Consider the following 72,089-nt stretch of genomic DNA (forward strand, 5'->3'; position numbering starts at 1 on the left):
TTAGTTCTTTCTCGTTTATGTACCCAACAATATTAAATGTTGTTAAACATGGCAAGAGGTGAAGCATAATGAGAACTACCTATCTAGGCAAGTTTAAATGAGGCCGGGACAACAACCAACAAGTCCGGAAACTCCTCCTGTGCATATATTAGATTTGGTACTGTTCTGCCCTAAACCAAATTTTAGAGTTGTTAAACATGCAAAGTAAATACATCATGTTAATCTATGCATTTTTCTAGACAAGTTACATATAAAGTTTATTAAATTCGGAGCTACGGTTATTAAGTTATGAAATCAACCATTTTAACATGACATATGTGCAAAAATAATGCAAACAGCAAGTTAAATATTTTAACATGGATGAAAGTTGGATATTGTGAAACTAGATAAAATTCTAAATATTTTACATGTATTGTTTGTTTAATTTGGATGCATGCATATTTGGTTATTAACAATACAAAACAGTGGAATTCCCTGTAAATATGCATGCACTGGAAAATGCTAAAATCACAGAGCAGAAAAAAATAAGTACGGGCCGGATTGCAGTGCAGTGCAGCGGCCTAGAAGAGAATGAGGCCTAAGTGGTTGTGTGCCAAAAGAAATTGAAAACGGGGCAAAAACTGTGGCGCCTGGGATTCGAACCCCAGACCTCATGGTCGTGCTAGCCGCTAGGCTAGCTATGTGTTCATGATGCAAAGGGAGATCAGCAGGGAATAAAGCATATGGGCAACACGACCAGGACCCAAACTGAAGCGCTGACCACTGCAATGGATGAGTGTTTATGGCACAAGGAGGGCTCGGTCCAAGATGAAACAGTTGTGCATGTGTGAAATAACAGAAACAACATAAAATGAAAAAAGGAGGGGCGCTGGGAGTGAACCCAGGTCCTCTTGGTGTAGCTAAACATAACTATCCAGAGGGTAAACGAGTGGATGATGCTCCAAATCAGTCCAAAGGCAAATTACGGAGAATAAGAGTTGATCCTCTAAAGATGCAGAATTGCAGAAAAAGGATGCAGCCGTGGGGATTTGAACCCTGGTCGTCTAGGTGTCAACGAGCTGGGCTAACCAGTAGGAACTGAACTGAATTTGAATACAGTTAACAGAAGAACACTAACTGAACCAACATGTCGAGCGAACCTGACCAAACAACAGAAGCAAGCGGTCGGCCTTGGTTGTGCTTGCGATGGAGCTCGGCAGCGAGCAGCAGGTGCTCGCCTGGGTGCCTTGGGGCCGCGCGGGGGTGCGGAATCCTGCAAGGAAGGATGCTAGGGGACGAGCGCATGCATGCGCGCATGTGAGGTTGTGCGCATGCATGATCTCGCGGCCATGGCGGTGAAGTACGACGAGTCATGAGCTACAGGGGAGATATGCAATGCGCGGGGACGAGGTGGGCGTGCTGCTGTGCATGATGTAGCTATGCGCATGAACGTGCGTCGGGAGAGGCGTGCATGTGTGCTGCGAGCGCGTGGGAACAAGGGCGAAGACACCATGGATGAAGAAGCTACAGCGAGCATGGTGCAGGTGTGTGGGTACATGCAGAGGCGTGGTGCTCGGGTGCGTGAGCGCGTGAGGTTGTGGCTTGCGTGCTCGCACGGGCGATCATGCATGCGTGTGCATAGGAGCGGGCGGAACAGAGACGACGCTCATGGCCATTCCGCAGCAGAGCATGGTGGCTGGGGTTTGGCATGGATGGATCGGCTCCTAGAGTGCGAATATGAGGCGGAAAAAGGGCTTGGGCGACGCGGCTGCTCACCTAGTGCCCACAGGACATGAAGTTGTGGCCATGGAGACGAAGGAGACGGCGCGATGACGCGCGGAACTTGCCGGTCTTCGGGTCCGGGAAGAAGAGGAAGAAGATGGGTCGGGGAAGTCGATCCAGAGGCCGTAGAGGTGCGTGCGTGGACATAGTTGAAGAAGTGGGTCTTCGGGGATCTCTCCCCGGTGGCCGGAGGGTCGGAGGCGCGGCGAGGAAGCTACCCCGAGCTCGAGCTCTTGCTCGCTCGGGTCATGGCGGCCGCAGCGAAGGCGTGGGCGTGGAGACTTGCCTAGGCGGCGTTGAGGGAAGGAGAGGGTCTGAATGGATAGAGGAGAGGGCGGGGTAGGGTTTTGGACATGATTTATAGGGGATAGGGGCGCCGGACGGCCATCAAATCATCGGGCGTGCCGACGTGGCTCCTCTGGATGGCCTGCCGTATAGGAGGACGAAGCTCCTGTCGCTTGAGGGCTAGCTGGGCTGCGGGAGGCTGGCTGGGCCGGTTCAGGAGGGAAGAGGCCCAGGTGGCTGTGAGTAAGTTCGGCCTTTTCCTTTTCATATTTTTCTGCCTATTAAATAAACAACCAACAAAAGGGAAAGGCCAGGGATATTGGGTAAGAAATAGAAAGAAGTAAGGATACATATGGACTCCTGGAATTATGCACCATTTTATAAAATTGGTTTGGGCATTTTTAGAGGTAGCAAAATAAAACAAGTTTGAATAAAATTCAAACTTGAGGCATTTTTGAACCTAACCAAAACAACTCCCAAAAGGCTGAAACTTGACAGAGAGGTATAAGGCATGGTGCATGATTCATTGAAAAAGATTGAACATTAATGGAGAAGGGAGAAATGGCACTTGCATCAAGGAAGGAATAAGATGTAATGGGCAGGTGATGATGCATGGGTCAAATGCATAGCCAAGCAACATTACAAACATAATGCAAGCACAACGAGATGAATACCACAATGCACATGACGAATGCAAAATGACAAGAGGCACAAATGCAATGTGACAATGGTGAACATGTCAATGCAATATAAGCAAAAGATGACCATGATGCAGGAAACAAAATATGACAATGGCACTATCAAGATCACGACAACAAACAATTGGAACACCCAACCTCGACGAAATAAAAGGAAGGTAACTAGGAAATCGGTCTCGGGGCATTACAGTGGGAACCCCCTCCCTCTAGGAAAAGCTATATATAGTAAGAGTATATCCAACCAATTTTTTTGGTGCGTTAGCTTATGAAATGTAAAATACAATTGTTTATCGCTAACACAAATATTGGCTCGGCGTAAATTTTGCTTCATAGTTTACAAAGTTTTGAAAGTTTGATATTTAACGTTTAATACCCAACCTAATAGAAAAAGGGAAGAGGATTTTTTTATATCACTTGGGTGAAGGTTATATATAAATCTAAGCAGTACCAAAAGTATGTAATCAAATCAGTCCAATTTTAAACCTAAAACTCAAAATCTAAACTTTACAATCTAAGCAAACTTCTTGGCGCTCATCTAAATAATCATGCAGTTTTTTTATAAACAGTGCTTTATTACTTAAAAAGTTTAAGCATTACGCCCGCCTTCTGCGTAACTAAGATGCACATAGTCATACCCAAGTTTGAGTCCCAAAAAATGATAAAAGAAAGGCGGAATACAAGTAATCATGTGGAGACTATATAACACCTAAGACATAGGAAGGCCAATTTGAAAATCATGTTGTCATCCATGTCGGGTAAAAGTACCCCTCGCGTGGCCTCCAAACGTGCACACACCATTGTAAACAGGTCTCGATTCTCCACATGCTGTAGAGATGACTATAAACGGAGCGTACTGATACATCCGTAGATAACCTGGAGAAGAGAAGAACTTTTATCGTTAAAAACTATTATCATTTCTACATAGCCAAAGCGACCATATCACGACAAGCACTCTCATCCGAAGAATAATCATGTAGTTAGTACATGAGGTTGCAAGAAGCATAGGCGGAACCACATGCTACAACATCTTTGACTTGATCGATCTTTGGTTGCATGGATACCCTCCTATGAGGCTAGGGCAATGCTTGAACTTGTCCGTAGAGTGGTGGATGTTGACTATGGTCGTTCACATCATGGTTGTATTTCTTCGGGTGAAAAACCATGATCTAGCACTCTAGCTTGATTAAGCGCTTCAGGGGTGATAGCTCATGGCCATCTGGCTGGAGCAATCAAAGTCGGCATGTAAGTGGTGATTCCTTATTAAAGGCATTGTATTTGAGTGGTGTGTCCTTTTGTCAACCCACAGGTCGCTCACCTAGTGGATTGATTCACGGCCATAAGATTTGTGGTAGGATTTTTAAGACGTTGCCACAAGACATGCCCTATGTAGATTGCACATTGTTCTTTTTTGTCAAACAAATTTGTTCAACATCAATGCTTAGCTTTGTGTACAATAATAAATAATTTATAGTGTTTGCATCATTTCATGCATGGGCATGAGGTTTATCTTCCTTTTACAAAAAAGGACTATGTCTAAAGTCACACTCAACCTGGAATCCGGGCTCTCGAGAGATGCAAGTACAAGTTGAAAAAAATGATTGTGTATTTCAAAAATGTTAAAAGTGTATATGAAAAATGTTATGATGTACACGAAAAATCTTGAATTTGTAATGAAAAAAGTTGACATGTCTTGAACAAAAAGGAGCCGATGAAAATCTACACAGAAACTAAGAAAAATGAAGAAACCAACTATAATTCAAAATAAAAAACAAAGAAACCCAAGAAAAAAAATGAAAACGAAAGAAAACCAATGCAAAAGAATGGGAGCAAAGAAAGCCGAGAAAGAAACTAAGAAAAACAAAGAAAACCCGTGAAAATCAAGAAAAAAATGAAGAAAAAAGAAAGCATAAAAAACAGTGAAAATCAAGAAAGGAAAAAGAAAAGAAAAGAAAAAACAGTGAAAACCGTGAATGAAACAAAGAAAACTAGTGAAAAAAAAGAAAAATAGGAAAAAACCCGATGAAGAAACAGATAAAACCAAAGAAAACATAAAAGAAAATTTAAAAAATCGGACCAAACATGTGCACCGTGCGAGACTACGGTCAGCAGTCGTCGAATGTACAACGATCGAAAAAAACAAACAAACAAACAGGCCAGTCCAGATACGATCGTTGGACACAATGAGCTATCAACAGGAGCACCAGAGCGCATCTAGGTATCGCTTATAGCCATCCCGAACGCAGTGTTGCCTGCAGCGCTCCCTAAATGTGCCAGCCCAGCGCATTTTTTCTTTTAATACTTTTATTTATATTTTTAACACAGTACAGACGCTAGCGCTTATATACACGTGCACAAACTCACGCCCATATACACGCGCATACACTCACCCCTATGAATGCACACACGCACAACCTACCTCTATGAGCATCTCCAAAAGAAATCCAGGAATAAATGCGAGCACTAGGACTTGAACCCTGGTGAGCTAGGGATACCACAGCCCTCTAACTATCCAACTACAGGTTATTATATTTCTTGAATAAAAGAGAATTATTTATAATTTTAAAACAACCATCGCTCGTTTGAAAAATGCTAAAATAGTGTGATATTTTCTGATAGCGTATCTTTTAAAAGTGTTGATAGCATTCAAAAATATGTACATGGCATACTTAATAAATGTTTACGCATTCCAAAAATTGTTCCTGACAATTTTCCAAAAGCATCTATACATTGAAAAAAAATCCGCATAGTCTGAAAAAGTCGTTTCGAACCATTCAAAAAAAGTATGCCACATTAAACAAATGTCCACACAATCAAAAAGATTTTTGTGATATATTTGAAAATGTCTATACAAGGTAGAGAAATGTTCACGTAGTTTCAGGAAATGTTCAATGTGTATTTAAGAATTCTTGAACATGTATTTTGAAAAATGTATATCATGTATTTAAAAAAATATTCAATGTGAATAAAAAATATATTCCACGAGTATATGAAAATGGTACAATGTGTACTGAAAAACTAGACATATTGATTTCCTTTTCGAAGAAAACCATAAAAATGTAAAAGGAACGCAAAAGCTAGAAAAAGGACAAAACCGACATAGAAAATAAACAATTGGTTCTCAGAAACAAAAGACTTAGAAAACAATTAAGAAAAGCCGACAGAAAACGACTGCCAAGAAGCCCTATTTGGCCGTCCCATCTAGCTTCGCCTACCGCGAGATGGTACGGAGGCGAGGTATAACATTGGGCCAATACCTATTTGGCGCTTAAGGCGCTGTTTCCTTTTTCTTTTCCCAACTTGGTGCACACATCCCGTGATTACTAATTAAGAGATACCTCTTGCAAAGGCCACTTTCATCTTTTGAGACGCTGAAAAATGATGCGTTGCATCCGGGCTATTTGTCGTAACCTGTGAGTCTTTTTTCCGTAGATTCGTTTTTTTCTTCAAAATATTGTATCTCTTGAACCCTGCTTCCAAATCCTGAACCATTTTCACCATCAGATTTCACGTCGAGATCTTTGAAACTAAATCTCATGTTAATAAATTTTGACAAACTTTCGTTTTCATTAAAAACTAGTAGAAAAAATCAGAGCCGGAAGCACGATTTTTTCATCACTTTTTTCCTTTTCGAGAGGCAGAACCGTGCTTCTCACGGAAGCAATTCTGTACCTCCACAAGAAGAAAATTTGTGCCTCTCGCGAGAAAAAATAATATATTTTTTTCCTTTCTGAATAGGCACAGTTGTGCCTCTCGGGGAAGCAAATCCGTGCATCCACGAGACGCAAATATGTATCTTCTCGTGGAAGTAAAAAAATATGTTTTTTCTTTTTCGAGGGGCAAAACTATACATCTTGCGAAAGAAAAATTGTGTCTCCATGAGAAGCAAATCTTTATTGCTTCTCATGGAAGGAAAAAAAATGTATTTCTCTTTTCTGAGAGGGACAACATTGCGTCTTGTGGAAGTAAATCTGTACCTCTTATGGAAGCGCTAAACATGAAAAATGTATAGAAAAATGGGAAAATAAAATCTTTACGAAGCGCCCAGCACGTAACATGTCGTGGCGGCTGAAAGCGCTCTTAGCTCATCAAAAGCGACCCATGCCGGGCTCCCGCAAACATACCCATTGATTGGTTACTCTCCACACGTCCTTCTGTCCAGGGCTTGGCCCATTTACCTTTTTTCGAACTGTCAAAAATTATGCATGCAGTGACAGACATTCGAAGTCCAACCGTGACGTTTTGTTCCTGAAAAATTAACCAACCGAGACAGCTAACTTCACATGCCATATGATTTTTTATTTATTTTCTGCGCATGCATGGTCTGCTTTTCTTCTTCTGGTTTCGTTTTTCATTTTTTAGTTTTCATTTCTATAGATATTTTTAATTTCTTAATTCTTTTTTTCAAATTCTCGTACCTTTATAAAATCCACAAACTTTGTTAAAATCCATAAGCTTTCTTTCAAATTACTGAACTTTTTCGCCATTCTTTGACCATATCTTGCAAATTCCTGAATGTACATGTGAACCTTTTGTCAAATCCGAGAACATATTTTCAAATCCATGAACATTTAAAAATTCAAGATATTTTCAAATCCATGCCCGCAAACTTTTTTCATGCCCGAGAACATATTTTTGAATACATTTCAGACTTTTTTTTTCAAATCCACAAACAGTTTTCTCAAACCCGTGAACTTTATTCAAAACCGAGAACTTACTTTAGAATGTGCAAACAAATCCATGAATGTTGTAAAATTCGATAACTTTTTTCAAATCCATGAACCTTTTTCAAATTCATGAATGTTTTTCAAATTTGCGAAACTTCTTTCAGACACACAAACTTGTTGTGAATCCGTGAAATCTACAAACTTTATTTGAATCCAAAAAATTCGTGATCTTTTTTCGACATTCTTGAAAAAATCGAATTCACAATCTTTTTACAATTTGTGAATGTTTTCAAATTCATGATTTTTATATCCCTAAATAATTCACAAAAACGTTCTCAAAGCCGCGTTTTTTAGTTTCGCGGAGTTTTTCATATCCGCAACACTTTTTCCAATATATGACTTTTCATATTTAGAAAATTTCATGAATTTTTTCAAAATCATGAACTTTATTCGGATGCATGAATCTTTTCCAAATCCATGAACTTTCTTTTTCAATTTTTGTGAACATTTTCAATAGTCAACGACCAACAACCGAAAAGTCAGTGGTCAATGTTCCACAGGTGAACCAATTTACGGAGCCGCCAGTTCACCAAGCTTAACTGCTCTCTCTGTCCCAAAATAAATGTCTCAACTTTAGTACAACTTTATACTTAGTACAAAGTTGAACTTTCTACTTAATACAAAGTTAAGACACTTATTTCGTGACAGAGAGAGTACTTTTTTTTAGAAAAAAGTGAACCTTATCTTTTTTTTATAACAAGAGCGAAACTTACCTACTACTCCTCGATTGGATGAAACCAAAAGTCAGGGAAACACTATTGGGCTGCAGCTTATCGACCGATCGACGCAAGGGCGAATGCGAAATCACTAGTTAAGGAGTACTTGTTACAAATATCATTCCCATCTCCCCAAGTTGCGACAAGTGACGCGCTATATGTTTATCAGTTGTCGCAACTTGAGAGTTTTCCTTTTTTTCATAGATCCATTTATTCAATTTTTTTTCTTAAACCATGCATCCAAATCTTGAACCATTTACGTCGTTGGATTCCTCGCGTCGAGATCTTCAAAACTAGATCCCATGTTGATAGGTTTTGATGAATTTTTTCTTGAAAAAATCCATACGAAAAACACCAATCCAGGAGTACGGGTTTTCCCCTTTCCGAAAGATGGTTTTTTCCCTTTCTAAAAGAGGTATGCCCGTGCCTCTCGCGAAAACATAACCGTACCTCTCCCGGAAGCAAAACCGTGCCTCTCGCGGAAGGGAAAAAATAGAAACCATGTTTTTTTTCCGTTTCCGAGAGGCACGGCCGTGACTCTCGTGAAAACACAACCGTGCCTCTTGCAGAAGGCAAACCGTGCCTCTCGCGAAAGAAAAAAACATGTTTTTTCCCGTTTTCGAGAGGCACAGCCATGACTCTCATGAAAGCACAACCATGCCTCTCGCAGGAAAAAATAAAAAACATATTATTTTTCTTTTCCGAAAGGTCCGGTTGTGACTCTCGGGAAACCACAATCGCGCCTCTCGCGAAAGGGAAAAAGACAGAAAATGCGTTTTTTTCCGTTTCCGAAAGGCATGGTCGTGAGTCTCGCGAAAGCACAACCGTGCCTTTCGCGGAAGAAAAAAAAAATTCAAAAATCATGTTTTTTTGTTTACGAAAGGCACGACCGTGACTCTCGCGAAAGCACAACTGTGCCTTTCGCGAAAGCAAAACTATGACTCTCGTGAAAGAAAAAAAAGAAAACATGTTTTTTTGCGTAATTGTTTCTATTTTTTTGACCCATAAGCTAAGAAAGACTGATAGAAAATCAAAACATAAAAAAAAGCCGAAAGTTTGTGCGGAAAAATTAAGATAATAATAATCCGGAGGAAGTGTCCAGAACGCGACACGTGGCAGGCGGCTCAGAGCGCATCAAATGACGTTGATCGTTACGAGGCTCCCGAATAAGCGCTTGTTAACTAGTTGCTCTCGAACGAATGGGACTCAGGGCGTGTGATGAGCTGTATAGTCATCCGATTCCTATTCGGGCTCAATGCGCCAGTTAAAGGCTATTTGCTACTTGGCGCACACCCTCCCCATCACTGCGTAGGAAATGGGCTGGCCTATGTAGCATGTAGCGATTTTTGTGTGGTAGTTTTTCCACCGCGGTTTTCTGAAGCTTCTGTCTGTTCTTTTGGTTTACTATATTTTTAGCTAATTTTTCCATGGCTTTTGTTTCACCGGATTTTGTTTGGTTTCTTGGTTTTTGATTTTTCCCCTTTTCTAGTTTTCTCTTTCTCTTTTCCTTTTCTCTTTATCAATTTTAGTAATATTTATTAACTTTTTAAAAAATTTCTAATTTTTTAAATCTGTGAACTTGTCAAATCTATAATTTTTTAGAATTCAAGATATCTTTTCAGATATAGGAAGTTTTTGAAATTCGTGAACTTTCTTCATTTTCATGATATTCTTTGAAATTTACAAACATTTTTCAAATCTGTGAACTTTTTTGTATTCATGAACTTTTCTTCAAATTCACGCACTTTTAATTATTTGTGAAATTTTTTCAGATCCGTGAACTGTTTTTGAATTCACGAACTTTTTTTAAATTCATAAATTTCTTTTCGAAATTATTGAACTTTTTTCAAATTCTTGCGCTTTATAATGAGGCGACATGCGAGGGCTACAAACTCTTAGTTAGCGCTGAGGGTGCTAATTTTTCTTGAGCAGAAATTTGTTATTCCTCAACAAGCAAACAATTTTTTGGAAAAAAAAACATTGGCCAGAGTCCTCCTTTGTTGCCACATGGGCTGCCGACGGACTTTTGGGTTCCTCGAACAGAACCACACAGTACAAAAACCGTCGGTGAACCAGCCAAAATCTGTGAACTTTTTTGAATTTATGAACATTTTTCAAATTCATGAACTTTTCTTCAAATTCACGCACTTTTTATAATTAGTGAACCTTTCCAGATCCATGAACTGTTTTTGAATTCATGAACTTTCTTCAAATTCATGAACTTTTTTCAAATTCATGAACTTTTTTCAAATTCATGGACTTTTTTCAAATTCACGCACTTTATAATGAGGGGGCGTGCGAGTGCTACAAACCCTAGTTGGCGCTGAGGGCACTTTCAAAAATTCAGCAGTCAATGTTCCACAGGTGAACCAATTCATGGAGCCGCTAGTTCACCAGGCCCCCGAGCAAACCTTAACTACTCCCTTTGTCCCAAAATAAATGTCTCAAGCTTAGTACAACTTTGTACTTAATATAAAGCTGATACACTTATTTTGGGACGGAGGGAGTACATTTTTTTAGACAAGAGTGAACCTTACCCTTTTTTTAATAACAAGAGCGAACCTTACCTACTACTCGAGTGGATGAAACGAGAAGTGAGGGAAACACTATTGGGCCGCAGCTCATCGACCAATCGACACGAGGACGAATGGGATTCCGGGCGTGTATAAATCCGATTCCTATTCGGGCTCAACGCGCTAGTTAAAGGCTATTTGCTAGTTGGGGCACACTCTCCCCATCACTGCGTAGGAAATGGACTGGCCTATGTAGCATGCAACGTTTTTTTGTGTGGAAGTTTTTCCACCACGGTTTTGTGAAGCTTCTGGCTGTTTTTTATTTTCCTGTTTTTTTGATTTACTCTGTTTTTCTAGCGAATTTTCCCCTGGCTTTTGTTTCACCGGATTTTTTTGGTTTGCTGGTTTTTATTCCCCCCCCCCTTTTCTAGCTCTCTTTTTCCGTTTTCTTTTGCCTTTTCTCTTTATAAATTTTTGTATTTATTAATTCATGAGATTCTTAGTAAGATTTATGAACTTTTTTAAAATTCACAGACAAAATTTTAAATCTATGAACTTTTTTCAAATCTATATTTTTTAATTCAAGATCTTTTTTTAAAATCTAGGAAGCTTTTTAAATTCATGAAATTTCTTCATTTTCATTATTTTATTTGAAATTCACAAACGTTTTCAAATCTGTGAACTTTTTTGAATTCATGAATTTTTTTAAATCCATGATTTTTTTTCAAATTCATGAGCTTTTCTTCATATTCACGCACTTTTCATAATTAGTGAACTTTTTCCAGATCCATGGACCGTTTTGAATTCATGAATTTTGTTTCAAATTCGTGAACTTTTTTCAAATTCACGCACTTTATAATGGGGGGACGTGCGAGTGCTACAAAGCTTCGTTAGTTAGCGTTGAGGGCGCTAATTAGGAGGTCTCCAGCATTGACGCTTCATATGAACCCGAAAGAAAGCATAGCAGCCTTCAGCAACCAATTTTTTTTCAAAATAAATATTAAAAAACCATCGTCCAGAGTCCTCCTTTGTCGCCACATGGGCTACCGACGGACTTTTGGGTTCCTCGAACAGAAACACGCGGTACAAAAACCGTCGGTGAACCAGCCGAAAGCGCACAGCTCTCTTTGCCGGCCGGTGAGTCATGTCCCTGCCGTCCTCAGTTTGGTCACCTAATTAAACGAAGCCCCTTTCTTCAGCGCCGCAACAGCAAACGATCGGAACCCCTCGCTGCACGTACGGCCGGCGCCGAGGCCGGCCACGTCCCCCGGCCTCAGCCAGCGACCCCTGACCCGACGGCACCTTCGGCGGCACATGGCCCGAACAGCGCACGATCCTCCCGCTCCGGGTCCGGGAGCACGCGCCCGTGCGGCTCGCGCGCAACGTGCACGCTCCAGCGCGCCACAGGCGCGGGCGCTGCCGCACCGACGGCGACGTCGCGCGCCCGCCGGTGGCCTGGTCCGGGGCCGAAGCGGGATTTCGCGCGGGAGGGCGACGCGGGCGCGCGGGGCGCGGCGCCATCGGTCCGGTTGGGCCTGCCGCCATCGGGCCATTGATGAGCGCAAGCCACCCACGGTCGTCCCCGTCCGCCCACCGCCCACATGCGGACGGCCGGCCATCGCCCGCGCCCCGTCGGCCTCGCCTCGCCTTGTTCTTTTCCTCTCGTCTCGCCGTCAGTCCTCGCTTTTCGACGTCGCACCAGCATTTTAGGTGCATTTGCATAATGCAGCGACTGACCAAAGTGAATTCAAAAGACCCAAGCAACAGGCCTACAGTTCGATCTGTCGCATGATTGATCCGGGGCGTTTCACGGCGGGTCTAAGCGACCATGATTCTGTCAATGAAACCGATCATGGCGACCGCGCACCGTCTTGGGCCTGAAACATTTCGGGAGCAGCGTGAGTGAGCAACAAACATCCATGATGGCGTGGAGGAGGTTGGGAGAAGAAGAAGAAGATACGCTTGGTACGGCGACGAGATTTCCATGTAGAGTAGGCATGATGGCTCGTTCTTTCGGGGATTTTACAGATATCTCTTTTTGTTCGACCTGATGAGAGTCCCCGAGATGAAGTCGACATCACGGCAAGATTGTGTGATCTGGTTTGGTGTGTGCTCCCCACATGGCTTCACGCCCCTTCCAGCAGTTCGCACGTCTCTTCGGTGCATGCCATGAACAGTTCCAAACTATTTTGCCCCCATCCGCGAAAGGAAGAGAAACTATTCAAGTGCGAAGATATACTCCGTATACAGGGAGAATAAAGGTTGGGGGAAGTACATAGATTTATACTTGGAACATGTCCACTCACATGAACCACATGGTCGTACAACATCAGTGCACCCTGCACACTTCTACATTGTAGTCATGTTTTTTTTTTAATTCAGAACTATGGCTAAAATGCATTGACCTATTAATTAAGTAGAAAATATTTACCTAGTTAAATATCGGAAAACGGATGAAAAACATTACAACACGTTCCACAGGGCACCACCAGAGGACCAACACTGAGGTTGTACGCAAGTATCATCGTATATCTTGTGCTTGTGCAAGCGGCCCCAACTTCAAACACATCATACGATCAACGGGCCATCACCCGAAAAACCACGTGAAAGCACACAATTGGTGCATGCCAAAACAAACGACAACACACACCAGCAACAAGGCAACTCCAAGTTTAAAGTTGCGCAATGAGGGGAAACATGCAAGGTTTGCACCACAACCAAGCCCCATCATATGCCATCGCCAGTACATGAGCAACACCCTAGAACCCCCGACACTCCCACAATGGCATGACGAAGCACGAAGACCCGCAGGCACATTGGAGAGTCGGTTACCAAACACAGTCAGCTACCTGAACATCGCTCGACTCCGTCGTTGTTGCCACATAAACCACCATGCTAACCCATCCACATCATCGGTTAGATACCTGCATACCACAATGATGTGTACGTCCAGCCCCAGGGAAACGCATACATGATCAAGATCTTCAAGGCAATTCCACGAAGGGGAAAGTAACTTGCGAACAACGACATCGCCTGACCCTATGAGGGTCATAGGCTTTCACTTCAAGGCAATTCCAATACATTTTGCCCCTAATGAGGTTTTTGGTGTTAATGGCACCATGATTAGAGGACTAACCACGTTTTCTAGTGCCTACACAATGCATATATCAATTGGAGTGAAAACTTATTGACAGTGAATTGAACCGGGGATGGTCCGCCAGCCGGAGGTCCATTAATGGGCTGGCCTCAGGGCCCAACAAGCGAAGGTGTGTCATGGATCCCTCGTCCCACGGGAATCCCTCCTTCTGGAAGGATCTTCATCTTGGCGTGCAAGTCAAGAAGTCGTTGCCTAATCAGGGCTCTAGGTTAGTTAGCAAACCATGTAATAACCCTTGGACTTGCCCCCCTTTACAAGCTGAGACCTAGGGATAGTTCAGGGCATCTAACATCTACTCATAGTCTCCATATCAGAGGCCTGTCAATGGGCCAACCTCAGGGCCCAACAAGCCAAGGTGTGTCTTGGACCCCTCGTCCCGTTGGAATCCCACCTTCCGGAAGGATCTTCATCTTGGCCTGCAAGTGAAGAAGTCGTCATCTGATCAGGGCTATAGGTTGGTTAGAAAACCATGTAACCCTTGGAATTTCCCCCATTTAAAGTTGAGACCTAGGAATAGTTCGGGGCATCTAACTGGGGAACGTAGCATGCAATTTGAAAAGATTTCCCACGCTCAGGCATGATCTATCTAGGAGATGCATAGCAACAAGAGGGGGATAGTGTGTCCACGTACCCTCGTAGACCGACAACGCAGTTGATGTAGTCGAACTTCTTCTCGTTCTGACCGATCAAGCACCGAACGTACGACACCTCCGAGTTCTGCACACATTCAGCTCTATGACGTCCCTCGAACTCTTGATCCAGCAAAGTGTCGAGGGAGAGTTTCGTCAGTACGACGGCGTGGTGATGGTGATGATGAAGTGATCCGCGCAGGGCTTCGCCTAAGCACTACGAAGATATGACCAGAGGTGTAATCTGTGGAGGGAGGCGCCGCACACGGCTAATAGATGTTGTTGTGTGTTCTAGGTGCCTCCCCCCTCATATATATAGGTGGGAGGGATAGGGAGCAGCCAAGGGGCTCCCAAGTAGGAGGAATCCTACTTGGGGCCCTAGTGCAATTCGGCCCCCCTTACCATAACTTCCGGAGGGGGAAGGAAGGAGGAGGGAGGAGGGAAGGAAGGGGGAGGCAGAATCCCTCCCCTTCCTTCTCTCTTCCCCTTTTTCCTTCCCCTCCAGGTTCGGCCTATATGGGGGGCGCAGCAGCCCATGCTGGCTGCCGCGTTTCCCCTCTTGGCCCATTAGGTCCATATCTTTGCCGGGGGTGCCCGGAACCCCTTTCTGGTGACCCGATATGTACACGGTACCCCCGGAATACTTTCGGTGTCCAAATACCATCGTCATATATATCAATCTTTACCTATCGACCATTTCGAGACTCCTCCTCATGTCCGGGATCTCATCAGGGACTCCAAACAACATTCGGTCACCAAATCACATAACTCATATAATACAAAATCGTCATCGAACGTTAAGCGTGCGGACCCTACAGGTTCGAGAACTATATAGACATGACCGAGAAACCTCTTCGGTCAATAATCAACAATGGAGCCTGGATGCTCATATTGGTTCCCACATATTCTACGAAGATCTTTATCGGTCGTACCGTAATGCCGACATACATTATTCCCTTTTTCATCGGTATGTTACTTGCTTGAGATTCGATCATCGGTATCTTCATACCTAGTTCAATCTCGTTACCGGCAAGTCTCTTTACTCGTTCTGTAATACATCATCCCGCAACTAACTCATTAGTCACATTGCTTGCAAGGCTTCTTATGATGTGTATTACCGAGAGGGCCCAGAGATACCTCTCCGATACTCGGAGTGACAAATCCTAATCTCGATCTATGCCAACCCAACAAACACCTTCAAAGATACCTGTAGAGCATCTTTATAATCACCCAGTTACATTGTGATGTTTCATAGCACACAAGGTATTCCTCCGGTATCCGGGAGTTGCATAATCTCGTAGTCAAAGGAATATGTATATGACATGAAGAAAGCAATAGCAATAAAACTAAACGATCAATATGCTAAGCTAACGGATTGGTCTTGTCCATCACATCATTCTCCTAATGATGTGACCCCGTTCATCAAATGACAACACATGTCTATAGTTAGGAAACTTAACCATCTTTGATTAACGAGCTAGTCCAGTAGATGCTAACTAGGGACACAATATTTTGTCTATGTATCCACACATGTATCAAGTTTCTTGTTAATACAATTCTAGCATGAATAATAAACATTTATAATGATATAAGGAAATATAAAATAACAACTTTATTATTGCCTCTAGGGCATATATCCTTCACTAACATCTACTCATAGTCTCCGTATCAACATCTCCGCGCATATTGTAACCCCATCACACAAGGCATTCTCTCCACATAAATCAAAGCAAAAGCAGGAGTAGGGTATTATCTCCAAGATGAGGCCTGAACCTGGGTAAATCCCTCATGTGCAATCCCTTCCGGTACTTATAGTCATGCGCTCAACCATATCAAGACTAGTGATGGTTTTCAGTATCGTCACATATGTATGGCCGCAACCCCCCCCCTCCCCAAGGCAAAAAGATAAAGAAAATGTCACATAAATTTCAAACTATTTATTTTTCATTTTTGATGTTCGTATCATCGGTTGAGTGGCCAGATGAAGTTTGAGTGGTAGTATTTTTGTTTGGTAATTTTTCTTTATCGTCAGGGCATTCGTTAGCCTCCAACTCACCAATGAAGATTAGCACCCCCTCTAGGATGTGAACTTTGGATTACATCTTTGTTTCAAACACTAGTGGTTACTTAGTGCCTAAGCTTTCCTTTGCTGTTATTACTTGCTTGCTAGTTGTACCTTGTGTAGCTTGTTTGCTTGTGTTAGCTAATGATACATGGTATAACATTTAGTTGCATTTCTAGAGAACATACATTTCCTTAATAACTCTAAAATCAAATAATGAATAAGGAGAGTAAAAAATGGTAGTCACCTATTCATCCCATCTCTAGTCAACATCTACAAGCATCTTTGATCCTTCACAAATGACAATAGGGGGCAGAGGTCAATGATCTCAACCATGGCGCCTCCAAGGGTGCAGAAAATGTCCACAAGCGTCACCATTGGCAGACAATAGCGGGGTAGGTCTTTGTATGCAGTATAACCACCTAGTGCCCCGACATAGCTGACGAAAGGTATGAGGCAACATAGTGGCCCAAATACCACATGGTCGGCAATCACCACAATCGTTGGATCACCAACCCACCGACTCACGCACCTTCTACACAACCACCGTGCGAAAGACACACATGATCCAAATCCTTCCCATCCGCCAGCAGAAGCTAGGGGGGGGGGCAGAGGAAAGGGTGATGCAACAAAGTGGAGATAAGTATTTCCCTCAGTTAAGAACCAATGTATCAATCCAGTAGGAGAAGAATGCGCAAATCACCAATACATGCACAAACAATCAAACACTTGCACCCAACACGATAAAGGGGTGTTCAACCCCTTCAAGGTCACTTGCAAAGGTGAGATCTGATAGAGATAAATAAAACTAAACAAAAGATAACTAATTATTTTTGGATTTTTTGGTTTATAGATCTAAAAATGAAAGATTGCAAAATAGTAGATCGGAAACTAATATGATGGAAAATAGACCCAGGGGCCATAGGTTTCACTAGAGGCTTCTCTCATGAAGGCAAATAATACAGTGGGTGAACAAATTACTGTCGAGCAATTGATAGAAAAGCGCAAAGTTATGATGATATCCAACGCAATGATTATGTAATATAGGCATCACGTCCGTGTCAAGTAGACCGACTCCTGCCTGCATCTAGTACTATTACTCCACACATCGACCGACTCTTGCCTGCATCTATAGTATTAAGTTCATAAAGAACTGAGTAACGCTTTAAGTAATATGACATGACGTAGAGGAATAAACTCAAGCAATATGATGTAAACCCCATCTTTTTATACTCAATGGCAATAATAGAATACGTGCCTCGCTACTCCTACTTTGTCACCGGGTGAGGACACCGCAAGATTGAATGCAAAGCTAAGCACTTCTCCCATTGCAAGAAAAACCAATCTAGTTGGCCAAACCAAACCGATAGTTCAAAGAGAAATACAAATATATCAAATCATGCATACAAGAATTTAGAGAAGATTCAAATAATATTCATAGATAATCTAATCATAAATTCACAATTCATCGGATCTCGATAAACACACCGCAAAAGAAGATTACATCGGATAGATCTCCAAGAACATCGAGGAGAACATGGTATTGAGAATCAAAGAGAGAATAAGCCATCTAGCTACTAGCTATGGACCCATAGGTCTGAGGTAAACTACTCATGCTTCATTGGAAGGGCAATAGGGTTGATGTAGATGCCCTCCGTGATCGAACACCCCTCCGGCAGGATGCTGGAAAAGGCCCCAAGATGGGATCTCACGGGAACAGAAGGTTGCGGCGGTGGAAAAGTGTTTTCGTGGATGCTTATGGAGGTTCGGGAATATATGTGAATATATAGGAGGAAGAACTAGGTCAGGAGGTCACCGAGGGGCCCACAAGGTAGGAGGCGCCCCACTAGGGCGCACCCTCCACCCTTTCCGCTGCCTCGTGGCTCTTCTGACTTGCACTCCAAGTCTACTGGGTGTCTTTTGATCCAAGAAAAATCATCACGAAAGTTTTATTCTGTTTGGACTCCATTTGATATTCCTTTTCTGCGAAACTAAAAAACAAGGAAAAAACAGAAATTGGCACTGGGCTCTAGGTTAATAGGTGTGACGCCCCGAGACCGATGCGCCAGGTGTCTTCCAGTTATTCACTATTGTTGCCTTGTCATTCGCTTGCGTGTTTCATCTTGCCATGTCATCATGTGCATTGCATCCTCATGTTTTTAAAACTTGCATTCGTCCGGGTTTCCCAGTTCTTTCCGTTGCCCGTTCTGAGTCCAGACACACTTGCACGCGCCCGCGGCACGTCCGAAATATTATTTTATAAGTGGCCGAAAAATGTTCTTGAAATGGCTTGAAATTTGTCATGCAGTGTTGTTATGTTGTAGGTAGGCCGCCTCCCAAGTTTCATCACATTCGGAGTCCGTTTGATACCCCAACGGATAACTATAACGACATTATAGTCGATCAAAAAACCGGACGCTTTCGGTCTCCGGAAACGGTTGCCGGGTTGCATTCCTCCTCTGTCTTCTCAGTCCAACCACACACTCGACTTTGTTCACCTAAGCCCTCTTTGCACAGTGCATCGACCCATCACGCGTGTCCGAAACTTCCCCGAACCCGACCCGGGCAGTCGTCACCGATGGGTCCGGATCATCCCCTAACTGAAGGAAATATGCCATAGAGGCAATAATAAAGTTATTATTTATTTCCTTATTTCATGATAAATGTTTATTATTCATGCTAGAATTGTATTAACCGGAAACATAATACATGTGTGAATACATAGACAAACATAGTGTCACTAGTATGCCTCTACTTGACTAGCTCGTTAATCAAAGATGGTTAAGTTTCCTAACCATAAACATGAGTTTTCATTTGATTAACGGGATCACATCATTAGGAGAATGATGTGATTGACTTGACCCATTCTTTTAGCTTAGCACTTGATCGTTTAGTATGTTGCTATTGCTTTCTTCATGACTTATTCATGTTCCTCTGACTATGAGATTATGCAACTCCCGTTTACCGGAGGAACACTTTGTGTGCTACCAAATGTCACAACGTAACTGGGTGATTATAAAGGTGCTCTACAAGTGTCTCCGAAGGTACTTGTTGGGTTGGCGTATTTCGAGATTAGGATTTTTCACTCCGATTGTCGGAGAGGTATCTCTGGGCCCACTCGTTAATGCACATCACTATAAGCCTTGCAAGCATTGTAACTAATGAGTTAGTTGCGGTATGATGTATTACGGAACGAGTAAAGAGACTTGCCGGTAACGAGATTGAACAAGTATTGAGATACCGATGATCGAATCTCGGGCAAGTAACATACCGATGACAAAGGGAACAACGTATGTTGTTATGCGGTTTGACCGATAAAGATCTTCATAGAATATGTAGGATCCAATATGAGCATCCAGGTTCCGCTATTGGTTATTGACTGGAGACATGTCTCGGCCATGTCTACATAGTTCTCGAACCCGTAGGGTCCGCACGCTTAAAGTTAGATGACGATTTGTATTGTGAGTTATGTGATTTGATGTACCGAAGATAGTTCGGAGTCCCGGATGAGATCGGGGACATGACGAGGAGTCTCGAAATGGTCGAGAAGTAAAGATCGATATATTGGACGACTATATTCGGACATCGGAAAGGTTCCGAGTGATTCGGGTATTTTTCCGAGTACCGGAGAGTTACGGGAATTCGTATTGGGCCTTAATGGGCCATAAGGGAAAGGAGAGAAAGGCCTCAAAAGGTGGCTGCACCCCTCCCCATGGTCTGGTCCGAATTGGACTAGGGAGGGGGACGCCCCTTCCTTCCTTCTCCTTTTCCCTTCCCTTTTTTCCTATTCTATGTGGGAGGAGGAATCCTACTAAGACTAGGGAGTCCTAGTAGGACTCCACACTTCTGGCGCGCCCTAGGGGCTGGCCGGCCTCCCCTCCTCCATCCTTTATATACAGGGGCATGGGGGCACCTCTAGACACACAAGTTGATCTGTTGATCTCTCCTAGCCGTATGCGGTGCCCCCCTCCACCATATTCCACCTCGGTCATATCGTAGTTGTGCTTAGGCGAAGTCCTGCGTCGGTAGAAACATCATCACCGTCATCACACCGTCGTGCTGACGGAACTCTCCCATGAAGCTCTGCTGGATCGGAGTTTGCGGGACGTCATCGAGCTGAACGTGTGCTGAACTCGGAGGTGCCGTACGTTCGGTACTTGGATCGGTCGGATCGTGAAGACGTACGACTACATCAACCGCGTTGTTCTAACGCTTCCGCTTACGGTCTATGAGGATACGTAGACAACACTCTCCCCTCTCGTTGCTATGCATCACCATGATCCTGTTTGTGCGTAGGAAATTTTTGAAATTACTACGTTCCCCAATAGTGGCATCAGAGCCTGGTTTTATGCGTAGATGTTATATGCACGAGTAGAACACAAGTGAGTTGTGGGCGACACAAGTCATACTGCTTACCAACATGTCATACTTTGGTTCGGCGGTATTGTTGGATGAAGCGGTCCGGACCGACATTACGCGTACGCTTATGCGAGACTGGTTCTACCGACGTGCTTTGCACACAGGTGGCTGGCGGGTGTTAGTTTCTCCAACTTTAGTTGAATCGAGTGTGGCTACGCCCGGTCCTTGAGAAGGTTAAAACAACACTAACTTGACGAACTATCATTGTGGTTTTGATGCGTAGGTAAGAACGATTCTTGCTCAGCCCGTAGCAGCCACGTAAAACTTGCAACAACAAAGTAGAGGACGTCTAACTTGTTTTTGCAGGGCATGTTGTGATGTGATATGGTCAAGACATGATGCTAAATTTTATTGTATGATATGATCATGTTTTGTAACCGAGTTATCGACAACTGGAACGAGCCATATGGTTGTCACTTTATTGTATGCAATGCAATCGCCCTGTAATTGCTTTACTTTATCACTAAGCGGTAGCGATAGTCATAGAAGCAATAGTTGGTGAGACAACAACGATGCTACGATGGAGATCAAGGTGTCGCGCCGGTGACGATGGTGATCATGACGGTGCTTCGGAGATGGAGATCACAAGCACAAGATGATGATGGCCATATCACATCACTTATATTGATTGCATGTGATGTTTATCTTTTATGCATCTTATTTTGCTTAGATTGACGGTAGCATTATAAGATGATCTCCCACTGAATTTCAAGGTATAAGTGTTCTCCTTGAGTATGCGCCGTTGCGAAAGTTCTTCATGCTGAGACACCACGTGATGATCGGGTGTGATAAGCTCTACGTTCGAATACAACGGGTGCAAAACAGTTGCACACGCGGAATACTCAGGTTAAACTTGACGAGCCTAGCATATGCAGATATGGCCTCAGAACACTAAGACCGAAAGGTCGAGCGTGAATCATATAGTAGATATGATCAACATAGTGATGTTCACCATTGAAACTACTCCATCTCACGTGATGATCGGACATGGTTTAGTTGATATGGATCACGTCATCACTTAGAAGATTGGAGGGATGTCTATCTAAGTGGGAGTTCTTAAGTAATTTGATTAATTGAACTTTAATTTATCATGAACTTAGTCCTGGTAGTATTAGCATATCTATGTTGTAGATCAATAGCTCGCGTTTAGCTTCTCTGTTTTATTTTTGATATGTTCCTAGAGAAAACTAAGTTGAAAGATGTTAGTAGCAATGATGCGGATTGGATCCATGATCTGAGGATTATCCTCATTGCTACACAGAAGAATTATGTCCTTGATGCACCGCTAGGTGACAGACCTATTGCAGGAGCAGATGCAGACGTTATGAATGTTTGGCTAGCTCAATATGATGACTACTCGATAGTTTAGTGCACCATGCTTAACAACTTAGAATCGGGACTTCAAAGACATTTTGAACGTCATGGACCATATGAGATGTTCCAGGAGTTGAAGTTAATATTTCAAGCAAATACCCGAATTGAGAGATATGAAGTCTCCAACAAGTTCTATAGCTAAAAGATGGAGGAGAATAGCTCAAGTAGTGAGCATGTGCTCAGATTGTCTGGGAACTACAATCGCTTGAATCAAGTGGGAGTCAATCTTTCAGATAAAACAGTGATTGACAAAATTCTCTAGTCACCATCACCAAGTTAGTAGAACTTCGCGATGAACTATAGTATGCAAGGGATGACGAAAACGATTCCCGAGCTTTTCATGATGATGAAATCGATGAAGGTAGAAATAAAGAAATAACATCAAGTGTTGATGATTAACAAGACCACTAGTGTGACAGCCTGGTTTTTGCCCTCTCTCATTTGCTTGATTTTCTTTTGGGTTCAATTTGAAACTTGGAGTTTTTTTGAATCTTTTCATATGGACTTAAACACTTGGGTACCCTTGGCTTTCACCCAAGTGCTTCATTTCCCTCCCTTATCATCATTCCCCTTCCGATCCACCCCAAAATAATCTTTGGAATATTTTTCTTAAATGAAAAATATTAATTTCTCTCTAAAAAACCCTAGCTAGATCACTATGCTCCAAAGCAACCCTAATTTTTATGGCTCAGAAAAATCTGAGATAATTCACAAATATTCTTTGAACCCTAGAGCACCTTCCCGAGCAAAAATATTTCCCCACTTTTTGGAATATTTTTGCTACAAAAAATATTTTCTGTTTTGGACAGAAATGGTGGTTTCTACAGCAACTACCATTTTACTTGCTCCATTGTGCCTGGTTTTTCTTGTGCATTTCACCTTAGTAACTCATGGCTAACCTCCAAAGCACAACCTCCAACTCCCAGCCATTTGACCTTGGTAACCTCTCAAAGTTACTGACCAGAAACTTATCTGGCATGTAAAAACTTGTCTACTGCACCTGGATCCAAAACAAAGCGTGGTAATCTCTCAATCTACCACGAACAACACGCCAGACATGAAGTTTAGGCTTAGCTCGGTCTGATGTCATAGTCCACGCGGTGACCGCGTTCGTCCAGGGGTGCTGGCATGTGTGTCGACGCGCTCTGGGTGCTGTCGAACGCTCTGTTCACGCGTGCTCGCTTCCCCCGCCTGCCGTAGCGCGCCAAACTTCACCACCATCTTTGTCTCAACACCCTTAACTCCTCCCTAGCGCTCGCCGATGTAGGATCTCGCCGCAGGGAGCACGGACGCGGTCCGGCCAACCCAACAGTGTGGCGCACACTATGCTTGTCGCCTTCCCCTCGCCCCTGTGCTCGTCCCCACCCGCCCATAGTTCCCGCGTGAGCTGCGTCGCCTTCTCCCCCTCTCACTGACGTCGCTCATCGCCGGGCGCCGTGGACAGGTGTCCACCGGCGGAGCCCGAACCCCCCTCTCCGCTCGCCTATAAATGGAGCCGCCCCCAGCCTCCTCGAGCACCATCCACCACTCCCACACAACCCACAAGCAAGTAGGAAGCCGTAGCCCGGCCAGGCAGGCCGCGGGCATCCGTCCTCGAGCTCGAGCTCGCAGGCGATCCCCTCTGGTCGCTGCAGTAGCTCCAGGCCATCCTAGGCCAGGGCAACACTTCCAGGACCTCCGCCTCTCTCCGGTGAAGCCATCCAGTCCACCTGGAGCCCCTGGAGTTGCCTCTGCTCACCGTCTTCTTCATCTCCAGCGACCACCGTGTTCTGCCTCCGCTTGTGAGGTTGATTCCGACGCCATCCGACCACCCCTAGCCACGCTACGGGTACGAGCAGGTGCGCCACCGTCCCCTCACTCCATCCCTCCCTCTCGTTTTGTCCAAGGAGTCCTTGTCGCCAGCGAGAGCTCCGGCGGAGCTGCGACTCCCTCCGTTTCCTTCTTCCCCTCCTTCTCACCTGACTAGTGGGGCCCGCTAGTCAGCCACTTTGTATGCACGCGAAGCGGTACGAGTGGTGGCGCCCTGAGGCTTTACGCCTTTGACGTCACCCCCCTAGTCTGTTTATTTAAATTCAAACTTAATTCAATTCGAGGGAGCTTCAAACAGCCATAACTTTTTAACCGTAAGTCCAAATGAATTGATTCTTCCCTACATATTGTTCTTTGCAAAGAAATCTAACAGCTCACAAAAAATGAGATTTTTCCAAGCTATTTAGAATTTCTGTGATTTTCAGAAGAGTTCTTGATATTTTCTTCTTGTGTTTAAAATTATTTTTAGAGGGTGAGGCTTGTCTTGAGGATCACCAGAAGGCTTGTGAACCTCATCTGCACTAAGGCAAGCCACAACAACATTTTCAAGGTGCCATTTTCAATATTGATGATTTTCTTACTTGAATGATATGATTAATCCATTCATTTAAATAACTATTATGTTATTTATATTCTGTTAAATGTGTGTTGGTATTATGCTTGATTTACAAAACCTTGAAACTAGCTTAGTTGGTAAAGAAGCTAAGATATAATTGTGGTAATGATAAAATGATTTGTTATGCATATGGATAATGGATTAAAGTTATTTTCTTACATAAATAAAAATGGTTAAATTTTCTAGAAAATATCCTGTTAAGTGCTTATTTAGCCAATTTACCTAATTTATAGAATGTTTGAGCCTAACTTGGTTGGTAAAGAAATTGGGATTTGCTTGTGATGATGATAGTAGAAGCTTTGCTATGCATGTGAGGAATTAATCAGAGTTATTTTCTTGCATGAGAAAATAATATTGCTTGCTGCAAAATAAATGGTTAAAGTAAGACCAGGAAAGTAATATAAGTTGTGGATGCTTGTGTTTAGTGTGACTATGGTTGACATCAGTCATTTTCGTATTATGTGATGCATGTGTAGTATTGCATTTCATGGCATGCTATGACACCGGTCATTCTCCTTTTAAGTTGAACCTGAATATAACTCAACCTAAGTATATCGTTGACTGGGTCATGGTGCCGTTGAATCGGGATTTTCCCAGTGCAACCACATTTGCCTTTGTGGGAAGGCCTTGATTCGGTCCATTGACATGCCTCTGGTCGGTGCCTCCAACTAGGGAAGGTTATGGGCGTGCTTACCCTAGCCCGGTAAGCAGGCATAACCTTGTGTGCCCCTGTTTGAGATTTTTGGTACCTGTCCCCGTGAGGGATGTTTTGGCCACGACGGTGGTCGGTGTGTCTTTGGTAGACACGGGGCCACCCAGGACTAGCCCGTTGGGGATTGGGTCAGAGTGGCCGGGAGAGTGTCATGGCAATGGAAGGGTTTCGTCGGAATGTCGTTGGTCCACCCGAATGGGAGTGCGAGGCCATTGGTTCCGAGGTGTGGGTACAGTGTGCTACCTCTGCAGAGTGTATAATCCATCGATAGCCGAGTCCACGGTTATGGACAACTCGTAGTAGGTCCCACCATGAGTCAATGATTAATAAACATGCACACTAAGTTATGACCATTGCACTGATGACGATGGCTGAAAGGCCATCAAGATGTTCGAGACCACGATGGTGGTTGGGTGGTGATTGCCGTAAGGATCACGAGTTACTTTGGTAGTGATCGCCATAAGGATCACGAGTTACTTTGGTGGTGATCGCCGTAAGGATCATGAGTTACTTTGGTGGTGATCGCCGTAAGGATCACGAGTTACTTTGGTGGTGATCGCCGTAAGGATCACGCGTTACTTTGGTGGTGATCGCTGTAAGGATCACGATTTACTCTGGTTAAAACCACGATGGTGGTTTGGTGGTGATCTGAGAACAATCACGATTGGTAAGGCGGTACTGAGGGATGTTTATCCCAGGAGCATGAGCACAACATGTTGGAACATTATTGCATTATTAATTGGTTAAATATCATGATATTGTTTGTCATTATGATTATGCGTGTCGTGAGCTTGCAAGTACATTCAATGTACTGACCTGGCGTGCCATGCCAGATTTCAGGAAAGTCGTGTTGGAAAGGAGCGCTGCTCGAGTCTAGATCGTGTCCACATCGGTGTCCCTGTGATATGGAGTTTCCGCTACGACGTTGTTTCGCTGCCGTGTAGTTGTTATGATCGAGGCCCCTTTATGTTCACTAAATAATGTACATATTGTTCAGCCGCACCGTGCGTGCTGCTCGGCCTCGACATCTGTTGTAATATAAACTCTGAGCCGCTAGCATCAATAAAGCGATTGTTTTTTTGTACCAAGATGTTGTGTGTTGCCAAAAGACATGGTCTTTGGGCTGGCAATGCAGGATAAACCAGTCGCTCTGAGCCGGGGTGCCACAACGCTTGGTATCAGAGCCGCACTAACTGTAGGCCACGCTAGACTACGATATGTTAACTGGACGTTAGATACAAGTTTAAATTGAGTGTCGGTAGCAATTGTAGCTGGTTGTTGCATTGCATGCACTTGATTTATGTTTTTGTGCTAACCTGCTAATGGTTGTGAGTGTAGATGGCTCCGGTGCCGTATCCGTTCCAGCTGCAGCTGATGCCATACACGTCACCGCACCTTCTTTGCAATGTGTGGCATCGGCTGTACCCCCTCGGAGACGACCCAGTCTATCGTGTGTATCGGGAGCGTCTAGCTGATTTAGTGTATGATTATCACGTAGTGGTTACTCTGCGCACTAGTTCCAATTCCGGCTCTTACACTCATACCTCTCGGAGCGGTTACGCCTCTACCGCTTCTCAGGCTGTCCAGTTTGCTACATTCAAGGTCCTTGTTGAGCTTCGCTACAACAAGGTCCAAATGCAAAACCATCTAGGTTTCTTTTACTACCCTTCTCTGCACGATAATGGTAGTGTCCATTTCCAGATCATTGATCCAGAGTCTGATGGCATTGCTAGCCACCTTGCTCATTATGTCACTGCTAGCTATCTTATGATCCACGAGCTGGCTCGAGAGCTGACTCGTGCCCGTACTGCTTTAGCCGCTGCTTTGGTCACTACTAGATCTACCACTACTCCATCTTCTCTGGGATTTACTCCCTATATTCCAGTCAGTTCTAGTTCCCCTGTTTCTCTGGTTACTCGCCCGAGTAGCTCAAGCACTTCGACGGTGAACCCTCTCCGTACTCCTGCCGAGTGGGTTTCACTTCTCTCTACTCCTGTAGCCCCGATGCTTCATCCTGCCCCTGCCCCGGAGGGAGAGCCCTCGAGGCAGCGTCATCGTGTTACCTTTAACCTGGAGGTTACCGTTAACCACGTCAGTTCAGGATCCGAGTACGCTTCAGGGGAGGACACCGTAACACCAGCAGAGCAGTAATACCTCGGAGTATTCGCAATCGTCAGGATAATGTATGGATGTAGCCGTACGAGTCATGATGTTTCGTTGCATGTATGAGAGTAGTTGAACCTGTCATGTTGTTTATCTTTCATGTATGAGTCTATGTATAATTATGTTGGGACTTTATTCGCCGTATTTTCTTCGCTCTTTTCTTCTGGGATTTGTCGTTGGCTTTTCCCCAAATTTACTCTTGGATGTTTCTCATCTCGATTGCGTTGCCTTGGGAAAAATCCACAATAGGATGATGTGGGGAGGCAGCAGTAGCAACATTCGTGAGGGAACTCATGTTTGTCGTTCTACACGGCAGGCAGGACATTCTCCCGAGCCATACGTTCCGCCACCGCCTCCACCGCCAAATCCACCCTCCACCGAGAAAATTCTGCGTATGTTTGAGGAAAGAAGGAACAATGATATGCTTGAAATATTAAGAATTATGCAAGCTATGGTTGGACAGAATGGAAATTAGAACGGTCGTTACTCAAAGCTGTCAGATTTTCAAAGGACCAAGCCACCCAGTTTCAGTCAGATTGTTGACCCATTGGATGCAGACGATTGGTTGCGTACCATTGAGAAAAAGCTTGAGATTTCTCGTACTGAAGAAAATGATAAAGTTCCATTTGCAACTCATTACCTTGAAGGCACCGCTGCCATATGGTGGGAAAATGCAAAGGCCATGTGGCCTGCTGATGAAGAAATCACCTGGGAAAAAATTTAAGGATCAGTTCCAGAAATATCATATCCCTACTGGAATTATGAAGGTTAAGCAGCGTGAATTTCTCGCACTCGTCCAAGGAAACCAGTCTGTGGGGGAATATTTGCAAAAATTTAATCATCTGGCCCGTTACTCCCTTTATGACATGGCCACCGAGGAAAGGAAGATTGACAGATTTATTGGAGGCTTAAATCCGCAACTCCGGTGTACTCCGAGTATGTTTGATTTCCCAGATTTCCAAACTCTGGTGAACAAGGCTTTCATTGCTGAACGAGAGCACAAGCTTGTATCAGATAATAGGCCTGCCAACAACAACGACAACAAACGTAAGTTTGAGCCAAAAAAAGATGGGCAACGAGTGCAAAAGGCTCGAACCTGGCAACAGACTCAGGTGGAATACAAGCCCTATTGGCAACAGAATGTTAACAAGACCACCACTCAAGTCAAGAATGTCGTGACCAACCCAATACATGAGGAGTGTCAGCGCAATAATTCATGCTTCAATTGTGGGCAGAGTGGGCATTATGCCAAACAGTGCCCCAAGAACAACAAAGTGAATGCCCCATTCAGGCCACAAGTCAACTTTATTGAGTCATGCCCGACCCAGCGAAACATTACTGGGTATGTGCATCATCTCTCAGCCGACGAAGCACAAGAGAACCCTGAAGTCGTCATTGGTATGTTTTCTGTTAATGACATACCTGCCGTAATTTTATTTGACTCTGGGGCTTCCCATTCTTTTATTTCTCGGAGTTTTGCTGCCCAAATCAAATTTCCTTGTACACTTTTGGGCAAAAATATGCTGGTACAAACCCCGGGATCTCTAATCAAGAGCAACATGGTCTGCCGTGATCTGGAAATCAATATCAACGGAGTCTACTTTCCAACCTCTCTGATAATTATTGAGTCTGAAAAGTTGGATATTATATTGGGTATGAATTGGTTGATCCAATATCAAGTTTGTATAAACTGCGCAACCCGAGAAGTCACTTTGATCAGTCTGAACGGGCAGACTACCAAATTCTACACTCGCAAGAAAATACCCAAGCAAGAATTGGTTTTCACCGCTGTGGCTGAGTTGGAACTAATTCCTGTGGTCGGCGAGTACCCTGATGTATTTCTAGAAGAACTACCAGGCATGCCACCAGACCGAGAACTGGAATTTGCAATAGATCTTGTGCCCGGAACTTCGCCATTCTACAAGAAGTATTACCGAATGCCCTCATCAGAATTAGTGGAGCTAAAGAAACAGCTTGATGAACTGCTCCAGAAAGGATATATTCGTCCCAGCTCTTCACCATGGGGATCACCCGCTATTTTTGTGGACAAAAAGGATGGCAGTCTCCGCATGTGCGTAGATTACCGCCAGCTGAATGAGGTCAGCATCAAAAAATAAATACCCGCTGCCAAGGATTGATGATTTGTTTGATCAGCTCAGTGGGGCTAAAGTATTCTCTAAGATCGATTTACGGACTAGATATCATCAGCTCAAAATTAAAAAGGAAGATATTCCTAAGACCGCATTCACTACTCGGTACGGTCTTTATGAATATACCGTGATGTCCTTTGGTCTCACCAATGCCCCTGCTTTCTTCATGCATGTCGGTGTCAAAACCGGCGGATCTCGGGTAGGGGGTCCCAAACTGTGCGTCTAAGGCGGATGGTAACAGGAGGCAGGGGACGCGATGTTTACCCAGGTTCGGGCCCTCTTGATGGAGGTAATACCCTACGTCCTGCTTGATTGTTCTTGATGATATGAGTATTACAAGAGTTGATCTACCACGAGATCGTAGAGGCCAAACCCTAGAAGCTAGCCTATGGTATGATTGTATATATCGTCCTACGGATTAAACCCTCTGGTTTATATAGACACCGAAGGGGGCTAGGGTTACACAGAGTCGGTTACAAGGGAGGAGATCTACATATCCGTATTGCCAAGCTTGCCTTCCACGCCAAGGAGAGTCCCATCCGGACACGGGACGAAGTCTTCAATCTTGTATCTTCATAGTCCAACAGTCCGGCCAAAGGATATAGTCCGGCTGTCCGGAGACCCCCTAATCCAGGACTCGCTCAGTAGCCCCCGAACCAGGCTTCAATGACGATGAGTCCGGTGCGCAGATCGTCTTCGGCATTGCAAGGCGGGTTCTTCTCCAAATTTTGAATATCCGCTAAGTAGTGTCCGGCTCCCCATAAATATTGCACTTCTTGGCTTCTGCGCCCAATAAGGGCTATTTCCATGTGTCGAGTGAATGGAAGGAGCCGGGGCATTTTTACATTCGCCACCCTAGCCATGTAAGTGAACTGCCTATTAAAGAGACGAGGATTCTTAGATCCAAACCACACCATCCTTCCACGGCGTGTTTCCATCGGAGCGCGCTCGGAAAAAATCCATTCCAACATGGCCGGCCACCGCAGCTCCTCCTCCTGCTCCCATAGCCCTAAGCCCGGTGACTGGGAGAAGTGTTCCGTCCCGCACAGCCAATTAGTAGAGTTGCAGACCCAGGGATTTCTCCCTCCAGCATATATGGTCCCCGTTCGAGCCGGGCTCGCCACCTATAACGGCGGGGAGCAAGCGGAGAGCTTCCCCAATCCCTCCAAGGGGGAGCGGGTATGCCTTGTCCCTTATTTACTAAGGGGACTTGGATTTCCGATCCATCCGTTCCTTCGCGGGCTCCTGGAGTTTTACGGCCTCCAGTTGCATAATTTTACCCCCGCTTCCATATTACACATTACTGGTTATGTTGCCTTTTGTGAGCTGTTTCTGGGCTGCGAGCCTCATTTAGAGCTGTGGAAGAGGCTATTCTGCCTTGTGCCCCGTACACAGGAGGGGTCACTATATCAAGTGGGCGGAGCCGAAATATGGCGCATCGCCGGGACCGAATACCTGTTCGGTACCTCGAAGAAGACGTCCGCAGACTGGCCTTCGGAGTGGTTTTACATGGAGGACGTCCCCCTTCCAGATCCTGTTCGAAGGGGTCTTCCCGAGTTCCACAATGCTCCTCTGAAGAAACGCCAAAGCTGGCGCCCACGGAGCCCCCAGGAGGAAGATAACGGAGAAGTCCTTTACCTGATGGACCGGATTAAAGTGCTGGCTCAATCAGGATTGACAATAATTGAGGTTATGTCAATATGCATAATGCGGGGGGTGCAGCCACTTCAATATCGAGGGCACCCCCTGTGGTGCTTTAACGGGGAAGATGATGCCACCCGCTGTGGGCGTAAGGGACCGGACTCCGCTGCTGCTTTAGCAAAAATTCTGTCCGAGTTGTTCAAGGGAGAGGAAGAGGAGTTCATCTGTGTTAAGCCACGGGATGGATTCTCCATGTACAACCCTCCAAGCTGGGTGAGCTGTCACTCTTTACTCCTAACCTTCCCGCATTCTTTGTCGTAAATACTCACCTTTCCATTTCACGGCAGGAATTTTGAAAAGCTGTGAGGGAGGTCAACAGCCTGCCTCCACAACTGGAGGACCCTGACCGGACCCTCGATCCAGGACTTGAGGAGGATCCAGACATATTTGTGGAGCTGATAGATAGGACGTTCTATCAATTGAGCTGCGATGGCGCCATGGTGGCCATCATAGCCGACTATCCTAGGCTACTCCCTGCATCGTAGGTAAGGGAAAACCGGAGTCCCAACTTCCAAGAAGGATCCCCTTTTATGCACTTCACCTACCGTACACATATGGTGTTTTACAGGGAAGGCCTTCGGGACGCCATGCCGAACCCGCAGTGACTCGCCAACATGGGCACCAAAGCCGGGTAGGCCAAAAAGGAAGGCGGTTAGGACTGAGACACCGATGCAGAGGTATGATACAAAACCTCGCTCCGTGGTTGCCATCTGTTTTTAAAATATAATGGCGTCCATGTTTCCTAGCAGAAAAACGCTCGCCGGACTATATCCGGAGAGGCCGCCGATCACGCCTCCACCAGTCGGGCTCCAGGGCCGGATATAGAGGCGGAAGCTAACATGGGGCGGACGCTGGATGCTCCTCCTACAGAGGATGCAGACAGACTATCCGCTACAAATTCCGAAGTGGAGAGTGCCATGAATCACAGGCGTCGCCGAGCCATACTCCGTGACGCTTGTTTCTCCCAAGAGGCGTTCGATGCCTTCAACTCAGGAGACGCGTACATCCGTGCTACTCAAAATGGTCTTGCCAGAGCCAGGGACCAGTATGTAAAGGATATACAGGTAGGAAAAATCTGACGATTATATATATATCAGTAGCCCCTAAGACTTGAAACAGTTGACACAACTGATTTAAGGATCATTATTTGTGCAGGTTCTTACAGAGAAGAATACTCTATTGTCTCAAGAGCTGGAAGAGTGCAAAGCCTAGCTACAGGCTGCGGTGGCCGTGTTGAAGGAGTCCGAGAAGGCCCCCTCTGGTAACATTTGCTTCCATTGTAAAGAATTACAGGTACCAGATAGTATGCGACATGCATGCAAATATAACAGTAGATGTTGCAGAGGACCCCAGAGTGAATCCGGAGGCCGTGCCGGAGGATGCGCAACGTGCTAATAGACAGATAAATGCTGGCGAGCGCATGCTTACGCGGGTCAGGCAGGAGAAAAATAATCTCCAGGACGCCAATATCCGACTGGACGTGGAACTGAAAGATGTTCGAGCCCAGCTTGCAGACTCCGTAAAGGAGAATAAGCGGCTTCGACACGGAATTTTTAGTAAGTGCTTGAATGAACTTTTGAAGGAGTTCGGCGGAGAAGCCGACTAACAGAGTTATGTCTACAGGTATGCTGATGGGTCGTCCCGCGGAGGAGATGCCCGGGTCTGCGAGTGATCTTTTACCAGAGATCTCACAACTGCACGAACAAGTTCGGGAGGTGATGCAGGGTATTGCCCAAGCCTTGCGGCCTTCCGCGTCCCCACCAGGAGGCATGGGGGAGCTTGTAGAGAAGCTCAAGGGAGCGCGGCGGCACTTCCGATTATGGAAGATATCAGCCTACCGACAAGGTGCAAGGGAAGCCTGGGCTATGGTGAAGAGGCGATATACCAAAGCCGACCCAAACCACATGGCCGAGGTCGGACCTATGGGGCCCGATGGGAAAGAGATCCCCGTCAGTTTGGTGTATGACCAAGTAGAATTAGCCGCAAAGTATTCCCAGCAGGATTGTAGGCTAGACTGCCTATTGGATGGTATAGAAGAAGAATGTAATCAGTCTTAGTGATTGTGTACTTCAAGTGACATATATAATGTCTCTAGACGGATTGTAAATCATTTGTCATGGCAGACCTTTTCGCTTCGACCTCTAGACCCGATAGTCCGGAGTGTATCCGAAGACCCACTTGGTTATGTAAAAACCGGGGTATGCATGGAAACCAGGCGTAGGGGTCATAAGTGCTTAAACAGACAAGTACCAACTAGCTATGTTATATTACATGGATAGTAACAAACATCTTCCAGGGAGAATAGTTCCGTTAAGGGTTCCTTTCCCTGGGTACGCATGCCCTAATGTGCATGTCCAAACTGCGAAAAGAGACGCATGCTATAAACATCTGGAGGCATGTGTCAAATTAAATAAAAGTCATCTTTTTCTCACGAACTGAATATTCCCTTAAGAACGCTAGCTTTCGGCTTCACCCAGTCTGAGGTACACATCCGGCTGACCCGGCAGTAACAATCGCAGAGGTGCTCCCCTTATGCCCTAGCCGAATTAATGGGAACATAGGGCATAAATACAAGAGCCAGGCAACCCATCTTGGCCAAAACTTAAGTCATATCGATGCATATAATGGCGAAAAAAGGTACATGCAGAAGAATAACACATGTGTGGGGCATAAAGCCCAGAAAAATAGTTATATTAAGCTTCTGTATAAGAAGCCCCCGGGTATAATGAGCGCGGTTAGCGCGTCAAGATTGTGTAACCAAGACACAACTTTAGCCTTTTAAGGCCTTGAGGAGAATAAAAACGGAGAAAAAGAGAGAAGACAGATAATTGATATGCAAAAAATTGACGGAGGTAAGGAGACGAACATAGAGTCCGACACCAGGCGTAGAATCTTCGGAGTCTCGCTGCGTTCCATGGGTTTGGCTCGAGTCGATTGTCCGATGCATCCCGCAGACGGTACGCTCCACCGGTCAGAACCTGGTCAATGATGAAGGGACCTTCCCATTTGGGCTTGAGCTTGTTCTTTTTCTTCTCCGGCAGGCGTAGAACTAGTTCGCCAACGTTATAGGTTTTGGCCCGTACTTCTCTGCTTTGATACCTTTGAGCCTGTTGCTGATAGAATGCGGAACGGGCTTTTGCCACGTCGCACTCCTCCTCCAGGGCGTCCAAACTGTCTTGCCGATCGAGCTCGGCCTCTTTTTCTTCGTACATGTGCACTCGAGGTGAGTCATGAATTATGTTGCAAGGCAGAACCGCCTCTGTGCCGTACACCATCAAAAATGGTGTGTATCCGGTAGTGCGATTCGGCGTGGTCTGCAACCCCCATAGTACGGAGTCGAGCTCCTCTACCCAGTGCATGTTTGATTCCTTTAAGGATCGCACTAATCTAGGTTTGATGCCGCTCATGATAAGACCATTTGCTCGCTTGACTTGACCATTAGTTTGTGGGTGATAAACAGAAGCATAATCGAGCTTGATGCCCATGTTGATACACCAAAGTTTTACCTCGTCGGCTGTAAAGTTCGTGCCGTTGTTAGTGATGATGCTGTGGGGGATGCCATATCGGTGTACAACTCCAGGTACGAAGTCTATCACCGGTCTGGATTTGGCCGTTTTGACAGGTTTGGCTTCTATCCATTTGGTGAATTTATCCACCATGACCAGTAAGTATTTTTTCTTATGGGTTCCCCCTTTAAGGGGTCCAACCATATCATGCCCCTAGACCGCAAAGGGCCAAGTAATGGGGATTGTTTGGAGAGCGGTAGGCGGCATATGGCTTTGGTTTGCAAAAAGCTGACAACCGACGCAATGTTCGACCAGATGTTGTGCATCTGCTCGGGCCGTCGGCCAATAGAAACCTGTACGGAAGTCCTTGCTTACAAGGGCCCGGGCTGCGGCATGATGGCCGCCGAGTCCAGCATGGATTTCTGCCAAAAGCTTCCACCCTTCTTCTTCGGAGATGCACCTTTGAAGGGCTCCGGTAGTGCTTTTCTTATAAAGCTCTCCCTCGTGGACCTTGTAGGCTTTAGATCGCCGCACTATGCAGCGTGCCTCATTTTGGTCCTCGGATAGTTCCTGCCTTGTTAGGTAGGCTAGGAATGGTTCTGTCCATGGGGCGAGGACGGCCATTATCACGTGGGCTGAAGGTGTTATTTCGATGGCAGAGCCTCCGATTATGTCAGAGTGTTCGGTATCTGATGATGTGGCCAGGTCCGGACTATTGCTACCAGTGTCCCCTTCCCATACCACGGATGGCTTAAACAGTTTTTCCAAGAAGATATTAGGTGGGACAGGATCGCGCTTTGCGCCGATACGAGCGAGGATATCCGCCGCTTGATTGTTTTCCCGAGCTACATGGTGGAATTCAGGTCGAACCGGGCTGACATTTTGAGGACGGCGTTGCGATATGCCGCCATTTTCGGATCCTTGGCATCGAAGTCTCCATTTATTTGAGATATTGCGAGGTTCGAGTCCCGACGCACCTCCAGGCGTTGAATGCCCATGGAAACTGCCATCCGAAGACCATGTAATAGGGCCTCATATTCGGCTGCGTTGTTGGAGTCCGTATATAGTATTTGGAGTACGTATTGGACTGTATCTCCGGTGGGGGACGTCAGGACGACGCCAGCCCCTAGACCAGCCAGCATTTTAGAGCCGTCAAAGTGCATGATCCAATTGGAGTATGCGCCATACTCTTTAGGGAGTTCGGCTTCTGTCCATTTGGCAACGAAATCGGCCAGTACTTGCGACTTAATGGCTTGCCGTGGTCTATATGTTATGTCGAACGGGAGGAGCTCGATAGCCCATTTGGCAATCCGGCGTGTGGCATCGCGGTTGTTTATTATGTCGTTGAGTGGTACTTCTGAGGCCACCGTGATTGAACACTCTTGAAAGTAGTGTCGTAATTTCCGGGATGCCATAAATACTGCGTATGCTATCTTTTGATAATGTGGGTACCGTGATTTGCATGGAGTGAGGATAGTGGACACATAATAGACCGGCTTTTGAAGTGGGAATTTATGTCCGTCCGTCTCTCGTTCGACGACGAGCACTACGCTTACAACTTGGTGAGTTGCCGCTATATATAACAGCATTGGTTCGCCGACATTTGGCGCGGCCAAGATTGGGTTGGTGGCCAGGATGGCTTTTATTTCCTCCAATCCGGCCATGGCTGCGTCCGTCCACTCGAAGTGTTCGGTGCGCCGAAGAAGGCGATAAAGGGGGAGTGCCTTTTCTCCTAATCGGGAGATAAAGCGGCTTAAGGCCGCCACACATCCAGTTAACTTCTGGATTTTCTTGAGGTCAGTTGGGATAGCCAACTGCGACAGAGCTCAGATTTTAGCCGGATTTGCTTCAATTCCTCTACTAGGGACGATAAAGCCCAGGAGCTTTCCGGCGGGTACGCCGAAAACACGTTTTTCCGGATTGAGCTTAATGTCGTATGTTTGGAGATTATCGAACGTGAGCCTCAAGACGTTTATTAAGGAGTTGACGTGTCTGGTTTTAATGACCACATCGTCTACATATGCCTCCACTGTTTTGCCGATCTGCTTTTCCAGACATGTCTGAATCATGCGCTGATACGTTGCGCCGGCGTTTTTGAGCCCGAAGGGCATTGTGTTAAAACAGAAGAGGCCATATGGAGTGATAAATGCCGTTGCTGCTTGATCAGACTCCGCCATCTTAATTTGGTGGTAACCGGATATGCATCGAGGAAGCAGAATGAGTCGTGTCCTGCGGTAGCATCGATAATTTGATCGATGCGGGGGAGGGAGAAGGGATCCTTTGGGCAAGCCTTATTGAGGTCCTTGAAGTCGACGCATAGGCGCCAGGATTTGTCCTTCTTTGGTACCATCACCAGGTTTGCTAGCCAGTCCGGATGCTTGATTTCTCTAATGAATCCGGCCTCCAGTAACTTGGCTAGCTTCAGAGAAACGCTAAAGAGTCTGCTTGACCAGCTTGAATCCTTTTAGAATGTTAAGGCTATGCTCGGCCAGCCTGCGTGGGATTCCTGGCATATCTGAAGGATGCCAGGCGAATATGTCCCAATTCTCGCACAGGAACTCCCGTAGCGCGGCGTCTATAGCGGGGTTTAACTGTGCCCCAATGGATGATGTTCTTGAAGGGTCCGTTGGATGGACTTGGAATTTGACTATTTCATCCGCTGGTTTGAAAGAAGTGGACTTGGATCTTTTGTCTAGTATCATGTCGTCCCTGTCCATTATGGAGCGCAGCACGGTTAATTCCTCTGCCATAAGGGCTTCGGATAATGCCTCGAGGGCCAGTGCGGTTGTTTTGTTCTCGGCGCGGAGTGCTATATCCGGGTCACTAGCTAGAGTGATGATCCCATTGGGCCCGGGCATATTGAGCTTCATGTATCCGTAATGGGGTATGGCTTGGAAGATTGTGAATGCCTCCCACCCTAGAAGGGCGTGGTATCCGCTACTGAACGGGGCCACTTGGAATGTAATTTCTTCAGACCTGTAATTCTCCGGAGTGCCGAATACCACATCTAGTGTGATTTTCCTAGCGCAACGTGCCTCCCGACTAGGGATGATTCCTTGGAAGATCGTGCTACTTTGCTCGATACGATTTCTGTCTATTTCCATTTTTTGAAGAGTCTCCTCATAAATGAGGTTTAATCTGCTGCCGCCGTCCATGAGCACCTTAGTGAGCTGAAAGCCGTCCACAATTGGACTGAGGACCAAGGCGACTGGTGCTCAGGCTGTTCGGAATTTAGGTTCGTCATTGGCATTGAAGGTGATAGCCGTGTCGCTCCATGGATTTATTGCTGCCACATGGCAGACTTCGGCAAGGCTGCGGAGTGCTCGCTTATGCCTATTATTTGAGGCGAAGGTCTCGAAGACTGTGCTACCTCTTGAGCACTGCGTTGGTTTTCCCCGAAGAGGAAGGGATGATGCAGCAAAGTAACGTAAGTATTTCCCTTAGTTTTTGAGAACCAAGGTATCAATCCAGTAGGAGGCTACGCGCGAGTCCCTCGTACCTACACAAAACAAATAAATCCTTGCAACCAACACGAATAGGGGTTGTCAATCCCTACACGGCCACTTACGAGAGTGAGATCTGATAGATATGATAAGATAATATTTTTGGTATTTTTGTGATAAAGATGCAAAGTAAAATAAAGGCAAAGTAAAAAGCAAAGGAAATAACTAAGTAGTAGGAGATTAATATGATAAATATAGACCCGGGGGCCATAGGTTTCACTAGTGGTTTCTCTCGAGAGCATAAGTATTCTACGGTGGGTGAACAAATTACTGTTGAGCAATTGACAGAATTGAGCATAGTTATGAGAATATCTAGGTATGATCATGTCTATAGGCATCACGTCCGAGACAAGTAGACCGACTCCTGCCTGCATCTACTACTATTACTCCACTCATCACCCGCTATCCAGCATGCATCTAGAGTATTAACTTAAAAACAGAGTAATGCCTTAAGCAAGATGACATGATGTAGAGGGATAGACTCATGCAATATGATGAAAACCCCATCTTGTTATCCTCGATGGCAACAATACAATACGTGCCTTACTGCCCCTACTGTCACTGGGAAAGGACACCGCAAGATTGAACCCAAAGCTAAGCACTTCTCCCATTGCAAGAAAGATCAATCTAGCAGGCCAAACCAAACTGATAATTCGAAGAGACTTGCAAAGATAACCAATCATACATAAAAGAATTCAGAGAAGATTCAAATATTATTCATAGATAGACTTTATCATAAACCCACCATTCATCAGTCTCAACAAACACACTGCAAAAAGAAGATTACATTGAATAGTTCTCCACTGGAGAGGGGGAGAACATTGTATTGAGATCCAAAAAGAGAGAAGAAGCCATCTAGCTAATAACTATGGACCCGTAGGTTTGAGGTAAACTACTCACACTTCATCGGAGAGACTATGGTGTTGATGTAGAAGCCCTCCATGATCGATGCCCCCTCTGGCGGAGCTCCGGAACAGGCCCCAAGATGGGATCTCGTGGATACAGAAAGTTGCGGCAGTGGAATTAGGTTTTTGGCTCCGTATCTGATCGTTTGGGGGTACATAGGTATATATAGGAGGAAGGAGTGCGTCGGTGTAGCAATAGGGGGCCCACGAGGGTGGAGGGCGCGCCTAGTGGGGGTGGGCGCGCCCCCTACCTTGTGGCCTCCTCTTTTGTGTCTTGACGTAGGGTCCAAGTCTCCCGGGTCTTGTTTGTTGAAAAATCACGTTCTCGAAGGTTTCATTCCATTTGGACTCCGTTTGATATTCCTTTTCTTCGAAACCCTAAAACAGGCAAAAAACAACAATTCTGGGCTGGTCCTCCGGTTAATAGGTTAGTCCCAAAAATAATATAAAAGTGGATAATAAAGCCCAATAATGTCCAAAACAGTAGATAATGTAGCATGGAGCAATAAAAAATTATAGATACGTTGGAGACGTATCAGACTGTCAATACTGTATTGTTATCAACGGGATGGTGCTCTGAGGTGTTTTGGATGAGGAGATCCTCACCGCTCTTGGCTACCTGCCGGAGTACCCAACATGCTCTAAGGCTGTGCGTCGATATGGTATTCGATGTACTATGAATTTTGCAGGGCCCGTTAAGCCATCCCTCCAATACGGTTCCACGCCCTATGGTGGGCTTTTGCTTCTTTGTAATTGAGTCGGGCGACTTATGAGAGTGCACCCTTTTAGTTCGGACTGGGGGTTTTGTCAGAGCCGGATTATCCCAAAATTTTGTTTGGGTTTTCCAAGCGCTTTCCATCGCATAGTACTTCTGTACTATGGCCGCCAAGTCAGCGAAGTGTGCTATGTCACGATGACTTATGGCGTTGAGGATTCCCTTGTCCGTGCAATTGTTGCAAAAGAACGAAATTGCGTCTTCCTCGCGACAGTCGGTAACCTTGTTCATTACAAGGAGGAATCTGGCCCAATAGTGATGTACTGTTTCTTGGGGCTCTTGCCTAATGTGGGAAAGATCATTTGTATCTGGGTGGGTGGGTGGATTTAAGTCCATACCTTGACCCAATCTGAGACCCCGGGGCGGGGGAGTTTCCAATCTTGGAAGTTCGGGCTCCGGGATGTTGCCCCGTAGGTTCGACATGCAGCCTAATTCTAGGTTCAGGGTTAGGGCGATGTCCTCCCGTGGGCGGGTATCCCGCTCGGAGAGCTCGGGAATCCGGACATAGTTCATCCTCAGGATAGAGGGAGAATCGCCGCATTGCTCCTCCACCACCGCTATTTGATGGGTGACCGGCGGAGAGTTAATCTCCCTTTGGTCTGGTTTAATCCCAATCTGATCATAGTATGTAGCGACTCCTAGAGCGGCGATGCGATCCAAGAGCTCGTTCAAAGAGGAGAGCTCCATTGGATCCATCTGCTCGGTGAATTTCGAGTCGATGTGGAGGCTATTTTCGATGACCCGAGAAGTCATCGTCGGCGCAGCGGCCGAGCGGGCGGTCATGACGAAGCCGCCTAGTCAGAGAGTTTGGCCTACAACCAAGGCTCCCCCAGAGGTGATGTTGTCCTTGACAACGAGACGAGCCATCCCTCCTTATGATGATGACACAGTGGAACTCTCAATGAAAGCACCAATGTCAGTGTCGAAACCGGCGGATCTCGGGTAGGGGGTCCCGAACTGTGCATCTAAGGCGGATGGTAACAGGAGGCAGGGGACGTGATGTTTACCCAGGTTCGGTCCCTCTTGATGGAGGTAATACCCTACGTCCTGCTTGATTGTTCTTGATGATATGAGTATTACAAGAGTTGATCTACCACGAGATCGTAGAGGCTAAACCCTAGAAGATAGCCTATGGTATGATTGTATATATCGTCCTACGGACTAAACCCTCCGGTTTATATAGACACGGAGGGGGCTAGGGTTATACAAAGTCAGTTACAAGGGAGGAGATCTACATATCCGTATTGGCAAGCTTGCCTTCCACGCCAAGGAGAGTCCCATCCGGACATGGGACGAAGTCTTCAATCTTGTATCTTCATAGTCCAACAGTCCGGCCAAAGGATATAGTCCGGCTGTCCGGAGACCCCCTAATCCAGGACTCCCTCAATGCATATGATGAACAAAGTGTTCATGGACTTCCTCGACAAATTCATGGTAGTTTTCATCGATGACATCCTCATTTACTCCAAGGGTGAAGACGAACACAAGGATCACCTTCGAGCAGTGCTACAACGACTACGCGACCATCAGCTTTACGCCAAATTCAGTAAATGTGAGTTTTGGCTCAAGCAAGTTGGGTTTCTCGGACATGTACTATCCACCGAAGGTATAGCCATGGACCCGAGCAAAGTAAAGGATGTACTCGACTGGCTGCCGCCCATAACAGTGACACAGATCCGGAGTTTTCTCGGATTAGCTGGATATTACCGTCATTTCATCGAAGGGTTTTCCAAGATTGCTAAACCCATGTCGGAGCTGCTCAAAAAGGATAAGAAGTTTGAATGGACGGAGGACTGTGAGAAAAGTTTCAATGAGCTAAAGATACGGCTGACAACCGCACTTGTGTTGACTCTCCCAGACATTTATCGCAGCTTTGATGTGTATTCACTACTAGGGAAAAGCTTATAGACAGACGCTTACTAGTAGCGCGCTATTTTCCCCCGCGCTACTGCTACTTACTAGTTACTAGTAGCGCGTGGCCAAAAAACACGCTATTGGTAAATATCTCTAACCATGCCCTGCGAACAGACCATAGTAGTAGCGCGGGTTCTAAAACCTGCGCTACTACTATGTGGGTAGTTGTAGTGCAGGTGAGGCGACCATGCTACTAGTATACTCCTACCCCACTCCACCGTCCACCCGCCCCCATTTATCAAAAAAAAAACAATTCATCCAACCCCGATCCAGATCCCCTCCACCGCCGGCCTCCTTCCATCTCCTCCCCCAATCCACGAGCGTGTGCAGCCCCAAGCGTGTGCGCGCCCCCTCCGACCACTGCAGCCGACTGGCCACAGATCCCTCTCGCCCCTCCGGCCGGATCGGCGAAACCCCCTCCCCCGCCTCCCGCCACCCGCTCCGACCTCGCCATCACCGAGCAACAGCAGCAACGCTCCGCGTCGGCGCGCCTGGCTAGCCCCAGCCTAGGGCTCCCGCTCAGGTATCGCCCCCTACGACCTTCGCTACTTCGTTGCCTCTGGTAGAGTAGAGATTCTACTGCTTGGCTTGTGTTTTCCTGGGTTTCCGTGTGCGCATGGGAGAGCAGGGTCGGCGAGTGGATGAAATCTGAGAGAACATAGATTAGTTCTTCAGATGTAGTGTAGAATTGACTTCGTTCCCCTCTTGTTGTTGGTGGTAGATTGTGGTAGCATATAGTTTCCGGTTTGTACCGTATCACAATTCTGCGGGATTTCCTGTCTTAGCAATGACGGGGCTGCTTCTAGCATAGGGAGCTCGAAATTGTTGGTGCTGACACTCTAATCTGTACCGTATCACCAGTCCCACCATGTTCTATGTACGGGAATTTTCTAAGGTGGATGCTTTTGTTCATCATCATAGTATAAAAGGTATAGGTCATGGAGCAGCTCCAGGCTGCTCGAGGAAGTGAAAAAAAGGAACGCTCCATGGTGTAGATGCGTCAGCCTTGGTGCGGCTCTGTTTCCACCCCGACCACATAAACTTAACACATACGCACTTGGCTGGAGCTTGCAAGCTAACGCACCAGAAATTGGTCCATTTTATTTGTTGCAGATAACGTATTGTAAACAATTTTGAGTTGCCCACAAGAGAAAAGAGGTCTGGAGTGACAATTGAAGCCTGCACAAACTGAAACTACCACAGATTGCATGTGAAAATCAACCTTATGTATATATTCATTTTTTTAAAATTACTATTAAGAAAAACTCCAATGTGAAAAATCCACCTTCATGTTAATATTCTGCACAATATTGGATCATAGTTCACTCGTCATTTTATAGTTGTTTGCTTCATGCTATTTAAATTACATATTGTAGTAAACTGAAAGATGCTCTTGTCTGGTCCTTGAATAAAATTCCACTAGGCCTATGCACCGTTGGACGGGGGTTATCCTCCTTTTCTAAAAAATGCACAGTTGTACTAGGTTTCTTTTGTTCAGTTAGAATCTTGATGTTTTGTTTCCCCTATAAGTTAGCTAACTTCCCTTTTCTTGATGAAATTGTCAGGATTGATGCTTTCTTCATATGTAATTCTATCATAGATATGTTGGATGTTCATGCAGAGCCATGGAATATTCTATTTTTATATTGCCAATGAATTTGTAGCAATGTTCTGGCTACCCTGACTTAGAACTTAGAAGTATTCATTTCTTGAAATAGATTGATCTCACCAATCTCGTGTTTAGTTTGTTATATATGAACCGGGGACAACTTGCAAGTAGAAACAACTTTCCGAATTCTTGTAGTTGTTTCATTATTCTGCAGGGCATGTTGGTCTGCAGGCAGCTGGTATGGAACTGGAACGTGCAAGGGTATTTCAATAAGAACACTTCATATCAACAAGCAGCCATGGCTTGGGAGGCTTTTCATCAGATCGTTTAAAAATGTCCTAAGGTAACTCACATTATTTTGTTTCTCATTATCTTGGTGCAAAATAGTTGTTTGGCTTAATGCCCTTTCTGGTTGTGAAGAGCACTGTCATTAGAGACCTAACGTTGTTGCAACACCAGAATTAGTGAAATACATTGCCTTTTTTTTGCTGCCGATGACATCCCCTGGAATCTTTAATCCATAAAGTTAGGATTTAGATAACATCATATGTTCAGAGTTCAGTTCTTTTCTTATCTGAAACTAACATATTTTACAATGGGCATGATGGATGTTGCAGGTTCATTGATGACAGCCAAGGGTTCATGCTTGGAAACGATGGCATCTTGCTCCATGTTGTCGGCTCAGCTAAAGTCCTTAATCATGAGGAGATGGAACACGTCGATTGTTAGAGTACACTTGACAGGTGCATTTTGTGAAATTCTAGCCAAAAGATTGATAGCATGCTTGCCTGCTTGTTCTTTTTAGTTCAAATAAATGTTCCTTTTCTTGTTGAATCCAAAGTAGCTAGTGGAGATCAAGTGAAAGGATGTTGATTGTCCCAAAGTTCTTTCCTGTACAAAAGAGTGTAATCTTAACCAATGATTGTTTCTAGCATGCAAGGACGTGACCACACAAATTTATGTATCTTAATCTCATATGCTATCAAGCATTTCAAGTGCTATTACCAAGCACCTCTTTTATTTTAGGAAAAGTTGCTGATTTTTTTATTTCAATAGTTGATACCTAACTAGATGAAGGAGAAATTTTCTTTCCCCTGTTCGTGCATGTTTAATAGTACTATTTGGTTGAACAGATGCAATTTGCATACTAACAAGTTTTTACTTTCCCGATGTGCGTGCAGAGCTGATCGACGCTGACTAGCGTGGCCTGGTGGCACTGTGCTCTTCAACCACTCGGAGCCAGACTTCGCCGTGAAGCTCGGTGGCCACGTTGCACAGATGATCGTCCAGGTGATTTTGACGCCGGAGGTCGCCGAGGTGGGGGACCTCGACGCCGCCGTCCGAGGGAGGGAGGATTCGTGTCCACTGGCGTCTGAACTCTGAGCCTTGGTAGATACATCTAGAGAAGTGGTCTGCTTCGGTTGGTGGTAGACCACTAGGGAAGGTACCCACCTTACGATGATGGTTGTGTGTGTCTGATGTTAAATGGAATCTTGAGATGGTTCTGTGAATTTTGAGATGATGTTAAATGGAATCTTGAGATGGTTCTGTGATGTTGGTGTGGTTTGCACTGGACGTATTACCATTCATGAATACTACATCTAATTTTTATTTTTTTTAATTTCTAAATTGTTAGTAGTAGCATGGGGAAAAAGTGAGGGCTGCTAGTAGTTAGGTTAGTAGTAGCATTGGTTTTAGGTTAGTAGTAGCGTGGGTGGCACCGCGCTACTACTAACTTTTTTAGCTGTAGCGCGGGGTAAAAAACGCGCTACTGCTAAAAGTTAGTTGTAGCGTCGTAGTAGTAGCGCGGGAACCCACGCTACTGGTATGCAAAAAACCTACGCTACTGGTAGTGTTTTCCTAGTAGTGATTGTGACGCCTCCAGGCAAGGCCTTGGTTGCGTACTTATGCAAGACAACAAGGTAGTAGCATATGCACCGCGACAACTACGGCCTCACGAGGGAAATTATTCTACTCATGATTTGGAATTGGCTGCGGTGGTTCATGCGCTAAAAATTTGGAGACACTACCTCATTGGAAAAAGGTGCCAAATTTTTACCGATCACAAGAGCCTTAAATACATATTTACTCAGCCGGATTTAAATCTCTATCAACGAAGATGGCTAGAGTTGATCAAGGATTATGATCTTGGAATAAATTATCACCCGGGTAAAGCCAACATGGTTGCCGATGCCCTCAGTCGAAAGCCTGTCAGCTTAAATGCCATATTGAAATCCTTGCCTCTCAAACTCGAAGAGGAGATTGCTCAGCTCAACCTGGTCATAGTGGATGCTGGCCTCGCTAATACTTTGGAAGTTACGCCCACACTTGAGGAAGAGATCCGCAAGGCCCAGACAGCTGACATCAAACTACAGAAGCGTGCCAAGAGCCCGATAGTAGGGCAGACCCCAAATTTCTCCAAGGACAAATTTGGTACCTTCCAATTCCATGGACGGATTTGTGTACCCAATCAGCCGGACTTAAAGAAGAAAATCCTGTCGGAAGCACACGAATCCTCATATTCCATTCACCCGGAAGGTACAAAAATGTATGAGGACCTTAGACAAATATTCTGGTGGGAGGGAATGAAGACATATATTGCCTATTTTGTGGCATGTTGCGACATATGCAACAAGGTGAAGGTAGAGCATCAAAAGCCAACTAGACTACTCCAACCGCTGCCGGTTTCGCAATGGAAATGGGATGACGTTTGTATGGATTTTATTACGGGATTGTCTAAGACTCAGTGAGGAAATGATGCAATCTGGGTCATCATGGACACCTTAACCAAGGTTGCTCACTTCATTTCGATCAGCACCAGATATCGAGCAGATCAACTTGCACATCTGTATGTATCTAGAATCGTCACTCTGCATGGAGTACCCCGATCTATCACTTCCGACCGAGGTTCCCTATTCACCTCCGCTTTTTGGTCCCATCTCCATCAAGCCTTGGGGACATCGCTAAAATATAGTACTGCTTATCATCCTCAGACCGATGGGCAGACAGAGTGGGCAAATCAAATACTCGAAGATATGTTGCGAGTATGTGCTTTAGCTCATGGACCTAAATGGGAAGACTGCTTGCCATATGCCGAGTTTTCCTATAACAACAGCTTCCAGACCAGTCTAAAGATATCACCGTATGAAGCTCTGTATGGCCGTAAGTGCCGCACTCCTTTAAATTGGTCTCAAACTGGAGATAGCCGTATCTTCGGAATAGACCTCATGATGGAAGCTGAGAAACAAGTTAAGGAAATCAGAGACAGATTGCAATTGGCCAAATCTCGATAAAAAAGTTATTATGATGCAAAGCACCGGCAGGCCAGTTTTGAACCCGGAGAGCACGTATACCTCCGAGTCACTCCTATGAAAGGAGTCAAGAGATTTCAGACCCATGGAAAGTTGGCACCCAGATTTATTGGTCCATTCCCGGTCATGTCTCGAGTGGGTACTATTGCATATCAATTGGAAATACCCGCTGAATTGGCAGACATGCACAACGTGTTTCATGTTTCACAATTGAGATGATGCATATCCCCGCCTAAGAAAAGGACCGCTATGGCTGAGGTAGAGTTGGCAAATGATTTAACTTATGAAGAGAGACCATTTAGAATTTTGGATCAGATGGAAAGGGTCACTTGCACTAAAGTAAGAAAATTTTATAAAGTTCAGTGGGAGCATCACACAGAGTTAGAATCAACTTGGAAACGGGAAGAATTCCTAAGGACTCATTATCCAGAGTGGTTTTCCCAAGCAACCGAATCTCGAGGACGAGATTCATTCTAAGTGGGGGAGGTTTGTGACAGCCTCGTTTTTGCCCTCTCTCATTTGCTTGATTTTCTTTTGGGTTCAATTTGAAACTTGGAGTTTTTTTGAATCTTTTCATATGGACTTAAACACTTGAGTACCCTTGGCTTTCACCCAAGTGCTTAATTTCCCTCCCTTATCATCATTCCCCTTCTGATCCACCCCAAAATAATCTTTGGAATATTTTTCTTAAATGAAAAATATTCATTTCTCTCTCAAAAACCCTAGCTAGATCACTATGCTCCAAAGCAACCCTAATTTTTATGGCTCAGAAAAATCTGAGATAATTCACAAATATTCTTTGAACCCTAGAGCACCTTCCTGAGCAAAAACATTTCACCACTTTTTGGAATATTTTTGCTACAGAAAATATTTTCTGTTCTGGACAGAAATGGTGGTTTCTACAACAACTACCATTTTACTTGCTCCATTGTGCCTGGTTTTTCTTGTGCATTTTCACCTTAGTAACTCAACCTCCAAAGCACAGCCTCCAACTCCCAGCCATTTGACCTCAGTAACCTCTCAAAGTTATTGACTAGAAACTTACCTAGCATGTAAAAACTTCTCTACCGCACCTAGATCCAAACCAAAGCGTGGTAATCTCTCAATCTACCATGAACAACACGCCAGACATGAAGTTTAGGCTTAGCTAGGCCTGATGTCATAGTCCACGTGGTGACCGCATTCATCCAGGGGTGCTGGCATGCATGTCGACGCGCTCTGGGTGCCGCCGAACGCTCTGTTCGCGCGTGCTCGCTTCCCCTGCCTGCCATAGCGCACCAAACTTTGCCACCATCTTCGTCTCAATGCCCTTAACTCCTCCCTGGCGCTCGCCGACGCCGGAGCTCGCCGCAACGAGCACGGGCGCGGTCCGGCCAACCCAACAGTGCGGTGCGCACTGTGCTCGTCGCCTTCCCCTCGCCCCTGTGCTCGTCCCCGCTCGCCCACAGTTCATGCGTGAGCTGCGTCGCCTTCTTCCCCTCTCACTGACGCCGCTCGTCGCCGGGCGCCGTGGACAGGTGTCCACCGGCGGAGCCCGAACCCCCCTCTCTGCTCGCCTATAAATGGAGCCGCCCCCAGCCTCCTCAAGCACCATCCACCACTCCCACACAACCCACAAGCAAGTAGGAAGCTGTAGCCCGGCCGGGCAGGCCGCGGGCCGCCGTCCTCGAGCTCGAGCTCGCCGGCGATCTCCTTTGGTCGCCGCGGTAGCTCTAGGCCATCCTAGGCCAGGGCAACACTTCCAGGGCCTCCGCCTCTCTCCGGTGACGCCATCCAGTCCACCTGGATCCCCCGGAGTTGCCTCTGCTCGCCGTCTTCTTCATCTCTGGCAACCATCGCGTTCTGCCTCCGCTTGCGAGGTTGATTCCGATGCTGTCCGACCACCCCTTGCCACGCTACGGGTACGGGCAGGTGCGCCACCGTCCCCTCTCTCCACCCGCCCCTCTCGTTTTGGCCAAGGAGTCCTCGTCGCCGGAGAGAGCTCCGGCGAAGCTGCGACTCCCTCTGTTTCCTTCTTCCCCTCCTTCTCACCTGACCAGCGGGGCTCGCTAGTCAGCCACTCTGTACGCGCTGAAGCGGTACGAGTGGTGGCGCCCTCAGGCGTTACGCCTTTGACGTCACCCCCTGTCGGCGTTCTGGGAACGGGGGTCCCCAGACTTGCCTGCCTGCGGCCTGCGGCGTGGCTCAAGTGGGGGCCCAGCGCGGCCCATCTTCATCAGCTCAAGCTCAAGACCCTCGCGAGGGGCCAAGCCTCACGGGGCGGACAACCGGAAGCTTCCTCAGCGGCAGCCTCATCAGGCAGGCTTGTGAGGAGGCGGAGAGATCAAGGCGGGGGTACCTCATGAGGATCCCGTGACGCAAGCCATGATGTTCGAGACCAGGCGGGCGCCGGCCTGCGCAGTGTCCTTGTTTCCCCTTTGGTGCAAAGGGGGCAAGCACAGGCCAAGGCATCGGGCAAAGGTTACCATTCCGGTGCAACGAGACCAAGACCAGCAGAGCGGCAGGACGGAGGTCACCGTGGAGCCCAAGGCGGCGTCATCGCTAGTACTTTTGGCAGCCGAAGACCACCTTTGGTCAGGATAACTTGTACTAGATGTTCCCCCTCAAAATGGCCAATTGTCGGCGCCCTCCCCGCTCATTTTTTGGGAGAGGCCCAGGGCCTCTATAAATAGAGCTATCCACCATAGAGTAGAGGGACGGCGAGAGATCTGGTAGAACCCCGGCAGAGAGAGAGAGGCGACTGAACTCACCCTAGCAGTTCATCGCACCAGCTCAAGAACACCTCTCGCGAGGCTGTTCTTCCCTTATACTGTTCATCATTAGCCCCTGAGGCAATCCACCACACCACACACTGGAGTAGGGTATTACACCACAACGATGGCCCGAACCAGTATAAACCTCGTGTCCCTTGTGTTGTTCGTTGTTTCCAGCTTAGATCACACGAGGAGATTGGACATAGATCGGTAGAGGAGAGATCTCCGTGCGCACCCCAGTGTTCGAACCTCAAGGGTCTGCTGGAACCCGAAATCCGACATTTAGCGTGCCAGGTAGGGGTGCGCCGGAATCCTTCTTCCTCCGCATCACGTTCCGTCGCCTCGCCGTTCAGATGTTAGGCGACCCGGCTGCAACGCCGACCATTGGGCAGCATGGCCCGCCCACGCCGTGGCACCAGCCCAGGGCGACCTCAACCTTGCGCCTCAAGAAGCCCGCGCTCCGCTGGGCGCTGCGAGGCGCGGGCGATGCGGCCAGACGCCGCCTGCCCTCACACCACGGCAGGTGCGGGCCGCAGCAAGGGCCTCAGACCACGCCGCAGCCACAACGCCGTATACCCGACGGGAGCAAGCGAATTCCAGGGCCGCGCTCATGGTGGCCCGAGAGCTGCTACGGTGCCGACTGCTGGAGGGCGGCCGCGACATGTTGTTGGAGCAAGTAGCCGAGCTCCTGGACGCCGCCGCCTCAGGAACACCTCCTTTCTGCGTCCAGCTGCCACCCCAGACCCAAGGTGGGCCGCATGGTGGCATCGTGCGCACGCGCGCAACCTCCAGCGGACTCCAGGGCCCGTCCAGCACCAACACCTCCGCCGGCACCGGGCGACAAGTCACGCCAGCCCCCTCTCAGGACAGCGAAGGGGTGCACGCCGCGGCCTTTGGCTTCGGCGGACCGCTGCGCCATCACCCCCAAGACGGTGCTCCAAGCCAAGTTGCTTGGCATATAGGATGCTACGATGAGGCGCACGGGGCGGTGGCCCCAGAAGCTTATGTGCCCCGCATGGTGGATCAGGGGTGCGCACTGGAAGACGATCATGGCTCATTCCTCGGGCCAGGCTGGGCGAGGAGATGCCAGGAGCTGAGCTCTTTCAGGAACCCTAGGAGAACCTCGACGACCGCACCATCGGCGGCAACTATCGGGTACCACTCATCCCTCAGGAGCAAGCTTATACTAACCATGGGTCGCAGGAGATACAGGTCGCCGCAGCAGGTGGCTGCCCCAATTCTGCAGCCTCATACCACTCAGGAGGAGGGCGCAGGGGGCTGCAGGAAAGGGGCCGAGATTCGGGTTCGTCCCCACGGCGGTCGGAGCAAGGCGTTCTCAGGAGGTAGGCCCCCTGCGGGGGAGGTGCCCCAGGGCATGCCCCCGGCAGGGGACCCGTGGTCGTCGGGGGGACCGCTGGCGACCGCTCTGCCTCATTGGCGCCGTCATGGTTTCCGGTCTTCGTCGATGGTGGCAGAGTGAGGTGCAAGGCGGGGCCCTCGTCTGGCGATATGAAGAAAGACTGGTACCTGTGAAGAAGGCCCAGTGCCTATGAAGCTCACCGCCCATGACACTCTCATGTAATAATGAGTGGGGCTGTACACGCCACGGAGTCTCCGAAGAGCCGCCCTCGGGCCTCGGGGGCTCCCGCCCATGCCTAGTGGCAGCACTTAGCTCTGCGCTGGTGAGAAGATGTCGAAGACTAGACTAGGTGCAGGACATGGCCTTTTGCTTTTGCCTTTCCTTGTTGACAAAGTTCTTTGATTTGGATTTAAGTTGGATTTGAGCTCGATGCTTGAGTGTGTTTGGGGGAAGGGGTGTTTAGTCTCGTTCAAGCAATATCTCGCGTTCTGGTTTCGGCTTTGCGTCCAAAGTTAGCGTCGACTGCCCCCCTCGCGAGCCGGGCCGGGCCATGCATGTTTTACAGCCGGGACCACTGTTGCTGCACCCTCTCTGGAGGTCCTCATCGCGGAATCTACAAATTAATCAGGCGACAGCCGAGGTACGGCGGCCCCCGCAGGCCCGCTCAGGACTCATCGAGGTCGGAAGGTACACAAGTCAGCTGACTCATCACCAGGCCAGCTGCTAAGCTCACACGCAACATTATACTTACCAGGGTACTAATTGCAAACATTTACATGAGGGGCTACCCCTCCCAAAATGCTCTTACATTCTTCAGGGCCAAGCCCGAACCTTCTTCGTGCAGGATAAATAGTAGTGACATGCGGTCAGTCAGACATATCACTCACCGCGTCTTCTTGGGCATCCTCGGAGGCATCGCTCGCGTCGTTGACATTGCCGCTGCCGTTGCCAGCATTTTCGTCAGCGCCATAATCGTCCACAACACCGCCTTCATTGGCGGCCACGACTACACCATCATCATCAGATGCAAAGGCCCTGACGAGGGCATCCACATTGTCCTCCACCCATCGCGCCAGGGCACCCTGGACGGCTATGGGCACGGGTGCGATGGCAGCGTCAAAGTCAAAGTGGGGGTCCCTGTCCAGCAGATAGCTGAAGATGCGGGAGAATGCACGCCCGAGCAAGGCTCGGCTCCTCTCTTCGACAAGCCAACGGGGCCTTTCGGAGCGGTTCTCCAGAAGTTTTCACCACATCGGTGAAAAACTGGAGGTTGCCGGCGTAGTTGACCTCGTGCGGCTCCTTAGCGGCAGCCTCGCAGCTGTTGCTCGAAGCTGCGTTGGCCCTTTCTCTAAGCGTTTGAAGCATGGGGGCATGCTCACGCTCCAGAACCTGCCGCCGACGGATCTCGTCCTCATTCCGCTGCGTGATGGCCTCGACGTCATCAACCCTCTGTTGGAGAAGAAGCTGCTCAGCCCGGGAAGAGGACAGCTCTGCCTGTGCTGCGCTGAGGGCGGATGCAGAGGAGTCCGCATGACGCGTCACTTCAACCAGTTTGGCCCTGAGGGCCGCGGTCCTGCCCTCAGCCTCGGCCTTGATCAGCCCCAACCTCGTCTCGTATTCACGCTCGAAGGCTGAGCGAGCTTCCGCCACGCGACGATCGACTTCTTCCTGGGCCCGAAATTCGCGCGCGGCAACGTCATCCTCCGCCCGAGCCACTAGGCGCTCCCTCGTCTCCAACCGCTCAAGATCAAGGTTGCGCTCGGCGGCCTCCAGAGTCAGCGCCTCCTCGCGCTTCAGAAGCTCCGTCCGATCAATAGGGCCCCCTCCATTGACTCAAGGGCTGCCTGGCGCAGTCCCACTTGTTGCTCCAGGGAGTTGCTCCAGGCCAGGAGCTCCCATGCGCGCTCCTCCGCATCCTTGCACCGTCGGTCTGCTTCCCGAGCCTCCTCGACGGCCTGGGAGTAGGCCTCCCGTGAAGCCGCCTGCAATGCTTCAGCCTTCGCGTTTTCGAGATCACGTTGGTGACGCGCGAGGGCAATGGCTACCTTTAGTTTGCGCCTCTCCTCAGCAAGGCGCAAACCTTCGGCCTTGAGGCGCGCATCCTCGTCCGCAAGCTCTGCCCCGATCCGGCTCACCGCATCCGCCGCCCTCTGGAGGAACTCTTCACGAAGGGTGCGTCGCTCCCGAGCGCGCCTGAGCACGTCTTCCGCATCACCCTCTTCCACCGGAGCATGCGAAGGGCCCCGAGGCGGCAGGCCCCCTCTCGGCGCGGGGCTGGGGGCTGGCACCCTAGCCAGCGCTGAACGGACCTCTCTGGGAACCCGGCCTGGCGTCGGTCCACCCACGGAGGAGGAGCCAAAGACAGACTTCAGCCATTCGCCATCTATGACCAGAGGAGGAACACGGGGAAAGCCGAATGTGCCCCAGGAGGACTCATGAAGAAAGGACAGCTGGCGCGTAGGCTCGAGGTGCCCTATGGAACGGACCACTCCATCAACTGGTCTGGCAGTAGGGGTGCCGCTCGAGCTCGGCGAGCCCAGGGCCAGTGGAGAAGGCGAAGCTTGGGGGGATGGCTCCCAGGCTGGCTTAGCGGGTTTCGCAGGGCAGGGCCTGAAAGGGCCACAATCAGTTGCAGGGATAGCAAAGTAAACAAGCAAGGAAAGAAGAAGACTTACTCGTCCATGACAAGGTACTTCCTACGCTTCAACAAGCGGCAAGGGCGGTCGTTGCCACCCAAGGCCTCCTTCCTCTTGTGGAGGGCCTCGAAGTCTACGCGGAACCGACCTAAGCGCCCGGCGCAGGGGTCGGCCCCTGGTGCGGAAGAAGCGTCAAGATGATCAGCGCTGGAGGAGTCATCTTGGGGGGCGCCGTCAGGCGCCGCCTCGCGAGGAACGGCTGGGGGCTTGGGAGCCCCGGCCTCAGGAACCATAGGCCGCACCTCCGCACCTGTCGCCGCTCCAGGACGGGCCTCGGGAGACGCCGCCTTCGAGGCTTCCCGCGGCATCGGCACCTCGACATCGGGCGCCTCGACTCTCGCTAGTTCTCGTCTCCCCGCCCTGTCGCCCGAGGAAGGACCACTGTGGGCGGCAGGAGAAGCAACCACGGCGGCCGAGTTCTCGAGGGGCCCCGTGAAGCCAGCCAGGCGCAGTCCCCACTCGTCGAAGCTAGGCATCTGCCTCACAAAATCAGCCCTACTGGAGCAAAGATACAAGAGGACACCATTACTCCGAAGGCTGCCTGGGGAAGGATCGCCAATCAAGACCCTGAGCATTGTCCGCAGCACTTCAGGCGCCAAGTCCTCCTCCTAAAGCCGCATGCGGTCTCTATGCCGCAAAGTCCCACATCCGGCGAGAGTGGCGCTGAAGAGGAGCAATGCGACATTGGAGGAACTCCTTCACCACCTTGGGTGCTGTCACATTGAGCGCCCTCAAACTATAGAAGCGGCACCAGACGAAGGCGAGCCGGGGGCTCGCGAGCACCTCATGGTCCCAACCTGCGTGAGGAACAACAGGCGAGGTCGGGTGCGAGAGTAGAGGGTTGGGCACTCCAGCGTCCATGTACAGCCACCGCTCTCTGAACCTGGCCTCAGGAGGAGGAAGGCCGATGTCGATCCATGAAGCGGCCGTCTCTGGCACGGCTAAGAAGCTCACACACCCTGAGCACTGAGTGGGATCGTTCAGGCACAAGGAAAAGAAGTGGCGCAGCAGGGCAACGGAAGGAGGAATGCCGATCATCGCCTCACAAACAAAAGCAAAGACATCCAGAAGAGTAATGGACTCTGGCCCGAGGTGCATCATGCGGATCTGGTAATGAGAGAGCACCACATTGAAGAAGGCAGAAAAGGGGGAACCAGACCCGCCCATAGGGCATCGGTGAAGAATCGGACCTCCATGACGATCCTATCAAGGGAGGCATGGGACGCAGGCCAGACCGTGGTCCTACCGCACTCGTTGAAGATAGTGGCAAGGGCGGAGCGGACCTTGTTCAAAACTTCTGGATTGAGTATGATCGACCGGGCGACGGCGGGTGTTGCCGCCGGAGGTGTGCGGGGCGAAGGCGCGGGCTTCTTTCCCCTTCCTTTCTTCGTCGGCACCATGGCGGTGAAGAGGAGGAAGAACTCGAGATGGATTGGTGGCGGAGGCTGGAGCTCAAAGAAGAAGGAAAGGTAGGAGGCGGGCGAGTAGCGAAAAGGAGGAACAACTGTGTGCAACTACGGGTCCGCTTAGCCGGGCGCGTAACAAGGCGTCGTGGGCAAGCGCAGACGTCCACGACCAATCAATCACCACGCGGCGCCCGAGGCCACAGGCTTTTTGGGCCCACGGCGCTTTGCTTCCCAGCCAGGCCAAGCTCGGGCGCGCCTTGGTCCCGGGGGCTACTGTCGGCGTTCTAGGAACGGGGGTCCCCAGACTTTCCTGCCTGCGGCCTGCGGCGTGGCTCAAGTGGGGGCCCAGCGCGGCCCATCTTCATCAGCTCAAGCTCAAGACCCTCGCAAGGGGCCAAGCCTCGCGGGGCGGACGACCGGAAGCTTCCTCAGAGCCAGCCTCATCAGGCAGGCTCGCGAGGAGGTGGAGAGATCAAGGCGGGGGTACCTCGCAAGGAGCCCGTGATGCAAGCCATGACGTTCGAGACCAGGCGGGCGCCGACCTACGTAGTGTCCTTGTTTCCCCTTTGGTGCAAAGGGGGCAAGCACAGGCCAAGGCATCGGGCAAAGGTTACCATTCCGGTGCAACGAGACCAAGACCAGTAGAGCGGCAGTACGGAGGTCACCATGGAGCCCAAGACGGCGTCATCACCAGTACTTTTGGCAGCCGAAGACCACCTTTGGTCAGGATAACTTGTACTACATGTTCCCCTTGAAAATGGCCAATTGTTGGCGCCCTCCCCGCTCATTTTTTGGGAGAGGCCCAGGGCCTCTATAAATAGAGCTAGCCACCACAGAGTAGAGGGACGGCGAGAGATCTGGTAGAACCCTGGCAGAGAGAGAGAGAGAGAGGCGACTGAACTCACCGTAGTAGTTCATCGCACCAGCTCAAGAACACCTCTCGCGAGGCTGTTCTTCCCTTGTACTGTTCATCATCAGCCCCTGAGGCAATCCACCACACCACACACAGGAGTAGGGTATTACACCACAACGGTGGCCCGAACAAGTATAAACCTCGTGTCCCTTGTGTTGTTCGTTGTTTCTAGCTTAGATCACGCGAGGAGATTGGACGTAGATCGGTAGGGGAGAGATCTCCGCGCGCGCCCCAGTGTTCGAACCTCAAGGGTCTTCCGGAACCCGAAATCCGACACCCCCTAGTCTGTTTATTTAAATTCAAACTTAATTCAATTCCAGGGAGCTTCAAGCAGCCATAACTTTTTAACCATAAGTCCAAATGAATTTATTCTTTTTGCATATTGTTCTTTGCAAAGAAATCTAACAGCTCACCAAAAATGAGATTTTTCCGAGCGGTTTAGAATTTCTGGTGATTTTCAGAAGAGTTTTTGATATTTTCTTTTTGTGATTAAAATTATTTTCAGAGGGTGAGGCTTGTCTTGAGGATCACCAGAAGGCTTGTGAACCTCATCTGCACTAAGGCAAGCCACAACAACATTTTCATGGTGCCATTTTCAATATTGATGATTTTCTTACTTGAATGATATGATTAATCCATGCATTTAAATAACTATTATGTTATTTATATTTTGTTAAGTGTGTGTTGGTATTATGCTTGATTTACAGAACCTTGAAACTAGCTTAGTTGGTAAAGAAGCTAAGATATAATTGTGGTAATGATAAAATGATTTGTTATGCATATGGATAATGGATTAAAGTTATTTTCTTACATAAATAAAAATGGTTAAATTTGCTAGAAAATATCCTGTTAAGTGCTTGTTTAGCCAATTTACCTAATTTACAGAATGTTTGACCCTAACTTGGTTGGTAAAGAAATTGGGATTTGCTTGCGATGATGATAGTTGAAGCTTTGCTATGCATGTGGGGAATTAATCGGAGTTATTTTCTTGCATGAGAAAATAATATTGCTTGCTGCAAAATAAATGGTTAAAGTAAGACAAGGAAAGTAATATAAGTTGTGGATGCTTGTGTTTAGTGTGACTATGGTTGACATCAGTCATTTTCGTATTATGTGATGCATGTGTAGTATTGCATTTCATGGCATGCTATGACACCAGTCATTCTCCTTTTAAGTTGAACCTGAATATAACTCAACCTAAATATATCGTTGACTGGGTCATGGTGCCGCTGAATCGAGATTTTCCTAGTGCAACCACATTTGCCTTTGTGGGAAGGCCTTGATTCGGTCCATTGACATGCCTCTGGTCGGTGCCTCCAACTAGGGAAGGTTATGGGCGTGCTTACCCTGGCCCGGTAAGCAGGCATAACCTTGTGTGCCCCTGTTTGAGATTTTTGGTAGCTGTCTCCATGAGGGAAGTTTTGGCCACGACGGTGGTCGGTGTGTCTTTCGTAGACATGGGGCCACCCAGGACTAGCCCATTGGGGATTGGGTCGGAGTGGCCGGGAGAGTGTCATGGCAATGGAAGGGTTTCATCGGAATGCTGTTGGTCCACCCGAATGGGAGTGCGAGGCCATGGGTTCCGAGGTGTGGCTATAGTGTGCTACCTCTGCAGAGTGTATAATCTATCGATAGCCGAGTCCACGGTTACGGACAACTCGTAGTAGGTCCCACCATGAGTCAATGATTAATAAACATGCACACTAAGTTATGATCATTGGACTGATGACGATGGCTGAAAGGCCATCAAGATGTTCGAGACCACGATGGTGGTTGGGTGGTGATCGCCGTAAGGATCACGAGTTACTTTGGTAGTGATCGCCATAAGGATCACGAGTTCCTTTGGTGGTGATCGCCGTAAGGATCATGAGTTACTTTGGTGGTGACCGCCGTAAGGATCACGAGTTATTTTGGTGGTGATCGCCGTAAGGATCACGAGTTACTTTGGTGGTGATCGCCGTAAGGATCACGAGTTACTCTAGTTAAAACCACGATGGTGGTTTGGTGGTGATCTGAGAACGATCACGATTGGTAAGGCGGTACCAAGGGATGTTTATCCCAGGAGCATGAGCACAACATGTTGGAACATTATTGCATTATTAATTGGTTAAATATCATGATATTGTTTGTCATTATGATTATGCCTGTTGTGAGCTTGCAAGTACATTCAATGTACTGACCTGGCGTGTCATGCCAGATTTCAGGAAAGTCGCATTGGAAAGGAGCGTTGCTCGAGTCTAGATCGTGTCCATATTGGTGTCCCTGTGATATGGAGTTTCCGCTACGACGTTGTTCCGCTGCCGTGTAGTTCTTATGATCGAGGCCCCTTTATGTTCACTAAATAATGTACATATTGTTCAGCCGCATCGTGCGTGCTGCTCGGCCTCGACATCTATTGTAATATAAACTCTGAGCCGCTAGCATCAATAAAGCGGTTGTTTTTCTGTACCAAGATGTTGTGTGTTGCCAGAAGACATGGTCTCCAGGCCAGCAATGCAGGGTAAACCGGTCGCTCTGAGCGGGGGTGCCACAACTAGTTTCAAGAAAAGGGCAAAGGGAAAGAAAGGGAACTTCATGTAGAATGGCAAGCAAGTTGTCACTTCCATGAAGAAGCCCAAAGCTAGACAAAAGCCTGAAACTGAGTGCTTCTACTGCTAAGGAAATGGTCATTAGAAGCGGAAATGCCCTGAATATTTGGTGGATAAGAAGGATGGCAAAGTGAACAAGGGTATATTTGATATACAGGTTATTGATGTGTAACTTACTAGTGTTTATAGTAGCCCCTGGGTATTTGATACTTGTTCAGTTGCTAAAAATTAGTAACTCGAAACAGGAGTTACAGAATAAACAGAGACTAGTTGAGGGTGAAGTAACGATGTGTGTTGGAAGTGGTTCCAAGATTGATATGATCATCATTGCACACTCCCTATACTTTCGGGATTAGTGTTAAACCTAAATAAATGTTATTTGGCGTTTGCGTTGAGCATGAATATGATTTGATCATGTTTATTGCAATATGGTTATTCATTTAAAGTCAGAGAATAATTGTTGTTTTGTTTACATGAATAAAACCTTTGATGGTCATACACCCAATGAAAATAGTTTGTTGGACCTCGATCGTAGTGATACACATATTCGTAATATTGAAGCCAAAAGATGCAAAGTTAATAATGATAGTGCAACTTATTTGTGGCACTGCCATTTAGGTAATATTGATATAAAGCACATGATGGAACTCCATGCTGATGGGATTTTGGAATCACTTGATGCTTGCGAACCATGCCTTATGGGCAAGATGACTAAAACTCCGTTCTCCGGAAAAATGGAGCGAGTAACTAACTTATTGGAAATAATACATACTGATGTATGCAATCCGATGAGTGTTGAGGCTCGCAGCGAGTATCGTTATTTTCTCACTTTCACAGATGATTTGAGCAGATATGGGTATATCTACTTAATGAAACATAAGTCTGAAACATTTGAAAAGTTCAAAGAATGTCAGAGTGAAGTGGAAATTCATCGTAACAAGAAAATAAAGTTTCTATGATCTGATCGTGGAGGAGAATATTTGAGTTACGAGTTTGGTCTTCATTTGAAACAATGCGGAATAGTTTCGCAACTCACGCCACCTGGAACACCACTGTGATGCCCCCATTTGACCGTACACTAATCATACACGCAAACGTGTACGATCAAGATCAGGGACTCACGGGAAGATATCACAACACAACTCTACAAATAAAATAAGTCATACAAGCATCATATTACAAGCCAGGGGCCTCGAGGGCTCGAATACAAGAGCTCGATCATAGACGAGTCAGCGGAAGTAACAATATCTGAGTATAGACATAAGTTAAACAAGTTTGCCTTAAGAAGGCTAGCACAAACTGGGATACAGATCGAAAGAGGCGCAGGCCTCCTGCCTGGGATCCTTCTAAACTACTCCTGGTCGTCGTCAGGGGGCTGCACGTAGTAGTAGGCACCTCCAGTGTAGTAGGAGTCGTCATCGACGGTGGCGTCTAGCTCCTGGACTCCATCGTCTGGTCGCAGCAATCGGGTATAGAAAGGGGGAAAAGGGGGAGCAAAGCAACCGTGAGTACTCATCCAAAGTACTCGCAAGCAAGGAGCTACACTACATATGCATGCATTGGTATCAAATGTAAAAGGGGTATCATATGTGGACTGAATTGTAGAATGCTGGAATAAGAGGGGGATAGCTAGACCTATCAAAGACTATGCTTCTGGCCGCCTCCTTCTTGCAGCATGTAGAAGAGAGTAGATGGTAAGTTCACCAAGTAGCATCGCATAGCATAATCCTACCCGGCGATCCTCTCCTTGCCGCCCTGTGAGAGAGCGATCACCGGTTGTATCTGGCACTTGGAAGGGTGTGTTTCATTAAGTATCCTGTTATAGTTGTCATAAGGTCAAGGTACAACTCCAAGTCGTCCTGTTACCGAAGATCACAACTATTCGAATAGATTAATTTCCCTGCAGGGGTGCACCACATTTCCCAACATGCTCGATCCCCTTTGTCTGGACACATTTTCCTGGGTCATGCCCGGCCTCGGAAGATCAACATGTCGCAGCCCCACCTAGGCACAATAGAGAGGTCAGCACGCCGGTCTAAATCCTATGCACGCAGGGGTCTTGGCCCATCGCCCATTGCACACCTGCACATTACGTGGGCGGCCGAAGAGCAGACCTAGCAACCTCCATTACGAAGGAAGTTGCGTTACGCGGTCCAACCCGAGGCGCGCCGCTCAGTCGCTGACGTCACGAAGGCTTCGGCTGATACCATGACGTCGAGTGCCCATAACTGTTCCCGCGTAGTTGGTTAGTCCGTATAGGCCAGTGGCCAGACTCAGATCAAATACCAAGATCTCGTTAAGCATGTTATTTTGAAGAAACCGTGAACCCGACTAGGGGCAGGCCCACCTCTCACCTAGGTGGTCTCCGCCTGCCCTGTCGCTCCGCCTCAAAGTAACAGTCGGGGGCCGTCGGGAACCTAGGCCCACCACTACCTGGATGGAACCACCTGCCCCTTCAGTCCCCACATCCGAATTACTTGCGAGTACTCAACGAGCCGACCCGACTTTAGTCACCATCTGTATAGTATGTATATACCCGTGATCACCTCCTAAGTGATCACGACCCGATAGTGTAGCACGGCAGACAGACAAGAATGTAGGGCCACTAATGATAAACTAGCATCCTATACTAAGCATTTAGGATTGCAGGTAAGGTATCAACAGCTGTAGCAACAATGACAGGCTATGCATCAGAATAGGATTAACGGAAAGCATTAACATGCTACACTACTCTAATGCAAGCAGTATAGAGAAGAGTAGGCGATATCTGGCGATCAAGGGAGGGCCTGCCAGGTTGCTCTGGCAAAAAAGAGGGGTCATCAACACCATAGCCGTACTAGGTAGCAGCGGCGTCGGTCTCGGTGTCTAGCGAGAGAAGAGGGGGAAGAAACAATAACTATTAAGCAAACATATGCGTGACGATGCATGACATGTCAAGTAACGGTGCTAGGGGTGCCCTAACGCGGTATGAGGTGATACCGGTGAAGGGGGGAAACATCCGAGAAAATATCCCCGGTGTTTTGTGTTTTTGGACAAATGAACCGGAGGGGGAAAGTTGCATGTTCGCTATGCTAGGGATGCGTGGCGGACGAACGGGCTGCGTATCCGGATTCGTCTCGTCGTTCTGAGCAACTTTCATGTAAAAGTATTTTCATCCGAGCTACGGTTTATTTTATATTAATTTGAAAAGATTTAAATCATTTTTAGGATTTATTTAATTATTGAAATTCAACATTATCTAGAACAGTGCTCGCTGACGTCAGTATGACGTCAGCATGACATCAGCAGTCAACAAAGATGTTGACTGGTCAACTGACATGTGGGTCCCGTTCATCAGTGACACATTTTAATTAACCAGTTTTAATTAACCTAACCAGGATTAATTAGGGATGTGCCCCACTGTCATTGAGTGATTAATTAACTAACATTGGTTAGTTTAATTAGATATTAGGTTAATCTAATTATGATTAATTAGTTTAATTAATTGTTTAGTTTAATTAATCAAAATTAATTAAGTTATTTATTTATTTATTATTTTTTAAAACGTTTCACAGGGGCAGGCCCCACTTGTCATTGGCCCAAAGGGCCAATGCAGTTGCGGGTATCGGGCGCATGGGCGCCCGTTATGGTGCTCACCTGGGGGCGCAGCTCGCAGCGGCTAGCGGCAGGCGAGGCCCGGTGAGGCCGGCGGGCGGCACGCGCGTGGTGGCGGCCGGAGCGGGGCAAGGAGGGCGAGACGTGGGCTGTGGTGACTGTGGGGAGGCGATAGGTTTGCGCTAGAGGAAGGCAACAACGGCGGGGGTTGCAGCGGGACGCAACAGAAGCAGGGGCTCGACGGGAGATGCGAGGCGCGAGCGGGGAGGTGTGGCGGATGCGGCCGAGCGGTGTAGGGGGGGGGCGGTCGACGCTGGCGCGATGACTTGAAGTTGCAGCAGAGCACGCGGGGTCGGCGAGCAGGGCGGCAGCAGCAGGGCTGCGCGGCGGAGCAGGACGCGGAGGGAGCCGAGCGCTGGGCGTTCCCGCGACAACGCGAGGGGCCGAGCGGGTGCGTCTGAGCGCGGTGGGGTGGCGCGCGGGCAAGCACGGGCGCGCGCGTGAGTGTGCGCGGGCAAGCAGGGGAGCGAGGGCGGCGGCTGGGGCGAGCGCACGCAGAGCGTGGGGTGCGGGTGTGCGCGAGCGGGGGCTGCGGCGACGAACGCGAGCGCGCGCGCAGGAGGGTTGCGGGTGGCTGGGTCGAGGCCAGCGGCGCAGACAGGGGGCAACACGGCGGCGAGCAGAGGAGGCGCGGGGCAGTGGCGCGGGATGAGCGACGCGGCAGGTGAGCAGGGCGGCCGTGTGCGCGGTGAGTGGGGGGCAAGAAGCGAGGTCTCACCGCGGGGCGTAGGGGACGTGGCAATGGGGCACGGGGAGGGGATGGGGACGACGCGGTGGAACGGTAGGCAGACCGGCGAGGGGGGGGTCCAGCGAGGAAGCTCCGGGCGCGGGGCGGCGCGCGCTGATCCGGGGCGGCGGTCTCCTCCCGATCCAATCAGGAGAGAGGGGGGAGGGAGATATTTTGCTGGGAGGAGTGGGGGTGTGTCGGTGGGGGACCAGTGGAGTGGGGAGGAGGTTAAGGAGAGGAGATGGGTCGGCCAGGGGGGTTGGCCCAATGGCCAACTGGGCCAGAGCCCAAGGGGGCAGGGGGTTGCCTCTTTTATTTTCTTTTTTGTTCTTATACTTTTCCTTTTTCTATATTTTCTTTTCTGTTTTCTCCCATTTCCTAAACATTTCAGTTTTTGGAAAAATATATAGGTTGCACCTAATTTAGTAAACTAAATTATGCCACATTCCGAACATTTTTGTTTTGATATTAGAAAACTTTTATTGTTTGTCCAGAATTAGAATTTGATTTTGAAACATTTTGATCTAACGCGAGGGTTATCAACAGGAACAGAGGTGACCTGGCATCATTAGTAGAGATTACTATAGCTTAATTATTCGGGCGTCACAATTATCCTCCACTAAAAGAAATCTCGTCCCGAGATTTAAGAGGTAGAGAAAGGGGGAAGGTCTAGTTACGAAATGCTAACGGATCTTCTCGGCCTTGGTTGCTCTTCTCGAAGTGGTCGATCCATAGTGCTGATGTCTTCATTCATATGCATCAATGCATCATGATAAGGTTGTCGTCCTTTCTTCAGGAACTCCACTGTACTTACGATAATGCTAAGGGGTAACTTCGGAAGAACGGGCCTCTACAAGGTTGCTTAGCCGGTAGATAACACCAGGGAAGGTGGCGGAAAGTAACTCCCGAATTGAAACTTAAGAAAACATCGAGAGCAAGTAAGACGGTGCAATAAGAAGTTTCAAGCAGCCAGGCCATCATTCAATGCCTAGTCAGATGGTGAAAGGGTTTTCAGGGCAACGTGAATAAGTATTACCAGAATAGATCACTAGGAATGTGGCTCGTGAATTGCATATGAAGCCACATGCGAGGAATAACTTTGGGAATAGGGGGTGTATAGGAGAGTCAGGTTTCGATCCTGTGGAACTATCGGTTATGGGCCCAACATGTGGGTTAAATGTAGGAAGGATGGTGACATCTTGCGTGATCATGTAAGCAAGGCATGCCAGAGGATAGCCTGTCATTTATGTCGGCAACAACATCGGTACCAAGGGCGAGGGACGAAGAGAACCATTTTCCTGCTCGTCGAAACAAGGCGGACCAATAGGCAAAGTTCTCGTCCATCGGTGGTTACCGGAATATTATCAACAATAGTAATAGGGTCTTACTGACCAAGTTGTACACCATGGTGTTTACATAAGCAGGAGAATATTACTGCTTAGATCATATAGATCACCAATAAAGTTAAACAAAACAATGGAAAGGAAAAGGTGATCATCAGATTTAAACAGAACAATGGAAAGGAAAATGTGTTTAAACACATATTTCAGGGATATATCCTTCCCAAGGACAAGCAGAGCGTGATATCCATGACAGGATATAATGTAGAAAATTCTTTAGGTATGGGGAGAGAAATTTCCTGACATTACCCAGACAACGGTGTTTGGATAATTGAGCAGGAAACATTTAGCATTGGGCTTCAAATGTTCTTGTTGAAAATCGGAGTACCATAGACATGCTTCGAGATAGCATTGACATGGTCTCCAGGTGAAGATCAGACTTTGGATACAAAGGATCCATCAGAAACAACTTATAGAATAAGTTTTACAATTTCCTGATGGCAGAATGGTTAACCTTGCTAAAAGGGAAGTTATAACAATAGGGCCTATGGACAGGTGTGCTAGGCATGACATCATCTTACCGGGTCATATAAAAGACCAATGTTATAACTCTTGGGAATATGTTCCAACAATCAGATCTGACCGAGATTCAGATCTGATTGGTGTCGGGATACCTCAGGCTCAGGATGCTTGAGAAGAAAAGGCGCAAAACAAATTGATGAAACAACATTGTAAGATTCTCGGGAAATGTACTATGGATGTGAGTTCCGAAACAAGAGCTCATCATTAAACCAATTAAGGGATAAGGAGGTAGCTGATGAACTCAGCGACAATTCATCTAGACTTCCAACAAGATGGATTTCCATAATTATGCAAACAAGGAGATAACATTTGTCAGATCAAATGATATAATGATGTATGCTCGAGGAAAACATACATGATTAAACATTGGTAATTATGGGTTTAGGTAGCAAGATCGACGTTAGAAGGGTGATTTGATATCCAATACACAAAGAATGTAACTACCGTTCATTAACTTACAAGCAATAGGGTTGCTAGAAGTTTTGAATTTTTCACATCACGGTCCATTTGTCGGTATTCCGGTTAGAAATAACACGGGGACTAAGGAATAAAGGGAGATGGCAAGAAGTATCACTTGTATCAAGAATTTTTAAGAGGTGGTGAAATTCTCACGACATTCTCGACATAAAAGATGGTAATACTCCAAGGTAAAGAAGAATAATTGCTGGATAGCACGGATCTCCAGGTATAACACAAAACACGAACAAGTTTGTGTTGGAGGGAAAGCAATAATGTTGTCGGTGATAACACAAATCATCAAGGGACAAGGATGGTACTTGTCATCATGAATTTGGTTGATATTCTGGAAGGAATCAAAATGTTGTTTGACGATCACAACAAATTTTGTCGAGAGGCTCCACGAAGATGTAATCGATCAGTGATGACATGAAGTCAAAGGAATGATGAAGCGAAAGGTTAATGGATCCAAGGGTATGACACAAACTCGAATCAAGCTTGTTGTTTAAGGCGCAAAGGTATGACGAAGAAGATCGACGTAAGCTTAGCTCATCGTCGAAGGTTGTGCTCCGGGAATAAGGACCGGGTGGCACAGTTAAAATTTAGCACGATAATGATATAGCCGATCAGGCTAGGAATGTCTTGAAGGATTAATAAACTCATAAGCAACGAAGGTTGCTTAGAGTTATTGAAGCGAAGTGCGTAATTGATTCACTTATTGGTGTCCTTGAGTGTCTATCAACTCAGAACCCGGGGGATAATTGGAATCGGTGAGAATTAATCCTTGAAAAACTCATAAGAAGTAATATGGTTCTGTGATATTATCGAGATACCACGGGGTAATACTCGAAGGTAGATCATAGTAGAGGTTGCAGAGAGGTATTGATCTGCAGAAGACAAGTACTTTAACTTGCCCGAGAAATGGAATCAAAGAGAAAATACGGTCGGAACCACGATTGCAAAGGATCAATTCACAGATCCAGATGATATTTCATCAAGGCAATAGTTATTATCACAAGAAGCTTCCATGATAGGATCTACATCGTGTCCATGGGCATGAACACAAAGTTCAAGGTCGACTCCCACTTCTCCAATGCATAACCTTTCATTTACTTCTCACTTTCGATGAAATTGTAGTGTTGAAATATTATCTGGCAAAACACCAGAAGAGTATGACTCGTGAAAACTTTTGGGTTCACACAGATTAAGGAAGGCATAGGTTCAACCCATCAGGGCATCGTAGAAACATATACCATAAAATTCAGGAGTAAATAATACAAGCTCGAAAGTAGAACATGGTTGACAAAATTAGGGGATACAATCTACCAAAGGCATTATGTATCCGATGAAAGGCTCACAAGTTTAATGAATATGAAGGATGGTGTCAGACAAAATCCAACAAAGGATCTGGTGGTCCATAAGGGATCTGATGTGAGTATCGGTACTCAACCAGAGGAAGAAAGAATGCAAGGAGATCAGATTATAGAAACAACTGACTAACTCAAAGCTCAAATGCAAAGGAATTATGATTTCCAAGACAAGGGATCAAAAGCAATGCCCTGATTAGGGATGGATAAGTTTAATAGCCTTAGAGGTACAATCGATGGCAATTTGATTGGTCGAGATCCAGCTCATGTTTAAAATGACGTCTGAGCCGGAAGGACGAAATGAAGGATCTGATTAAGGAATGCAAGCATTCGCAACATAATGATTCAACAGACTCAAACTGATAATGACTAAGGATGCCAATAAGATTACCGGACTTATGAGGTTAATCATAATGCAAGCAAGCAAGAATTTCAAGAGCAATAGGCTGTTGGGGATTTTCGGGGATCGAATGGTATTTCGAAGACTTTTGTGAAATACATGAATCAACTGGGGATGAGCGGATACTTGATAAGTGCGAGAAATTATCCGTAAGGGTATGTCTGCGGCAAAGAGCTGCAAAGCGGTGGGCACAAAGGATTCTCGAATTATCAAAGAAATTTTCAGGGTATCAAGTAATAACAGGGGAAACTCGGAACAAAGGTAAGAACGACAAGTGTAAGCAGTTATCCATAAGGATTTATCGATGGTCGGGAATAGCAAAAGTGGTGGGAACAAGGTCTCGAAATAATAACAGAGAGTATCTTCGGAATCTTCTAGTGAAGCAGGCCATCATCTGGAAATGAAGGGGCTCTTCGGGAGAAAGTATTAACGAGAACCTAGAGTTAGAGTTAGCAAAATCATTTAACCCGAATAGAAGAGAGTTCAGAGTCCCAAAGTAAGGATCGAGGAGTAAAAGATCCTAATACCACCCAGATGGCGACGTGGGCCCGTAAGGCACACATCCATGTTAGTAAAAAGTTTTGTAATGTCTAGAATTGACTTCGGCCAAGGAGTGTGGAAGGGGGATTCCTACAGGCAGTCGGCTCTGATACCAACTTGTGACGCCCCCAATTTTATCGTACACTAATCATACACGCAAACGTGTACGATCAAGATCAGGGACTCACAGGAAGATATCACAACACAACTCTACAAATAAAATAAGTCATACAAGCATCATATTACAAGCCAGGGGCCTCGAGGGCTCGAATACAAGAGCTCGATCATAGACGAGTCAGCGGAAGCAACAATATCTGAGTACAAACATAAGTTAAACAAGTTTGCCTTAAGAAGGCTAGCACAAGCTGTGATACAGATCGAAAGAGGAGCAGGCCTCCTGCCTGGGATCCTTGTAAACTACTCCTGGTCGTCGTCAGTGGGCTGCACATAGTAGTAGGCACCTCCAGTGTAGTAGGAGTTGTCATTGACGGTGGCGTCTGGCTCCTGGACTCCATCGTCTGGTCGCAACAATCAGGTATAGAAAGGGGGAAAAGGGGGAGCAAAGCAACCGTGAGTACTCATCCAAAGTACTCGCAAGCAAGGAGCTACACTACATATGCATGCATTGGTATCAAATGGAAAAGGGGTATCATATGTGGACTGAACTGCAGAATGCCGGAATAAGAGGGGGATGATAACCCACAAGTATAGGGGATCGCAACATTTTTCGAGGGTAAAGCATTCAACCCAAATTTATTGATTCGACACAAGGGGAGCCAAAGAATACTCTCAAGTATTAGCAGCTGAGTTGTCAATTCAACCACACCTGGAAACTTAATATCTACAACAAAGTATTTAGTAGCAAAGTAATATGATAATAGTGGTAACGGTAATAAAAGGTAATGGTAGTAAAAGCAATGTTTTTGGTATTTTGTAGTAATGATAGCAATAGCAACAGAAAAGTAAATAAGCGAAGAACAATATATGGAAAGCTCGTAGGCAATGGATCGGTGGTGGAGAATTATGCCGGATGCGGTTCATCATGTAACAGTCATAACCTAGGGTGACACAGAACTAGCTCCAGTTCGTCAATGTAATGTAGGCATGTATTCCGAATATAGTCATACATGCTTATGGAAAAGAACTTGCATGACATCTTTTGTCCTACCCTCCCGTGGCAGCGGGGTCCTTACGGAAACTAAGGGATATTAAGGCCTCCTTTTAATAGAGAACCGGAACAAAGCATTAACACATAGTGAATACATGAACTCCTCAAACTATGGTCAACACTGGTAAGTATCCCGATTATTGTCACTTCGGGGTTAACGGATGATAACACATAATAGGTGACTATAGACTTGCAAGACAGGATCGAGAACACTCATATATTGATGAAAACATAATAGGTTTAGATCTGAAATCATGGCACTCGGGCCCTAGTGACAAGCATTAAGCATAACAAAGTCATAGCAACATCAGAACATAGTGGACACTAGGGAACAAACCCTAACAAAACTAAATCGATTACATGATAGATCCCATCCAACCCATCACCGTCCAGCAAGCCTACGATGGAATTACTCACGCACGGTGGTGAGCATCATGAAATTGGTGATGGAGGATGGTTGATGATGACGATGGCGACGGATTCCCCTCTCCGGAGCCCCGAACGGACTCCAGATCAGCCCTCCCGAGAGGTTTTAGGGCTTGGCGGCGGCTCCGTATCGTAAAACGCGATGATTTCTCTCTGATTTTTTTCTCCCCAAAACTCAATATATGGAGTTGGAGTTGGAGTCGGAGAGGCAACAGGGGGCCCACGAGGTAGGGGGCGCGTCCCCCATCCTCGTGGATAGGTGGTGGGCCCCTGGCCTTCATCTTTTGCAGGTATTTTCATATTTTCTGAAAAGTTGCTCCTTGAAGTTTCAGGTCATTCCGAGAACGTTTGTTTCTGCACATAAATAACACCATGGTAATTCTGCTGAAAACAATGTCAGTTCGGGTTAGTTCCATTCAAATCATGCAAGTTAGAGTCCAAAACAAGGGCGAAAGTGTTTGGAAAAAGTAGATACATTGGAGACGTATCAACTCCCCCAAGCTTAAACCTTTGCTTGTCCTCAAGCAATTCAGTTGATAAACTGAAAGTGATAAAGAAAAACTTTTACAAACTCTGTTTGCTCTTGTTGTTGCAAATATGTAAAGCCAACATTCAAGTTTTCAGCAAAGATTATAACTAACCACATTCGCAATAACGCATAGGTCTCAAGTTTACTCATATCAATAGCATAATCAACTAGCGAGCCATAATAATAAATCTCGGATGACAACACTTCCTCAAAACAATCATAATATGATATAACAAGGTGGCATCTCGCTAGCCCTTTCTGAGACCGCAAAACATAAATGCAGAGCACCTTTAAAGACCAAGGACTAACTAGACATTGTAATTCATGGTAAAAGAGATCCAGTCAAGTCATACTCAATGTAAACTAACAGCAATGAATGCAAATGACAGTGGTGCTCTTCAATTGGTGCTTTTTAATAAGAGGATGATGACTCAGCATAAAAGTAAATAGATAGGCCCTTCGTAGAGGGAAGAAGGGATTTGTAGAGGTGCCAGAGCTCGGTTTTGAAATAGAGGTGAATAATATTTTGAGAGGTATACTTTCATTGTCAACATAACAACCAAGAGTTGGCGATATCTTCCATGCTACACACATTATAGGCAGTTCCCAAACAGAATGGTAAATTTTATACTCCCCCTTCCACCAACAAGCATCAATCCATGGTTTGCTCAAAACAACGAGTGCCTCCAACTAACAAGAGTCCCAAGGGGAGTTTTTTTGCAATTATTTTGATTTATTTTGCTTAAAGCATGGGACTGGGCATCCCGGTGACTAGCCATTTATCTCGTGAGGGAGGAGCGGAGTCCACTCCTCTTGAGAATAACCCCCCTAACATGGAAGATATAGACAGCCCTAGTTGATACATGAGCTATTAGAGCATACAAAATAGGATATTTATTTGAAGGTTTAGAGTTTGGCACATACAAATTTACTTGGAACGGCAGGTAGATACCGTATAGAGGTAGGTATAGTGGACTCATGTGGAATAACTTTGGGGTTTAAGGGATTGGATGCAGAAGCAGTATTCCCGCTTAGTATAGGTGAAGGCTAGCAAAAGACTGGGAAGCGACCAGCTAGAGAGCGACAACAGTCATGAACATGCATTAAAATTAATCAACACCGAATGCAAGCATGAGTAAGATATAATCCACCATGAACATAAATATCATGAAGGCTATGTTGATTTTGTTTCAACTACATGCGTGAACATGCGCCAAGTCAAGTCACTTAAATCATTCAGAGGAGGATACCACCCTATCATACCACATCATAACTATCTCAATAGCATGTTGGCACGCAAGGTAAACCATTATAACTCATAGCTAATCAAGCATGGCACAAGAAACTATGATCTCTAATTGTCATTGCAAACATGTTTATTCATAATAGGCTGAATCAGGAACGATGAACTAATCATATTTACAAAAACAAAAGAGGTCGAGTTCATAATAGCCTGAATCCGTATCGTAAAACGTGATGATTTCTTCTCTCTGATTTTTTTCTCCTCGAAACTCAATATATGGAGTTGGAGTCAGAGAGGCAACAGGGGGCCCACGAGGTAGAGGGCGCGCCCCCACCCTCGTGGACAGGTGGTGGGCCCCCTGGCCTTCATCTTTTGCAGGTATTTTTTATATTTTCTAAAAAGTTGCTCCATGAAGTTTCAGGTCATTCCGAGAACGTTTGTTTCTACACATAAATAACACCATGGTAATTCTGCTGAAAACATCGTCAGTCCAGGTTAGTTCCATTCAAATCATGCAAGTTAGAGTCCAAAACAAGGGCAAAAGTGTTTGGAAAAGTAGATACGTTGGAGACGTATCAGGGGATAGCTAGTCCTATCGAAGACTACGCTTTTGGCCGCCTCCTTCTTGCAGCATGTAGAAGAGAGTAGATGGTAAGTTCACCAAGTAGCATCGCATAGCATAATCCTACCCGGTGATCCTCTCCTCGTCGCCCTATGAGAGAGCGATCACCGGTTGTATCTGGCACTTGGAAGGGCGTGTTTCATTAAGTATCCTGTTATAGTTGTCATAAGGTCAAGGTACAACTCCAAGCCGTCTTGTTACCGAAGATCACAGCTATTCGAATAGATTAACTTCCCTGCAGGGGTGCACCACATTTCCCAACACGCTCGATCCCCGTTGTCCTGACACACTTTCCTGGGTCATGCCC

The sequence above is a fragment of the Triticum aestivum genome, chromosome 3A (assembly GCF_018294505.1).
Source record: "Triticum aestivum cultivar Chinese Spring chromosome 3A, IWGSC CS RefSeq v2.1, whole genome shotgun sequence".
NCBI classification, from domain to species: domain Eukaryota; kingdom Viridiplantae; phylum Streptophyta; class Magnoliopsida; order Poales; family Poaceae; genus Triticum; species Triticum aestivum.